The sequence below is a fragment of the Schistocerca americana genome, chromosome 11, assembly GCF_021461395.2.
Source record: "Schistocerca americana isolate TAMUIC-IGC-003095 chromosome 11, iqSchAmer2.1, whole genome shotgun sequence".
NCBI lineage: Eukaryota > Metazoa > Arthropoda > Insecta > Orthoptera > Acrididae > Schistocerca > Schistocerca americana.
In genome coordinates, this window is record NC_060129.1 from 39,862,533 (window position 1) to 39,934,621 (window position 72,089).

Below are 72,089 nucleotides of genomic sequence, written 5' to 3' on the forward strand. Positions count from 1 at the left end.
CATTCACGCAAGGTTGGCGCCGATGGCGACACCTACAACGTACTGACATGAGGAAAGTTTCCACCCGATTTATAATACACAAACAGCAGTTGACCGACGTTGCCTGGTGAAACGTTGTTGTGATGCCTCGTGTAAGGAGGAGAAATGCGTACCATCACGTTTCCGACTTTGATAAAGGTCGGATTGTAGCCTATCGCGATTGCGGTTCATCGTATCGCGACATTGCTGTCGCGTCGGTCGAGATCCGATGACTATTAGCAGAATATGGAATCGGTGGGTTCAGGAGGATAATACGGAACGCCGTGCTGGATCCCAACGGCCTCGTCCCAGTAACAGTCGAGATGACAGGCATCTTGTCCGCACGGCTGTAACGGATAGTGCAGCCACGTCTCGATCCCCGAGTCAACAGATGGGGACGTTTGCAAGACAACAACCATCTGCACGAACAGTTCGACGACGTTTGCAGCAGCATGGACTATCAGCTCGGAGACCGTGGTTGCGTTTACCCTTGACGCTGCATCACAGACAGGAGCACCTGCGATGGTGTACTCGACGACGAACCTAGGTGCACGAATGGCAAAACGTCATTTTTTCGGATGAATCCAGGTTCTGTTTACAGCATCGTGATGGTCGCATCCGTGTTTGGCGACATCGTGGTGAACGCACATTGGAAGCGTGTATTCGTCATCGCCATAATGGCATATCACCCGGCGTGATGGTATGGGGTGCCATTGTTTACACATCTCGGTCACCTCTTGTTCTCATTGACGGTACTTTGAACAGTGGAAATTACATTTCAGATGTGTTACGACCCGTGGCTCTACCCTTCATTCGATCCGTGGGAAACCCTACATTTCAGCAGGATAATGCACTACCGCATGTTGCAGGTCCTGTACGGGCCTTTCTGGATACAGAAAATGTTCGACTGCTGCCATGGCCAGCACATTCTCCAGATCTCTCACCAATTGAAAACCTCTGGTCAATGGTGGCCGAGCAACTGGCTCGTCACAATACGCCAGTCACTACTCTTGATGAACTGTGGTATCGTGCTGAAGCTGCATGGGCAGCTCTGCCTGTACACACCATCCAAGCTCTGTTTGACTCAATGCCCAGGCGTATCAAAGCCGTTATTATGGCCACAGGTGGTTGTTCTGGGTACTGATTTCTCAGGATCTATGCACCCAAATTGCGTGAAAATGTAATCACATGTCAGTTCTAGTATAATATATTTGTCCAATGAATACCCGTTTATCATCTTCGTTTCTTCTTGGTGTAGCAATTTTAATGGCCAGTAGTGTAGTTTATCCTGTCACGAAATTGAAGTAGATACTTCCTGTGAGTTAGTATGGGGAGAGGTCATTGTTGGCAACCAGAATAAAATAATAATTGGATCCTTATACCGACCTCCCAATTCAGGTGATACAGTTGCTGAAAGGTTCAAAGAAAACTTGAGTCTGATTTCAAACAAGTACCCGACTCATACAATAATAGTTGGAGGTGACTTTAATTTACCTCGATACGTTGGCGAAAATACATGTTTAATTCCGGAGGTACGCATAAAATATCATCCGAAATTGTGCTAAACGCATTCTCTTAAAATTATGTCCAGCAGTTAGTTCATGAGCCCACGCGAATAGTAAACTGTTGTGAAAACACACTTGACCTCTTAGCAACAAATAATCCTGAGTGAATAACGAGCGTCAAAACCGATTCAGGGATCAGTGAACACAGGGTTGTCGTAGCGAGATTGAATACTGAAATCCCCAAATCCTCGAAAAGTAAGCGAAAAATATACCTATTCAAAAAAGCAGATAAAAATTCACTTGACGCATTCCTGAGAGACAATTTCCACTCATTCCAAATTAATAATATAAGTGTAGACCAGATGTGGTTTAAATTCAGAGAAATAGTATCGGCAGCAATTGAGAGATTTATACCAAATAAATTAACAAACGACGGAGCTGATCCTCCTTGGTACACAAAACGGGTTAGAACACTGCCAAATTTAAACAGACGCAAAATCCCCAAGGCTGGCGATCTTTTACAGAAGCTCGAAATTTTGCGCGGACTTCAATGCGAGATGCCTATAACAGCTTCCACAACGAAACTTTGTCTCGCAACCTGGCAGAAAATCCTAAGAGATTCTGGTCGTATATGAAGTATGTTAGCGTCAAGAAACAATCAATGCCTTCTCTGCACGATAGCAATGGAGATACTATCGAAGACAGTGCTCCCAAAGCAGAGTTACTAAACACATCCTTTTGAAATATGTTCAAAAAAGAAGACTAAGTAAATATTCCAGAATTCGAATCGAGAACAGCTGCCAACATGAGTAACGTAGAAGAAAATAACCTCGGAGTAGTGAAGCAAGTCTTCTGGTCCAGACTGTACACCAATTAGGTTCCTTTCGGAGTATGCTGGAGCATTAGCTGCATACTTAACCATCATATACAACCGTTCGTTCGACGAGAGATCTGTACCCAAAGACTGGAAAGTTGCACAGGTCACACCAATATTTAAGAAAGCTACTAGGAGTAATCTACTACACTACAGGCCCACATCGTTAACGTCGATATGCAGCAGGGATTTGATACATATATTGTGTTCGAACATTATGAATTACCTCGAAGAAAACGGTCTATTGGCACACAGTCAACATGGGTTTAGAAGGCATCGTTCCTGTGAAACACAACTATCTCTATTCACATGAAGTGTTTAGTGCTATTGACAAGGGATTTCAGATCGATTCCGTATTTCTGGATTTCCAGAAGGCTTTTGACACTGTACCACACAAGCGGCTCGCAGTGAAATTGCGTGCTTATGGAATATCGTCTCAGTTATGTGCCTGGATTTGCGATTTCCTGACAGAGAGGTCACTGTTCGTAGTAACTGACGGAAAGTCATCGAATAAAACAGAAGTGATTTCAGGCGTTCCCCAAAGTAGTGTTATAGGCCCTTTGCTGTTCATTATCAATATTAACGATTCTGGAGACAATCTGAGCAGCCGTCTTCGGTTATTTGCAGATGACGCTGTCGTTTATCGACTAATAAAGCCATCAGAAGACCAAAATATACTGCAAAACGATTTAGAAAAAATATCTTAATGGTATGAAAAGTGGCAGTTGATCCAAAATAACGAAAAGTGTGAGGTCATCCACATGAGTGCTAATAGGAACTCGTTAAACTTCGGTTACACAATAAATCAGTCTAATCTAAAAACCGTAAATTCAAGTAAATACCTAGGTATTACAATTACGAACAAGTTAATTTGCAAGAAACACACAGAAAATGTTGTGGGCAAGGCTAATCAAAGACTGTGTTTCATTGGCAGAACACTTAGAAAATGTAACAGGTCTACTAAGGAGACTGCCTACACTACGCTTGACCGTGCTCTTTTAGAATACTGCTGCGCGGTGTCGGATCCTTACCAGATAGGACTGACGGAGTACATCGAAAAAGTTCAAAGAAAGGCAGCACGCTTTGTATTATCGCGAAATATGGGAGAGTGTGTCACAGAAATGATACAGGATTTGGGCTGGACATCATTAAAAGAAACGCGTTTTTCGTTGCGACGGAATATTTGCACGAAATTCCAGTCACCTACTTTCTCCTCTGAATGCGAAAATATTTTGTCGACACCGACCTACATAAGGAGGAACGATCACTAAGACAAAATAAGGAAAGATATAGGTGTTCATTCTTTCCACACGCTGTAAAAGATTGGAATAATAGAGACTTGTGACGGTGGTTCGATGAACCCTCTGCCAGACACTTAAATGTGATTTGCAGAGTATCCATGTAGATGTAGATGTATCTCAAACGTTCGTGGGGAGGAGGGGCCGGTGCCACTATCAAGTTTTTGCCCCAGTTCGGAAATATCGTAGATCCGGAGCTGATTCAGATTATACCTTTGTTAATATTTCTGGTAATGAAAGGTGGGTGGAGGTAGGAGCTATCACGCTTTTCATAAACGATGTCAGTACGATCATTCACAAACTTAGAATCTAAGCTTACTTCTAAAGAAGATGGTGAAAAGACGCTGTGGTATCTTCTCCACTTCCGTACGTTGCCAATAATATTTTTAGTCATCGCTATATCGAGTGACTGAAAATGTGGGTCCGATACCTGTGAACGTAACGACGCGGTTAGAATACGTGTGCTAAACATGAACTCTTCTGGCGCTTTGTGGCAATGTGTGTTGTGGTTCTCAACATCACACTATCAATATCTCACACTTGTTCCATTAATACAAAATTAAAGCCAAAGAAAGAAGTAAAATACACTTGCTAGCGACTAATCATCATGTGGTGTTGCAGTTCTTCATATGTCCGTGCTTGTTCCGGAAATACCACGATATCAAAACCATGAGAAGTTGTAGATTGTGTAGCAGAATAGCTACCAAAATACATGTCCAATAGCATCATGTAAGTTAGAAAATACAAAACAACCCACCGAAGAGAGCACGACAGTGCTGAACCATGTATGGGTGAAACAAAGAAAGAAAAGGTGTCTTGCATAAGGCGGAGTTCCCATTTGCTACCGACTGTTTTGTTGATAGGAAATTTTGTTTGTGAGCAAGAGTATCTCTCGTATATCGTGCCAGAGCTGAGAAGAATCGTTAGAAATATTAATAATACCATTTCACGGAACTTCTTGTCAATTGGGTTACTGAAATGCTAATATTAAATCCTGACAAGTAATCGCCTACACACGCGAGAACATATTTATTGATTGTATCTACAGAATTACAGTTGTTGTTGTTGTAGTTGTTGTCTTCTGTCGTGAGACTGGTTTGATGCAGCTCTCCATGCTACTCTATCCTGTGCAAGCTTCTTCATCTCCCAATACGTACTGCAACCCACATCCTTCTGAATCTGCTTAGTGAATTCATCTCTTGGTCTCCCTCTACAATTTTTACCCTCCACGCTGCCCTCCAATGCTAAATTTGTGATCGCTTGATGCCTCAGAACATGTCCTACCAACCGGTCCCTTCTTCTTGTCAAGTTGTGCCACAAACTCCTCCCCAATTCTATTCAATACCTCCTCATTAGTTATGTGATTTACTCATCTAATCTTCAGCATTCTTCTGTAGCACCACATTTCGAAAGCTATTCTCTTCTTGTCCAAGCTATTTATCATCCAGGTTGCACTTTCATACATGGCTACACTCCATACAAATACTTTCAGAAACGACTTTCTGACACTTAAATTTATACTCGATGTTAACAAATTTCTCTTCTTCAGAAACGCTTTCCTTGCCATTGCCAGTCTACATTTTATATCCTCTTTACTTCGACCATCATCAATTGTTTTGCTCCCCAAATAGCAAAAATCCTTTACTGTTTTAAGTGTCTCATTTCCTAATCTGATTCCCTCAGCATCACGCGACTTAATTCGACTACATTCCATTATCCTCGTTTTGCTTTTGTTGATGTTCATCTTATACCCTCCTTTCAAGACACTGTCCATTCCGTTCAACTCCTCTTCCAAGTCCTTTGCTGTCTCTGACAGAATTACAATGTCATCGGCGAGCTTCAAAGTTTTTATTTCTTCTCCATGGATTTTAATACCTACTCCGAATTTTTCTATTGAACAACAACGGGGCGAGGCTACAACCCTGTCTCACTCCCGTCCCAACCGCTGCTTCCCTTTCATGCCCCTAGACTCTTATAACTGCGATCCGGTCTCTGTGCAAATTGTAAATAGCCTTTCGCTCCCTGTGTTTTACCCCTGCTACCTTTAGAATTTGAAAGAGAGTATTCCAGTCAACATTACTTGCGACTAATGACAGGTGCAAGATCTACCAGTGCTAAATCGCGCAAAGCGCAGAAATCGCAGACGGCACAGAAATCGCGTACATAACAGAAGTAGCAAGAATTGCAGAAATAGCATTAGTGGCGTGCGGAGGGAATACGAATTGTGAATTCTCTAACTGCCATTCTTAATTGCAACAAATCACAGTTAAGAAGCGCAGTTACCGAAAAGTAGCATTTACAGATATCACTGATTCTGGAAATTCGCAGTTTAGCCCATGCATATGCAGAAGTGTCGGGTCGGTTAGCTGCCAAGCTGCACGGTACGAAGGTCACGCCTCGCGCAGGCCGCGAGTGGGATGGTACGGAAGGGGGGGGGGGGGGGAGGGGAATCACGTGACGTTCCAACTGCGGCGTTGGCTGGCGTAGAACAGTTGCTCGAGAGACGTGGCAGCGGTGGGAAGTGTTAACGGCAGACAGCGTTGCTTTTCATCTCTGCTCAGCAGGACGTGTGAACACACAGCAGGTAGGAGAGATGAGCTGGCTAGCCCTCTTCTGTGCACATTTTGCAACGTGCCGCATTACCAAGTGAAATTTAGAAGTACTTAGTACTGGTGCACAAGCAGCAGCATAGGGTGAAAAGCTCCGGTGTTCTGTGTGCGAGCGGCCATGTCGCGCTGCAAGATGGCTGCTTTAGCCGGCCAGCTGTTTGTATAAAAGAGCGCCCCATAAGCTGTAGAATACCGCACCTGGAGAGTAAGCCTACAAAATTGGGTTTACTTCAGAAAATATAGCGAAAAGGAATTGTGTGCGTGAAATTTACAACGGGAGGAATTTCCGTGGATAGTTTCATATATATATAAAGTACGAAGATAATCATATTCTTCGAATAACCGTGAATGAACAGAGGAGCATTCGATTATCTCATCAACAAATTAAAGACGAATGGTTTTTACATGATCAAGAAGTTTTAACAGGCTATAAATGCGGAAGAATCACTTAGTATCCTAAATACGCACACACAAAATGGCGACAGCAACTAACAGCTAGCTGCGGTATAGCGGTATCGTTGCAGCGGCGTACCACGTACTTTTTGTATTTTAACTGACTCAGTTACAGTTCCGTATACTAAGTTTTACATATACTGTTTACATTGCATCGCTAACTATATTTTTAGGTCTTGCCGAAGAACATCTGTAAGTGTTTACGCACCTATCCCAGTATATCTCATTAAATTCCTAATAAATTACAATGAACCATGAAATTTAACAGATTTTTGCTGTTGCGAACGTAATTCATCAGCAGTCAGTGTTAAGGCCAAGTGTTTCAATTAATCTAAATAGTCTAAAAGTAGAGCGTACAAAATTTTTGAAAAGGGAGTCAAACGTTGTGTGGAATGATTTGCCTAAAAGTATGAAATGAAAAATATTAGGGAAACGTTGGGTCCACGTGATTTTCTATTCACGATTTCGAGCATCATTCAAAGGCACGTAGAACGTTTTTCTACTGTACTTGTTTCTTTTACACAAATCATTTCACAAAATAATTGACAGATTTCTTTCCTTTTTTATTTTCAAGTGTTATTCAGAAAGCATGATATTACTCCTTGTTTGCCTTCCTAACGTTTTTCTGTTCTCGAAAATTCGAACTTTGGTACTTGATTCCAAGGAAGTCTTTTTGGCATTTAAATACCGCACCAGTCAGTGTATCTTACGTCCAAAATAGCTAGGCGTTGAATAGATGAAATTTTTGACACTTCATTTATTTGCTTGGCAGCAGCTTTTCGTGAAATATTTCAATTTTTCCTGAACTCATTAAGTTTTCGTTAATCACCCTGATTACTTTCAAGCAGTTAAATATTTTCATGCAAAACTAGACCTCACGCTGGTCACGTTGATACGCCGTTTACCCGTTTCTCTCTTTTTTTTTATATGAAAATTCGGACAAAACCTCGCGGTGTAATTTATAGTAAGTGTTTTCGCTCTGCTTACGCGTCTACAAACACGTATCGAGCGTTAATCACACGATAAAATAGTCCTTTCTGATTGCTGTCATTTACAAAAATCGTCATTTCGGTATCTTGAACCGTTTGAGATACGATTTTTACGACCACTTGATTCCCGAAGTGCAGGAAAGGTTCGGACGCGCCGCGAGCGACCCGTCCGCGGATACAACAATCAGTATCCCGAGAATGAAGAGAGATGTTCCGGTCTCAACTTTATATACAATTTAGATATAATGATTATTTCATACGCAGTAATGTACGGTTCTAAATGAACTATACGGAAAGTCTATGCAATGTGGTTTTACCTCTGCAAGTTCTTAAAAATGTCGTGCAGCCATGTACTCAATTTCGTGCATCACAGTAACTATGACGAATAACGAAAATAGACCTTCGTCGAGCAAAGATACAAGATTGTACACTATCGTAAATAATTTTAATTGTACGTAACATGTTTTTCTTTTAGTTCAGTAGACTCAGGAAATGTTATTACTCCCTGAAAATTTGAATACTCGACTCGAAGTGGTTTCTGAGATTTAAGGAAAAATGAAAGCGTAAATTTTTAGTAACGGCTTCTGAAGTATCAAGACTGTAACTCAATAAATGCTTAATTTTTTTTTATTCGCTCAGAAGCACCCTGTACCATACTGTGTATCATTCTCTTCATCTTTTTTCGAGTTTCTTCTTCTTTCTGGACTCCTTAGTGGCCAGCTGTGCTCAATACTCTGCTTTATCAATGCGAAAGTTGTCCGTCTGTTAAAGTTCTCAGATGCAGTTTGCTCCAGGATTAATTGCTATTGCTATGCTGTAGCACTTTCACCCTACCAGTGTTGCCATCATTAAAAGCAATAACAGCATCAAACCTCCCCCCCCCCCACTTTAGTGTCTTTATTCCAACAAAACATTTCTTGGTAATAGTCCACGTAAGATTACTGAACGCCTCATTGGGATTGAGTCTGACCATGCAGACACCTCTTCAGCAATTCAGGATTTGCCAGGACTCTGTAAATAGGTTTTATGATATCCATGACTGCTTCTGCACCATGAATTAGGTTTTACATCAGTTGACAGTCTAAGATGTAGCCCATACTGCCTGCTTCATTTTCAACAAATCCTCAGTATTATTTCTAATGGACATCCCATAATACTGCTGTAGTTCATCAATTATTTTGCATGTTACCCTGCCTCTTACGGTTTTACCGTCGGGAAGTTTCTTGTTTCTCAAACATTGTGTCAACTTCCTCAACCTCATGCACATCCTCTTATGGACATGACCAACACTGTTAACCTTTATAACTCGGCAATCCGCAGCCTTCTACATAAAAAATACCTATTTAATTAGATCTTGAAGTAATGCACGTAGAAATTTTAACATTTTCAACCGGTGTAGATTGTATTAAAAGAAAATAAAATACTTCCCATGTGAGTTTATAAGTGATATAATTTTATTCGGAAGATTGCAAATTTTATGAGATAAAAATCCGAGAATGAAAAAATTTCCGTTCTGACTCCCCTCAAAAGACAGGAATTCAGCAGTGACGGCTTCTTAAGTTTTTCTCGCGTAGCTTTCTCTAGGTAACTTAACAAGATGCCAGTTTAAGCCATGAAGGACGTGCAGTATTAATGCGATATTGCAGAGCCTATGTTCTTCGGGCATGTCTAACCGAAGAAACATTGCATCGCATTCCTGAACAACAAAGGCACTGCAGTGCCGTATTTATTATACACAGACACCTGGCAAACTACTTTAAATTAACATGTGCCGCTCCTCGGGAATATACACAATGAAAGAGTACAGATTGTTGACATATGGTGTGGCTGTGAGTCGAGTTCAAACAGCCTAATTGGAACGCGACTGCTCGCAGTAGGCAGGAAACCCGGCTTCGCCTCCTGGTCCGACACAAATTTTCATTGTCGTCACTCCATTATACAGTTCGTGGTTGTTCATATTCGTAATTGCGAGTACGTTTCGTGTGCAGCATTAATGTCTAGGCCTACCTATATTTTCAGGTAACTGTTCGTTAAAAAAATTAATAACCACGTCTCAGCTTCGCATTACTGCTTTTCGATTACTGAATTACCTTTCCAGTATTGGTTTATATATATATATATATATATATATATATATATATATATATATATATATATATATTATCGAACTTAATTCCCAGAGTGCTTTAAGAATGTAGTTGCTGGTTGCCTTCCATCTGATACACCTCAGCTGATACCATGATGTTTAAAGAGTGTTGCTGTCGTATTGAAATTACTTTCAAAGCCGGATTTTATTTATTTACACGCCCAGTTCAGTAGGGCCAAGCTGATCTAAATGTTCGTTGAAGATGTCAGTACTTCTAATTTCAATATAAAAGTAATAACATAAAATAAAATGTATAAGAACCCAAGAATTCAAGCCATAAGTTTAAGTAAACTGAATCAACAATACAGCATAAGAATGAGCTTAATTTTTCAAGTAACTCCTCAAGAGGATAGGAGTGACAAATGAGTAAACTCCTCAGTTTCGATTTGGAAGCGCGTGTATTACTGCGAAGTTTATGAATTTTTTCAGTAGCTTACCGAAAACGATGCAACAGTATGCTGCACACCTTGCTGCACAAGAGTTAAGTGCTATACAAATGCAGATTGGGTTTCTGCCTAGTATTAACTCAGTGAAAGCTGCTAATTCTTGGGAGTAAGTTGGTATTGTTAACAAGAAACGATAGTAAAGAATATGTATATTGAGAGGCCAATGTCAAAATACCCAGACAAGTTTCTGAGCCAAAAATATCCTTTTAGTCGAGAGTTACCCCAAAATATTACACCATACGACATAAGCGAATGAAAATAAGCAAAGTAGACAAATTTTCCCGTCGAACGATCACTTACTTAATATACCGTTGGAATAGTAAAAATGACCGCATAAGTCTTTGAACAAGATCATGAACGATGGCTTTCCACGACCGTTTCCTATGTATCCGAAGACCTAGAAATTTGAACTGTTCAGTTTCACTAATCATATGCCCATTCTGTGAAATTAAAACGTAGAGTTTTGCTGAATTGTGTTACAAATTATTAAAACTGAGTCGTACTGTGATTTAGCGTTACTTTTGTACAAGCCATTCTTGTCACAAACTGTACTATTCGAAACAGAGCCAATGTTGCACACAACGCCCTTTACTACCAAGCTAGTGCCATCAGCAAACGGAAATATTTTAGAGTTACTCGTAATACAAGAGGGCATATCATTTGCATAAATAAGATACGGGAGCGGCCCCTACACTGATTCCTTGCCCCCACCCCAATTTGACAGTACCCCACTCAGACCGCACATCACAGCCGTTCTCAACAATGGGAATAATGACCTTTCGCTGTCTGTTAAAGTAAGAGGTGAACCGATTGTGAGCTACTCCCTATATTCCGTAATGGTCCAACTTCAATGGTTCAATCTGAGTCATCTCTTCCCAGTATATAAACTCGATATGCTCCTAGCTGTATGACACAGAATACTGTAAATCCAGTGGCATAACATTTATTATTAACTTTACCTAACAACTGTTACTGGATGTAATTATGTGGATGACTTTTTAAAAGAGAGACCAGCTACAGATGAATGCCGTAATTTTTCTGTTTGAGAGGAACAGGATCTTTTCTGATTCTTTTTGTGATATCAAAAGACAGGAGAATTCCTGCGTTCTTCTATTGACGTCACTTACATCGAATTAATCAGTTTTCTACTAAGTGGAAGAGTAGAGACGAAAGAAAATTACAGTTTGCCTCGGAACTGTATCCTCGCGTAACAAACGTTTTTCAATGTGTAGCAAGCAAACTAGAATTTAAAGCACTGCTGATGAAGTAGTTACCATACTTTGAGTGAATAAAATTCCCCTATAAAGGAACCTCTATCTACGTAGATGTGACACAACCAATAATTCAGTAAACCTTTTGGCACCGTGACGTCAGCGAAAACATGACGGTTGCCGATCGATACTTGCAAGACACTGATTTTCAGGTTCTTTCGCGTTACATACTTACGTGCAATGTGAGGCAATAAGTTTGCCCGGCCCGAACTATTTGAAGTCCAGAGCATTGCGCATGCTCCGTTCAGAAGTTCCGGCGTTCAGAACTGTGGAGGCCTGTGAAGCTACAGCTTGGTATTTACATCGTCAAAGAGAAGCAATATTATAGTTTGCAGACAGTATACGTCGAGACTCATTGCAATTTAACTCGTCGTATTATTTCTTTTGAAAATAATTATTCGAGCACGTCGACGTAGTTGAAATATAGTAACCCCACGCCGGTAGGATTACAACAATGAGCGTTTCACATGTTTGAAATGGTAGGGTAGATTGACTGACGTAAAGGACGAGCTTTCGGGTCCAACTGAGTCAATTGCCCTTTTTATTTTGTTTAGACTTGGGTGAGTAATAGTTTAAACCTTAATTCGCTACAAATTGTGCAGTTCTAGGCTTTTCTAGGGTCCACATTTTTCAAAAGATTCCATTTTATAATCGTCTAATCTTTATACAAGGAGACAAATTATCATACTAGAAATATTGAAAATGGATGTATTTATTTGTAAATACTTGGATCGCCACCTAGTGTTTCTGTACTTTTCACGTAAGAGAAACGTATCGGTTGACTGGCATACTATAAGTAATATAAATAATGTTGTCCTGCATGTGAGGATGAGAATACGAATCAGATAATTAATAATATTTCAAAGTATTAAGATCAAGCAATGTTGTTTTCTATCGCATTGTCAGGCGTGCGAACAATGGCATTGGCGGCTGCGGTCGTTCGTTTGCTAAGTATTTCTGCATTATCGTGTGCCTTGCAAGTTCCCGAAACAAAATATCGCACTTCTTGCAATGAAATTGCTGTGAAGATTGACTTATGGTTCTTTTATGCTAGGACTTTGTAATTTTTCATCAGATTGCTCACAAACCTCTCCCATGTCGCAGCCGATTACATCGTTAAAATTACTAAAATGAAAAAATACAGAGAGATTAATGAAATACATATTCAAGAACTCACATATGCACATAAATTATTAAGACACTTGCATATAAATATTTGTTGCTTGGTAGTATATTAATGTAAATCAGTACATCGATGCGCCTCTTTACATCTGCCTATGTTCAGTATGTAATAAAATGTCTAGAGTTGTGGAGCAATGACAAAATGCGTCCGTACAGGAACAATTATCTCAACACTCTCAGTAGCACGCGAGGAGAAAACGCTAAAGTACAGTATTAAAACACTTTGTTTTTTCACCGCAATTACATATTCTTTATCGACAGTGCTTCATACCATGTCTTTGACAGCGTGAAAAAACACGGAATAGGTGTTCAAAATAGCTGATGTGGATGTTCGCGAGCTATCGAGCGAATAATTGCTCCCTTTGAAAACGGAGTTAGGGCATCTAAGGCAGGAGGACGTCTTTACGGTGTTGACGGTTCCACAAAGGAGATGGATTAAAGGGCTTCGAGATAATGGCGATGTAGCGAGAAGTCCGGTATCTGGAAGACGACACGTATCTACACGGAGACAGGATGAAGAATTGGTCAGGGCAGCCTAGAATGATCCTTTGTCAGTCATCTGGGAATGAGGCAGAGCTTCACATTTCCCGGACTCTACGAGAACTGCTCTGCTTTTATAGATATAATTGTACAGTAAGTTACTACACACCATTTGCAACTCATTTTCCGAAACGTAAATTCGAAAACAAGACATCACCGTGAGTTAGCATTGCGGCATTGGGAACAGCGAGCTAGTCAGTGACGTCATACGAATCACACGACTCCAGTGGAGCTTTCTAGCGGGCGTTCGAATTATTTGAATTTAATTTCCGTTTTTAAGAATAATACTGAAATTCTAGAGGGGAAAAAGCACGTTGGGAGCATAAAATCACGTAATCAATCATTTAAGACTGTTTCCAGAAAACAGTTTCATTGTATTATGTTGTTCTGTTGGAAATCGTAAGGTAATCGATTGTAATTCTTTGACTGTTTTCAATTCACTGTCGCTAGTGTTAAGGTCAATAGGTTAAAGCAGTACCTGGCTATTCTGGAGCAAATGCAAAAACTTTTCCCATCTAGATGAACCTACGGTGTGCACTAACGTCTTATATTTCTTTCGCCTGGCAACTTCTTTATCAGGGAAGTTTGAACACTGGTTAATAACTTTTAAGGTTGCAATTACTGTGTCTGAAGTGAGGCTTGAATGTCTTATTTCAGAAAGTTCGCATCACTATGTTGTAATCTAAAATGAGTCCTGAACTCTACAGTGTAGTTATTGACGTTGAGAAACTTGCAGATACTTCATATTTATCCAAAATACTTCAGACTCAATGCTGTAGGTCTGGATGTGTTCCGAGCAGCGTTGTGATGCGTGGTCGGATGGTCCCCCTCCCCCCCTCGCCTTCCACCGCTCCCTTCGCCCTCACCTAACCCGCCCCCCTCCCCCCAGAACTCAGACGACTGGTCTGACAACTAGTGGCGATGGACGCTGCAGTATACACGCTCGCTGCAAGCGTGGGACACAGACGTGCAAAGCCAGCGAAATGAGGGATGCTCAACTACCCGATCTACCGATAGATGGCTCTAGCGTCAAGCTACCGTGATCCTTTACGAGTCCAGGTGTCTCGGGTCACGCTCAACTACAGGATCAAACGATAGATGACGCTACGGTCGCGTTACCATGATCCTTTGCGACGCCTGTAATACGGAGCGACAAAGAAATTCCAACTCCTGCTTATTCTATACATCTATAGTCTGATCTGTGAATGATGGCTGTTCGCGCAGATCGAGATATGGTCGGGGATTGCACTGTTTGCCGGTTCCAAGCGACGATTGCCGTAAGCGCATACACGTGCTCTGCGCAAAAAAAGCGTGTTTGCTGCAAATTATGATTCTCACTTGCCTGTGCGGAATTTGTTGCTTATCTCTACCATAGGCCGTGCCAAATAGCAAGAAATGGAATAAAAGTCTACTGAATAACTCGCTATGGTCGCGTTTAATGCTCACGATGGCAACCACTTTCATAGCAGAGATCTGAGAACAGTACTGAGCGCATATTGGTTGTCGGAGAATGCGTGACGTAGATGCGCAGAACAGGCTTGACCCCAACTGCAGTGAAAAAATCCTGCAAGGAAAGGTTCCCTTCCCAGTTCCGCCACACAGTTTCGACCTAAATTCTGTAAAACTGGTCTGGAATCTTAGAAAGAATAAGATATGTAGTTCTAATGCATAGAGCATCTCGCTCACTGACCCGAAAAAATAAAGGCTGATGCTTCTGCTGTTAACAAATGTCACCTGTCCTGAAGCAATCCTTTCGACGTAAACCGTTACGTTAGCGATTTGCGCGTCAGTTTTGCTCCTTTTATATTAAAGTTGCTTTTATGTTGGTTTCCTAAGGCAGAAGGAACCTCCTTCCAGATCTTTCCACCAGATAAATAACCTCAGTGAGTACTGACTGGGTATTGAACCCAGAACCTTGACATTACTAGCCAAAAACTGTAGTCGTTCCGCTACGACGTCATTAAGAATATTTGGGCATTGTAATTATAAGTAAAGTATTACAGTACGGATCAAGACCGTCATATACACAAAAATGGCGTGAGATAACTATTGGGGAAGAAATACTTTGACGGGCAAGGAAACTAAAAATATAACAAAATCACTCGGAATAGATTCAAGCAAAGGATCGGCATTATCATTCGCGACGAATCAACATTCACAGCTATGAAAAATAACTACATCACCAGAGAAGATAGGTTAACTGTGGTTTTGACGGATACTGCCAGTGAAGATTCGTTAGCAGCTAAATTAAGGCATACTGTTACGTACTGTTCCTGTTGTCTTAAATGGGCACCTATTTCTGTGGCCGCATACACACAGGCGTCTAAAGCTAGCGGTAGCTTGACGTTAGAGCCATCTATCGGTAGGTCAGGTAGTTGAGCATCCCTAATTTCGCTAGCTTTACACGCATGTGCGTGGCAGCTGTGTGGAAATCCGTTAGCAGTGTGGAGCGGCGGTTTGCCAGCACCCGCCACGCTTCCGCAATTAGAGGTAACTGCTGACCGCCGTAATGCGGCCAGCCCGAGAGGAACCAGCTGTCACGGGCATGGAGGTATTAAAGGCTGGAATACACGTTATCTGCTCTTTGTACTTGAAAAAAAAAAAAAAAAATTAAATGGCGCTGAGCACTATGGGACTTAACAGCTGAGGTCATCAGTCCCCTAAGACTTAGAAGTACTTAATCCTAACTAACCTAAGGACATCACACACACCATGCTCGAGGCAGGATTCGAACCTGCGACCGTAGCAGTTGCGCGGTTGCGGACTGAAGAGCCTAGAACCGCTCGGTCACAGCGGCCGGCTCTTTGTACTAGGGGCGAATTCTCGTTGACAGTCGCTGTCCGACAGTTCCAAGCGAGAGCTTTCTAATAGTTCACTTCAGTTTACTAAGTTTTTCACGCGCGTTACTTGTTGTCCTGAGTGTTTTAGGCGTATGTCAAAGATTTGGCAGCGAAAAATCGAAAATATGTTTTAATTGCCGTTGTATATTTTACAATAATACACTAACGCGTTGTTCGAAATGGTATCAAAGATAAAGCCTCTGCCCAAAAGGAAATACTTTCGTGGCCCAAGTAAAATAGCTCTCAAGCAAATGGACAAAAGCAAACGTACGCACACCCCATGCCAGAAACAGTTATGGAAGAACTAAAGCCAATATATACAGATTCTAAACACTAAGAATAACTTTTACTTGACAAACCGCAGAATCAAAGTGAAAATTCAGATTGCACTTGGGACCACTCGCCACAAACTGTGTTTAATCGGCATGTCAGATTTTCACGCTGTGTCATCGATGCCATAATATGTTTTAAAGTTGGAATAACAAGCAGATTAAAAACCACGGGCAGACTAGGCATGAAAACTGGTGCGAACATAAAAAATACGAGTGGGCAAACATCTCCCTGAAACGGCTGCTGAAAGTATGACAATAGACACCAGAATAACAAAGAAAAAAAAACTAAAAAAGATCAAAACGATACTCGGAAGCAACAAGATTATGGAGACGCAATGTACTGACATATTATCATTGAGAAAGAAATTGCTGGCAAATTTTTAATTTCAATTTCCCGTAACTAACCTTTCTGCATACTTACGTAGTGTTATTTCCTACAATATTAATGCTTTAAACAAAAGTTTGCTTGAGTGACCATACAGTGCTTGCCTAAACATTGAACCAGCTTTATTCGACAATGTGTTAAACATTTTAAGCTGGAGCATGTTATACATTATTCAGTTATTAGGAGAAAAAACTGACTTCTACGAAACATTTTTTAAATGCGCAGGCAAAGATGTAAATTTTCTACTTTATTGTTTTAACAAGTTAATAAGAAAAGAATAACTTTTTGGACCTTTTATTTCGAATAGTGAGGAGCTACAGTGTACCTAAAATAAAAATTACATTTAAGTAAATATGTCAGATAAAAATTAATTTTCACTCAAGTTTGAATTCTACAGTATTTAATTTTTTGTCACATAGGGGTCACAATATACCAATTATTTCAAAATAATAGTAAAAAATAGACATTATGTCCAGGTCTCCTTAAATAGTCTCTGGTCAGACTAGAATATTCTTAAGGACTTTACCACTTTCTGGATTCGTTTAGTACCCCTGAAAAAATCGGCTCATTGCCTCATAAAGAAGTGGAACGAGTGCTGAGGTCCGTCTCGTGATCTTCCCACCATCCTAAGTTGGTAACTTCAGTAGGAATGTAACCCCACTTGTTTAGAATTTCACAAAACATGTCGCCTTGTGAATTGTGGATTTCCAGAACACTGGAAACGCCATTCGGCGGTTACGTGATCAGTATTTGACCTGTACTCGATCCGTAATCTCTAATAGACGCAAGCAAACAGTGTTCGTAACGCACAAACACTGCACCCTCCTTCTCTCTCCTTGTATGACGAACCGCGTAATCTCCCAGATAAGCCCAACAGCTCTTCGTTGGGTGGCTCTCAAGAATCTCCAGCATAGGTTGGGAATATAACTGAGCTAATGTGGAGCCATCTACAACACGCTTGATTTTCTTAATTATGTTTCCCAGTTTCAAGACTGTCTGCCTTTGTTATACATATGTCAATGAACATTCACATTTACATTGTTTCCAGCAGAATATAATGGCATTTCTACAATAAGAGACGGAAAATGAGATGATCTATTGCTGATGGAGGATAGTGGCAACTCGGAGAACTTAATATGCTAAAGTGAAACATGACTGACTTTTATTGTCAGAACGGAGTAGTCCTTTTATGAAAAATAAATAAATTGTAACGTTCCTTGGTAACTGTCAGTGTTTTACAAATTATACTAACTCTCATTGGTGAGATATTGAATTGTGCTTACTCATACTGAAGTAAACAGTAGCTCCTAAAACAGGTCACCCCTACAGTTCCATGACTTGAAGAATGTTCAGTTTACATAACATGAATAGCTGATGTTTATACGAGGAGAATGGCTTTTCCTCGTACTTTAATCATAACGGGCAATTTTACTGCAAGTTCAACATTCTCCCCATGATATCCTTATGAATCAGCATAATTATTTTGATCAACATCTGAAAATATTTTCTATGCAGCCAAACAAGATATATTACAAGGTCACAAAACTGTGAGTCATATTTTACTTCAACTGTGTTTTCTTTCAGAGGCAAGGCAAGGCACTGCAATACAAATACATAGTGCTGTACAGGTTTAGATGACAAATTGAAAAGGAACAGCAACATACATTAATTGAACACAAAATTTAGGAACAATATTTATGCTGCAAGTATATCCACAAGTGCTGTTCAAGTATGCAGCAACCAGTAAGATAGGTTTTCAGTAAGTTTCAATAACTTTTAAGGGTCATTGGTGGGATAATGGTGGATTTCTAATCCAGTTTGAAGTTTTTTATTTATTTTTACAGAAATTTCTCTGCAGGAAATGCTTCACATCCATTAACTGTGTTGACACAAATTGTATTAGTAGGAAAACGTTATTTCATCAAAAATATTTTCTTCATAGATCATTATTTACAAAGCTACCAAGAATCAAAGTTTCTTAGTTTAGGTTTTAGTAACACCATCTATCTTTAGCAGAGGGATTACTTTCACCAGCGATGGTGTTTCCAGATATCATTAACATTTCGTGGATCCGAATTTTTAAAAAAAGTGCTATCAGCAAAAGAAGAGTTGCGTTTGCCCACTGACTTGTTCATATCACTTTTCAGTGGTTACGTCAGCTCACTGCCTTCGAATCGTGCATCTTTTATTCCCCTGAAGAATTTTCTGCCATTGGCTGCTGAATTACTGAAGAACTGCATTCGTTAAAATGACGTCGGTTCTAAATGAGGTGGAGATAACATGTGACAAATTTATCCCGTTGTTAAACTCACTGATGAAATTTGCAGCGGATCGTGACAGTGTTATAAAGAACATCAGTTTTATCATAACCATTATTTTTACACGCATTGTTACATGAATGGCGTCTCAAAGTGCCCGTTTTCGTCTGGTTTCCTCAATTGTGTTCAGAATAGTAAAGGAAATTTTACTTTTTATTCCCCTAGTGCCTGGTTGTAGCCTCTCCCCGATGTTGTTCAATCTGTATATTGAGCAAGCAGTAAAGGAAACAAAAGAAAAATTCGGAGTAGGTATTAAAATTCATGGAGAAGAAATAAAAACTTTGAGGTTCACCGATGACATTGTAATTCTGTCAGAGACAGCAAAGGACTTGGAAGAGCAGTTGAATGGAATGGGCAGTGTCTTGAAAGGAGGATATAAGATGAACATCAACAAAAACAAAACGTAGATAATGGAATGTAGTCAAATTAAATCGGGGGATGCTGAGGGAATTAGATTAGGAAATGAGGCACTTAAAGTAGTAAAGGAGTTTTGCTAATTGGGGAGCAAAATAACTGATGATGGTCGAAGTAGAGAGGATATAAAATGTAGTCTGGCAATGGCAAGGAAAGCGTTTCTGAAGAAGAGAAATTTGTTAACATCCAGTATTGATTTAAGTGTCAGGAAGTCATTTCTGAAAGTATTTGTATGGAGTGTAGCCATGTATGGAAGTGAAACATGGACGATAACTAGTTTGGACAAGAAGAGAATAGAAGCTTTCGAAATGTGGTGCTACAGAAGAATGCTGAAGATTAGATGGGTAGATCACATAACTAATGAGGAAGTATTGAATAGGATTGGGGGGAAGAGAAGTTTGTGGCACAACTTGACCAGAAGAAGGGATCGGTTGGTAGGACATGTTCTGAGGCATCAAGGGATCACCAATTTAGTATTGGAGGGCAGCGTGGAGGGTAAAAATCGTAGAGGGAGATCAGGAGATGAATACACTAAGCAGATTCAGAAGGATGTAGGTTGCAGTAGGTACTGGGAGATGAAAAAGCTTGCACAGGATAGAGTAGCATGGAGAGCTGCATCAAACAAGTCTCAGGACTGAAGACCACAACAACAACAGTGCCTAGAAATTCCCAAACCTCTTTTTATTCGATAGACTAGTAATTTTTGTTCCGGCGCGCTCTTGCTGGATATAAGGTGGCAAGACAACGCCATAGTAACATACACTACAGCAGGTGGAACTCATCTGTGGATCAAACTTACAAACGTAAACATTTGGGCGTGATTTGCCAGCTTATTCCTATGAACCTGTAGAGTGTATTCCACGAAAGTTCACCCACGTAAATTCACCCACGTAAATTCAGCCACATGTCATTGAACTTGTAAGTAGCCTGTTCATACGTTTGTGTTGGCAGTGCTATAGACCTTATTTATATCGCTGACAGGTCTCTGCGCCCTCCGTAAGAGACTCTGTGGTTGGAGGGACTAGCAGTTAGTGACCAGAAAGTGACGGGCTTGGACATGGTCTCTTAGCAGACACTCAGTGTTGGTAGGACGTGCATTGTAAAATGAGGATGGATGTAGTTGGTAACGTGTGGGTAGTGGAGTTATTGACTACTACATAATTTTTGGAACTAGAAGTCACGTGAATAAGTCAAGATCTGCTAAATACATTGTTTGCTCTTCAACAAAATCTTTCGTGTCATAACCATATGCCTCCCAGTAGTTAGTCTATAGTAGTTAGAACCCTTTTATTAAGCTGGCTGTAGTTGCTGCTTGCTGTAATTGCAGTAGCCCATGTTATGAAGGTTTTCTATGAGCCAAGAGATTTATGAAAAAGTATTGGTTTTTGTTAGGATTTCTTGCAATTCAGGCCATTCTTTTGTGTTCATTATCTGAAGCCATGATGTCATTGTATAGCAGTTAGTTTGTGTTGGGCTTGTATATTGTGGGTAATAAATGAGTAGGTTAAGTCTACAAATGCTAGAAACGTAGGTTTGCCTTTTCTTAATCTTTCTTCTAAGATAAGTCGTAAGGTTAGTATTGCCTCACGTGTTCCAACATTTCTACGGAATCCAAACTGATCTTCCCCGAGGTCCACTTCTACCAGTTTTTCCATTCGTCTGTAAAGAATTCGCGTTAGTATTTTGCAGCTGTGACTTATTAAACTGATAGTTCGGTAATTTTCACATCTGTCAACGCCTGCTTTCTTTGGGATTGGAATTATTATATTCTTCTTGAAGTCTGTGGGTATTTCGCCTGTCTCATACATCTTGCTCACCAGATGGTAGAGTTTTGTCATGACTGGCTCTCCCAAGGCCATCAGTAGTTCTAATGGAATGTTGTGTACTCCCGGGGCCTTGTTTCGACTCAGGTCTTTCAGTGCTCTGTCAAACTCTTCACGCAGTATCGTATCTCCCATTTCATCTTCATCTACATCCTCTTCCATTTCCATAATATTGTCCTCAAGTACATCGCCCTTGTATAAACCCTCTATATACTCCTTCCACCGTTCTGCCTTCCCTTCTTTGCTTAGAACTGGGTTGCCATCTGAGCTCTTGATATTCATACAAGTGGTTCTCTTCTCTTCAAACGTCTCTTTAATTTTCCTGTAGGCAGTATCTATCTTACCCCTAGTGAGAAAAGCCTCTACATCCTTACATTTGTCCTCTAGCCATCAGAGGTGGTACAGAGTTTCAGGGAGAGCATAAGGGAACAATTGACAGGAATGGGGGAAACAAATACAGTAGAAGAAGAATGGGTAGCTCTGAGGGATGAAGTAGTGAAGGCAGCAGAGGATCAAGTAGGTAAAAAGACGATGGCTAATAGAAATCCTTGGGTAACAGAAGAAATATTGAATTTAATTGATGAAAGGAGAAAATATAAAAATGCATTAAATGAAGCAGGCAAAAAGGAATACAAACGTCTCAAAAATGAGATCGACAGGAAGTGCAATATGGCTTAGAAAAAGCTTTTGACAACGTTAACTGGAATACTCTCTTTCAAATTCTGAAGGTGGCAGGGGTAAAATACAGGGAGCGAAAGGCTATTTACAATTTGTACAGAAACCAGATGGCAGTTATAAGAGTCGAGGGGCATGAAAGGGAAGCAGTGGTTGGTAAAGGAGTGGGACAGGGTTGTAGCCTCTCCCCGATGTTATTCAATCTGTATATTGAGCAAGCAGTAAAGGAAACAAAAGAAAAATTCGGAGTAGGTATTAAAATCCATGGAGAAGAAATAAAAACTTCGAGGTTCGCCGATGACATTGTAATTCTGTCAGAGACAGCAAAGGACTTGGAAGAGCAGTTGAACGGAATGGACAGTGTCTTGAAAGGAGGATATAAGATGAACATCAACAAAAGCAAAACGAGGATAATGGAATGTAGTCAAATTAAATCGGGTGATCTGAGGGGATTAGATTAGGAAATGAGACACTTAAAGTAGTAAGGGAGTTTTGCTAATTGGGGAGCAAAATAACTGATGATGGTCGAAGTAGAGAGGATATAAAATGTAGACTGGCAATGGCAAGGAAATCGTTTATGAAGAAGAGAAATTTGTTAACATAGAGTATAGATTTGTGAGGAAGTCGTTTCTGAAAGTATTTGTATGGAGTGTAGCCATGTATGGAAGTGAAACATGGACGATAACCAGTTTGGACAAGAAGAGAATAGAAGCTTTCGAAATGTGGTGCTACAAAAGAATGCTGAAGATAAGGTGGGTAGATGACGTAACTAATGAGGAGGTATTGAATAGGATTGGGGAGAAGAGAAGTTTGTGGCACAACTTGACTAGAAGAAGGGATCGGTTGGTAGGACATGTTTTGAGGCATCAAGGGATCACAAATTTAGCATTGGAGGGCAGCGTGGAGGGTAAAAATCGTAGAGGGAGACCAAGAGATGAATACACTAAGCAGATTCAGAAGGATGTAGGTTGCAGTAGGTACTGGGAGATGAAGAAGCTTGCACAGGATAGAGTAGCATGGAGAGCTGCATCAAACCAGTCTCAGGACTGAAGACCACAACAACAACAAGTTTGAGTTGTCTTCGTCAGGGAAAATTTATAGGTCAGTGTTTGAAATGATAAAAATAAGGAAACACAAAGACGTTTCAAACTGTAATTGTTCTTGAAGCTTCATCTTTTGCAAAAAAGAAAAAACACCAAACGGGGGCGGTTTGTTTTGACCAACTTCTTCTGGAAAACAGTTGCAAATTGATTCCATAGCACAAGTGTTAACGCGTATGCACATTTGAGAATCTTTACTGAGTTTTAGCGAAATATTTCCAAGAGACATAGTTTTCATTGCAGGAGAAGCTCGATATCAAAGTATACTGCCGTATCATTTTTCGGTTTGAAGTTGTGTTAGTCACCTAGTAATTTCCGTTCTTTACTGTGTTTAGGATAATTTCAAGAAATGTGTACTTTATACTTTTCATCTTCAGTGTGCTGTCGAAGTAGATTGATTTTGGCATTGTCAGGCACACAAACGTGCATGCATTGTGTCGTACAGGTGCCATATGTCAGTTTGTCGGATAGAGTTCCATGCCTGTTGCTCTTCGTCGGTCGGTTAATGCTGTTTCTGGATGACACTGGAGTTATCGTCCGATGATGTCTCGTATGTGATCGATTGGAGACCGATATGGTGTGGGGGAAGAGAGCAAACAGCGAGGTCTGCGGTCTCATCGGATTAGGTAAGGACGGGGAAGGATGTTGGCCGTGCCCTTTCAAAGGAACCATCACGGCATTTGCGTGAAACGATTTAGGAAATCTCGGAAAACCTAAACCAGGATGGTCGGACGCGGGATTGAACCATCGATCTTCCGAATGAGAGTACAGTGTGCTTAGGGTGACCAGATGCAATTGTTTAAAAAGGATAAACAACTGCAAAAAGGAGCACAAAGGAAGAAAAAAGACGACACATCGAACGCTCAACTGCAAATGAGGATACCACCCGTCAGCTTCGGACAAGTCACGTGACTGCCGGGAAAACTACTAGTTTATTGTTACTGGTGGTCAGGTGGTGATTCCCAGAGCAAAATTTTTTTAAATTTTAAATTAAAAACATTGACTGTAGTGACAGTGTGGCATCAACTGTTTTTATATTTACGCGTAGGCTGCCTAAACGCCACCCCTGATTGGTTGATTTCATGTGACGGCTGGTAGTACTCAATTTTAATAAATGAGTTTATTATTTATAGACATAACATACATAAATTCCTTAACAATTATTGATACTTCTCAGAGGAACCAATCTTGTGCAGAAATTTAAGCTTACTTATCAGATTATTGTAAAATGACACACATGAAAATTGTTTTAAATTATAATGAACCATCAACAGGTTTAATCTATTCCTCCCATCAGTCCACTGTGTGGTAATTAGAGAAAATATTCTTTTAGCATTATGCCCTGAAATACTGAAAAAGTATTCAACTCTGAGTGACAGTCAGCTGACTTACTGTCACAAAAACACCATCCATTTTTTACTACAAGATAGTCCTAAATTCTGGATCATCATTATTCCTTTTTAGAAATTGCCTGAAATTGCAAAACTGATCAAAACATTTTGCATCTTCAATTTCAAAGGCTTTACATTTCTCCTGCAAATATACAAGGCTTTTCTCAACATCACTGTAGCAAAAATCATTTTTAAGTGACATCCATCTAGAGCAGGAGAAGCTCTCAAACATACACAGCCACCATTTCAAATATTCATGCCATGACTGATAAAGTAAAATAGCTTCCTCCATAAAATGTTTGACTTCTTTCTCAAAGCCTTCCCCTGTTGCCATTTTGAGGATCTGCTTGACCTTAAGGCAAATGAAGTTTTCACTTAATCGGTCTTCAAGCATCTTACATACTGACTCTAAAATTTCAGTGACATCAACCACAGAATTTTCCTCCTTTTCTAATTCCAGAATACTTGTACTGAACAAAGACATCAATGAATGCAAATACCCTAAGTAAGCTTCACTCAACCTGTTCTGAAAAAATTGAAACAAAACCTGTGGTGGTTTGCTGTACGAGAGAAAGTAAGTTTTAAGAGCAGCATACATTTCCAGTATCCTTTCAATGGCTGGAAAAAGAGACAGCCACTTAAGTCTTCACACGAGACAGGACTTGATTGTAATTAACTTCAACAAATTCATTAACTGTATTACGCTCAACTTTGTGGAAAAGCCGGAAACTGTAAAAATCCGCCCAGACCCCGGACAAAGAGCTGAAAAGGAGGACATGTCTGGATTAATCCGGACGTCTGGTCACCGTAAGTGTGCTAACCACTGCACCAACTCGCTCGGTAATCGACCAGGCCAAGGCAGCATGTCTTCACTCTCTATGGCACGTTGGGTTACAACAGCGGATTGTGGGCGAGGGTTATCGTGTTGGAAAACACCTGGGTGCAGTCCATTATTGGTAGCACAGCATGTCGAATCAGCAGGTTGATGTACAACTTTGCTGTCAAGATGTGTGGGATAACTACGGGACTGGACTTCCTGTCATACTAAATGGCATTCCCGAGTATAATTCCGCGTGCGGGTCCAGCTTGTCCAGGTGTTGGCTGCAGAGCTTCAGCTGGCCTTCTAGCCAAGACACGGCCATCACTGGCACAGACTGAAATAGCTATCATGAGAGAAAACAACTGACTTCCACCCTAGCCTCCCAATGAGCTCTCGCTTGACGCCACTGGAATCGCAAACGGCGGTGGTTTGGGGTGAGTGGATGCTCGTTACGGAGCTACTGGCACGAAGCTGTGCTTCACGTAACTGATTTCTAACAGTTCACTGTGGCACTGTGGTGCCAACTGCTGCTGAAATCGCTGCTGCAGATGCAGTACGATGCGCCAGAGCAACACCGACTCAAAGGAAGGCCTCAGCGCTTGTTGGTGACGTCACGTCAGTTAGGCACGGCGAACACCAGGTCTGTTGCAAGCAGAAACTCCTGGGCGTGCTTATCACTATAAATCTCTTATTTTTGGACAAAATGTTTGGTTTTGTTTTGGATTCTGCAGTTTTATTTAGATGAAAGATTTTCTTACTATGGTAAAGCTGCAAATGAAGATCATAGCTCTGTACTACTGAATCCTGTCAAATCAAACGTAGATCAGTATGAGAAGATGCTTTGCCCCATTGCAAGCGCCGGAAATCTTACGTTCAAGTAACTATATTTACTTGATCCATTTTGTTATTGAAAATTACCCCAACCCCCTTACAATGAACTTGTTTCTTTTATTTATTTTCGTTGACATCGTCACTGGAAATATGAAATACTTTACGTGTGTCAATTTCCAACTGTAGCCAGTCATTAGATTACAGTCGTTTTCAACGAAAATTCTAAACAGGAAACAAAATAGCTTCATACATCGAAAATACTGCTGAGCTTAAACTTTTTTAAACATGCACATTAGAAAAGATAAATATTCCCCTCTTGCAACTGAAAGGAGAAACTTAAGATAAAAAAAATTTATTCGATAAAACAAGTATCTCTTTTGCCTCATCTTCTGTCCCCCCCCCCCCCCCTCCCCCAACGTGTACAATCGCAACATATTTCATTAACATTCAGTACTCCTCACCCCATAGTCAACCAAGATACCTAAAGAAGAGCACCAATATGTTCAGTTTTTTGTAAAAGCAACCCAGTACACAAACGTAACTTCCTCAGATTTACAAATAAGGTAAAGAAACACGAATTCTGTTGCTGCTGGACCATGAAGTTGTTTTTGTATGTCAATCCTTAAAACGGGTGGAAATTTAAGTTCAGGATTACACTATTTGTTAAGTAGTGTAATGAATTGCACAATTAATTGCTTGCAGAAATCTCTCGCAACGATGTGTGTTGGTCAACTACCGCCAATAGTTTCACATTTTCCTGTGTCACAGAGGGAGACACCACCACTATGAGTATGCCTGCAACAGACTGGCGTTGGCCGTGCCTAGCTGACGTGGCGTCACCAACAAGTGCCGAGGCCTTCCTTTGAGTCGGTGTTGGCCAGAGCCATACGCTGAACACGGTGGTTTTCGCTCTCAGTAGTGCCACGTGTCCGTCTGGAGCCGCTGTCAGCAATCATGTACACTGGCTACCTTCCTGGCAAGTCCTTCAGCAATATCGCAGAAGAAACAGCCAGCTTCTCGTAGCCCTATTACACCAGCTCGTTCACACTCAGAGAGGTGTTTATAACGGCGTCTTTGTCGCCTTAACGGCTTTCCTGACTACCATCAGCTCGAAAGAAAGCCCCGGGAGTAGACAACATTCCGTTAGAACTACTGACAGCTATGGGAGAGCCAGTCCTGACAACTCTACCATCTGGTGAGCAAGATGTATGAGACAGGCGAAATACCCTCAGATTTCAAGAAGAATATAATAATTCCGATCCCAAAGAAAGCAGGTGTTGACAGATGTGAAAATTACCGAACTATCAGTTTAATAAGTCACTGCTGCAAAATACTAACGCGAATTCTTTACAGTAGAATGGAAAAACTAGTAGAAGCCGACCTCGGGGAAGATCAGTTTGAATTCCGTAGAAATATCGGAACACGTGAGGCAATACTGACCCTACGGCTTATCTTAGAAGCTAGATTAAGGAAAGGCAAACCTACGTTTCTAGCATTTGTAGACTTAGAGAAAGCTTTTGACAATGTTGACTGGAATACTCTTTCAAATTCTGAAGGTGGCGGGGGTAAAATACAGGGAGCAAAAAGCTATTTACAACTTGTACAGAAACCAGATGGCAATTGTAACAGTCGAGGGGCATGAAAGGGAAGCAGTGGTTGGGAAGGGAGTGAGACAGGGTTGTAGCCTCTCCCCGATGTTGTTCAATCCGTACATTGAGAAAGCAGGAAAGGAAACAAAAGAAAAATTCGGAGTAGGTAATAAAATCCATGGAGAAGAAATAAATACTTTGAGGTTAGCCGATGACATTGTAATTCTGTCAGAGACAGCAAAGGACTTGGAAGAGCAGTTGAACGGAATGGACAGTGTCTTGAAAGGAGGATGTAAGATGAACGTCAACAAAAGCAAAGCAAGGATAATGGAATGTAGTCGAATTAAGTAGGGTGATGCTGAGGGAATTAGATTAGGAAATGAGACACTTAAAGTAGTAAAGGAGTTTTGCTATTTGGGGAACAAAATTACTGATGATGGTCGAAGTAGAGGATATAAAATGTAGACTGGCAATGACAAGGAAATCGTTTCTGAAGAAGAGAAATTTGTTAACATCGAGTATAGATTTAAGTGTCAGGATGTCGTTTCTGAAAGTATTTGTATGGAAGTGAAACATGGACGATAACTAGTTTGGACGAGAAGAGAATAGAAGCTTTCAAAATGTGGTGCTACAGAAGAATGCTGAAGATTAGATGGGTAGATCACATAACTAATGAGGTATTGAACAGAATTGGGGAGAAGAGGAGTTTGTGGCACAACTTGACTAGAAGAAGGGATCAGTTGGTAGGACATGTTCTGATGCATCAAGGGATCACCAGTTTAGTATTGGAGGGCAGCGTGGAGGGTAAAAATCGTAGAGGGAGACCAAGGGATGAATACACTAAGCAGATTCAGAAGAATGTAGGTTGCAGTAGGTACTGGGAGATGAAGAAGCTTGCACAGGATAGAGGAGCTTGGAGAGCTGCATCAAACCAGCCTCAGGACTGAAGACCACAACAACAACATCAGCTCACCACGTCCAGTCTTAAAGATAACAAACGCTCACGATAGTTACAGCGTGTTTTTAAAGCGAACTTGATTTCAATCCTCATAATGACATTACTAGAGCCACTCTTATACGGCTGGCGCAAAATTTTAATACACATATTTCGGACGTACAAACAGGCTTACCAACATTCATTTGTTGCACAACTCCTTCTCGGTGTTCTCATTTATTTTCCGTCAATGTATTCCACATATTACAATTCGACACACAAGTTTTCATTATATATTCGATTCTGCTATAGTCTGATGTGCATGGTCACGCACTTGAGCCAAAATATTGTCCACAGAGATTTCACTGTTAACTGTTAATGTAGTTCGCTTAAAAATTTATGTATTGTCGCACAAAACGATTAAGCTCGCAGAACCCAGTACGTTGTCCTCGATGGTGAGTGTTCACCGTAGGTGAGGGTATCATCTGGAATTCCCCAGGGAAGTGTGGTAGGTCCGCTGTTTTCTATCTGCATAAATGATCTTTTGGATAGGGTGGATACCAATGTGCGGCTTTTTGCTGATGATGCTGTGGTGTACGGGAAGGTGTCGTCGTTGAGTGACTGTAGGAGGATACAAAATGACTTGGACAGGATTTGTGATTGGTGTAAAGAATGGCAGCTAACTCTAAATATAGATAAATGTAAATAATGTAGATGAATAGGAAAAAGAATCCTGTAATGTTTGAATACTCCATTAGTAGTGTAGCGCTTGACACAGTCACGTCGATTAAATATTTGGGCGTAACATTGCAGAGCGATATGTAGTGGGACAGGCATGTAATGGCAGTTGTGGGAAAGGCGGATGGTCGTCTTAGGTTTATTGGTAGAATTTTGGGAAGATGTGGTTCATCTGTAAAGGAGACCGCTTATAAAACACTAATACAACCTCTTCTTGAGTACTGCTCGAGTGTTTGGGATCCCTATCAGGTCGGATTGAGGGAGGACATAGAAGCAATTCAGAGGCGGGCTGCTAGATTTGTTACTGGTAGGTTTGATCATCACGCTTCAGAAACTCGGGTGGGAGTCTCCAGAGGAAAGGAGGCGTTCTTTTCGTGAATCGCTACTGAGGAAATTTAGAGAACCAGCATTTGAGGCTGACTGCAGTACAATTTTACTGCCGCCAACTTAAATTTCGCAGAAAGACCACAAGAGTGATTAGGGCTTGTACAGAGATACAGGCAGTCATTTTTCCCTCATTCTGTTTGGGAGTGGGACAGGGAGAGATGATGCTAGTCGTGGTACGAGGTATCCTCCGCCACGCACTGTATGGTGGATTGTGGAGTATGTATGTAGATGTAGTGAAAATCGGGCAACGAGAACGCTCCAAAAACGTCATAACAGGTTGTAATTACAGGGCGACAGTTATTGAACTATATGACATAATATCGTCGTAACTTCTGAACGGTTTGCGTTAAGATATTTAAACTGCACGGTTGGCCGCGGGGCAAGATGGGAATTAGTATGCACATGCATGGTCTGGCTTAACGACGAAGTTCGCTATCATTTGGATAGGTTTGTCAGTAAGCAAAACTGGCGCATTGGAGGCTGAGAACCCATATTTAGCGATCGAGAAGTCTCTTCAAACTCAACAGGTGACTGTGTGGTCAGCTATCTCCAATCACGGAATAATCGGTGCGATATTGCTCGATGGCACGGTGACTAATGTTATATGGAGGTTGTGGAACATGGTTTCATCCCCATTGTCCTAAGTGATCCTGATTTCGACAAGATGTGGTTCGTGCAAGACGGAGCTCGATCCCATCGCAGCAGGAGAGTGTTTGATGTCCAGGAGGAGCACTTTGGGGACCGTTCTGGCTTTGGGGACCGTTCTGGCTTTGGGGACCGTTCTGGCTTTGGGGACCGTTCTGGCTTTGGGGACCGTTCTGGCTTTGGGGACCGTTCTGGCTTTGGGGACCGTTCTGGCTTTGGGGTACCCAGAGGCCACTGACATGGGCTTCGATTGGCAGTCATACTCTCCGGATCCGAACACATACGACTTCTTTTCGTTCGGCTATATTAAAGATAAGGGGTACAGTAATACCCCTAAAACCATTGCTGAACTGAAAACATCCAATCAGGAGGTCGTCGACAGCATCGATGTTCTGACACTTCAGCGGGTCATGCAGAATTTAGCTATTCATTTGCGTCATATCATCGGCAATGATGCCAGGCATATCGAACATGTGACACTCTAAATCCGAATATCTGTTGTGACGTAGATGTTTAATAAAGTGTGTGCACGGCGTAGTTTGTAACTAATTGCCTTTTTTCATATAGTTCGGTAACTGTCACCCTGTGAATTGGGTGACAGCCTAGCTGACGTGCGGTGTTCGGTGTCCTGTCGTGCGTTCCTTCTTGTTTGAATGTACTGTTCTGGGAAAGGAACTGTCTGGCACGGTCTTCCTTTTAGTTCTCGCTTCCCGTAGCTACTGGAAGTTCGAATGCACATGCACAGCTCTCTCCTTCCTTCATACTTACACCTCACTCCCTGGCCTAAATCTCCATAGCTCTGAAGTTCTAAAGGCGAACTTTCCGAAGTGCGTCGGATCGGAAAACGGAAACTGTTCCGGGGTAGTTTACTTCGTTCTGTTCAGGCTCCAATTCCGATCCTCCTCCTCCTCTCACCCCCCACCCCTCCCTGACACAGTTATTTTGTAAAGTAGAGCTGTAGTAGTTTCCATCATTTGCAGAAGTGCACTAGGCTTCCATTTCGAATGGCTTCCCGATGATGTAACATCGGACAGAAGATGCCCCTTCCGGGTCTTGTCATTATGATTTGTTTACAAAATATCGATATATCGACATTCCCTTCAAAAGAATATCGATATAAACAGGTGATAATTTGTCACCGATGTATCTTCATCGAAAGGGCAATATAGAATGCCGATATTTTTGTTATGTTTTTCACAAATCTCGATAAATACGACTGTGGGAACTTTAATAGTGGCATCTATTTATTTACAGATCGTACAAAATAGATGTGTGTTTCAAAGTTTCTACAGACCTTCAAAGTAGTCACAAGCATTGTGTATAGCACGTTGCCAGCGACGTGGAAGTCGTAGGATACTCTTAGCAGTGTCAGTTGTGTTGGAAGTTCGAGCGGCACGGTTTATTGGCCGACGAATTTGTAGCAGTTTGAAGCGAATGCCGTGAAGTGTTCCCTTCAGGTTAGAAATAGAGTTGAACTCACGAGGGCTTAAGTCACAGAAGTGCAGTAGATGGTATAGCACTTAGCAGCCCCATCAGTCAGACAAATCAGTAACAGCTTGCACTGTACGTGCTGGAGCATTGTCCTGCAAAATGATGGTCGGGCCCTGCAGAAAGTGTCATCACTTCTGTCCCTTCATTTTTGGAACACAACCTACGGCCAGGATACAGATAGAAGTGATGACACTTTCTGCAGGACCTGACCATCATTTTCAGGACAATGCTCAAGCACGCTGCCTGGGGTGGCCGAGCGGTTCTAGGCGCTACAGTCTGGAACCGCGCGACCGCTACGGTCGCAGGTTCGAATCCTGCCTCGGGCATGGATGTGTGTGATGTCCTTAGGTTAGTTAGGTTTAAGTAGTTCAAAGTTATAGGGGACTGATGACCTCAGAAGTTAGTCGCATAGTTCTCAAGAGGTATTTGAACCATAAAACTCGTGATATTTTTAAAAATATGAAACTTACTTGTCATGAAATCAAAATGTGGTGATAGAAGGTAGTTCTTTAAAATACTGCGATTGACCTGTATCGTCAATCGGGAAAAGATATCGTGGTGTTGTATTTGTCTTGTGATCTACAACATTTGCCAAGTGTTGCTTGACGCACATCTGCCTGTGGCTTACACAGCTATTGAGGAAGGGTAAAGGGCTGCCCAACTGTCGCTGTTTTTCAGAATCGTCCGCAAAGGAACCAGTTGAGGTGTTCAGTGTGTGTACTGCCATGGAACTGGATGCCCGAGACGCTGGAAACAGACACGTGGGTGGTGGCGCACGGGTACATACTGTTTACCCGACAGCCCTACGCCGGCTGCGATGTTTCGGCACGACAGGCTGGAGGTCGGCAGCCTATCGTGCCGGAACATTGCGGCTGTCTCTGGGCACCTCTCCGCACCGCCCCCACACGGCTGAGATACTCTTCTGACGTACGGACTTGTGACGTCTGCGGTACAGCTTCAGACTGTTGCAGCTGCACATCTGACTGGTGACGTCTCTCTTAATTTAGATCATACACTCAAGTGCCAAAGAAACTGGTATAGGCATGCGTTTATTCAAACAGAACGAATACGATGACGTGGTTGGCAACGGCTGTATAAGACAACAAGTGTCCGGCGCACTTGTTAGATCAGTTATCAGGATTTGTTACCTTGAACGTGGTCTTACAGTCTGCCCACGAGCGATAGGGGACAGCATATCCGAGGTAGCGATGAGGTGGGCATTTTTCTGTACGACCATTTCACCAGTGCACTGTGAATATCAGGAATCCGGTAAAGCATCAAAACTGACATATCTGTGGCCGGAAGAAAGATCCTGCAAGAACGGAACCAGCGACGACTGAAGAGAATTGGTCAACGTGACAGGAGCGCAACGCTTCTGCAAATTGCTGCAGATTTGAATGCCAGGCCATGAACAAGTGTCAGCGTACAGACCATTCAGTGAAACATTGATACGGACTTTCAGAGCCGAAGGCAAACTCGTGTACCCTTCATGACTGCACGACGCAAAGCTTTACGCCTTGCCTGGGGCCATAAACACCGACATTGGGCTGTTGTTGACTGGAAACGTGGGGGCTCAGACGAGTGTCCCCTCAAATTGTATCGAGTGGATGGACGTGTACCGGTATGGAGTCAACCTCACAAATCCATGGACCCTGCGTGTCAGCAGGGGACTGTTCAAGCTAGTGGAGATTCAATAATGATGCAGGGCCTGAGCAGTTTGGATGATACGGGACCCCTGATGCATCTAAATATGATTCTGAAATGGTGACAAGTACTTAAGCGTCCCGTCTGACCACTTGCATCCTTTCATGTCCATTGCGCATTCTGATGGCCAGTTCCAGCAGGAAATTGCGACACCCCACACATCCTGCATTGCTAGTGTGGCTCCAGGAACACACTGCTGAGCTTAAACACTTTGGCTGGCCACCAAACTCCACAGATATGAACATTGTTGAGCATACCTGGGATGCGCTGCAACGCGCTGTTCAGAAGAGACCTCCACCCCTCGTACTCTTACAGACTTATGTGCAGGAGTCATGGAGTCATTTACCTCCTGAACTACTTCTGGCATTAGTAGAGTCCATGCCACGTGATGTTGCTGCACTTCAAAAGGCTTGTGAAGGTCCTACACGATATTAGGCAGGTGTACCAGTTTCTTTGACTCCTCAGTGCACAACAATTAAGGGGGGTAGGACGTCAGACCGGCCAACTTGGAGCGGGAGAGGCACCACAGGACATTTTATTTTCTACTGTCTATACTTGTAGAAATAAATTCATAAAACTTTGTCAGCATGACCAGGAAGGATTCAGGATTCACACTCATAGCAGTGGAAGGGCAAAAACATACCAAAATTTTTTTTAGATGTGAAATTTCATCATATTTTCACTTACTGTGGACTGCATTTGTTGCTATAGGTACATTTTTCTTCACAAGTGACAGAGATTCTTTGATGAATTTTGCACAGCATGCAAACCATACTTACAGGTGTATGAAACTCTAGAATTTTCCAAATATATTAAAAACTGTGGTAAAAATTGAGATAATTAACTACAAAATTTGAATTTTTTTTCTAAACATGAAGTTTAAAACGTAACAGCTCATTCATTTTTTCGTAAATTAAATAGATTCTAGAGTTTGACACCTGTAAGTATGGTTTGTATGCTGTGCAAAATTCATCTAACAGTCTCTCTTACTTAAGAAGAAAAGTGTACCTGCAGCAACAAATGCACCCAATAGTAAGTGAAAAAATATTTCACATGTAAAAAAATTTTGTTATGTTTTTGAACTTCCGCTGCTACGAGTGTGAATACTGAGTCCTTCCTGGTCATGCTGACAAAGTTTTATGAATTTACTTGTAAAAGTATAGACAGTGGAAATAAAAATGTCTTGTGGTGCCTCTCCTGCTCCAAGTCGGCCCATTTGACGTCCTACCCTCTTTAAGGGCAAAGTGCTGCCCACTTGTCATTGTGTTTCAGAATCATCCACAATGGAAGATGTTGAGAAGGTTAAAGGGTGTCTGCTGCTGCGGAATTGGGCACCCCTCTGGACGCCTGGGACGCTGGAAGCAGGAGTCACGTGACTGATGGCGCAACGAAGAGCCCTGTGGCGGCGGCGATGTTCCGACACGACAGCCTGGAAGTGAGCAGTGTGTCGTGTCTGAACATCGCCACCGACACGGGGCACCCCTCCGTGCTGAATTCCACGCACCGACCCCACACAGCTGAGGCAGACTCTTCTGGTATCTGGGCTTGTCCCGTCTGTGGTACAGTCTATTATGATGCTCCATCTTACTGATGATATTTTATATAGTGTTGTTTGAAGATGAATGCGGATGTTCTGCGTGGTTTAGTTGTGCGGGTACTGAGGCGTAGCGCCGTATACCGATCCTGTCTTGAAGGCGGTTAAGCGGGAGATGTGTCTCAGAGCTGGACAGATGGTGACTCGAGATTGGACGCGCGCGTAGACTATGTATCAGCCGATAGAGGAGAGTATTGGATAGGGGACTGATTTAGTTTCGATTGTGCCCAGTAGAGTGCACTGAAGTAATAGAATGTTTTTCATAAACTGTTCTAGTATTTTCATAAAGTGTTATGTCTTTTTTTTGTATGTAAAATTCGATGTTATTCAATCTGTATATTGAGCAAGCAGTAAAGGAAACAAAATTCGGAGTAGGTATTAAAATTCATGGAGAAGAAATAAAAACTTCGAGGTTTGCCAATGACATTGTAATTCTGTCAGACAGCAAAGTACTTGGAAAAGCAGTTGAACGGAATGGACAGTGTCTTGAAAGGAGGATATAAGATGAACATCAACAAAAACAAAACGTAGATAATGGAATGTAGTCAAATTAAATCGGGGGATGCTGAGGGAATTAGATTAGGAAATGAGACACTTAAAGCAGTAAAGGAGTTTCGCTATTTAGGGAGTAAAATAACTGATGATGGTTGAAGTACAGAGGATATAAAATGTAGACTGGCAATGGCAAGGAAAGCGTTTCTGAAGAAGAGAAATTTGTTAACATCGAGTATAGATTTGTCAGGAAGTCGTTTCTGAAAGTATTTGTATGGAGTGTAGCCATGTATGGAAGTGAAACATGGACGATAAATAGTTTGGACGAGAAGAGAATAGAAGCTTCCGAAATGTGGTGCTACAGAAGAATGCTGAATAGTAGATGGGTCGATCACATAACTAATGAGGTATTGAACAGAATTGGGGAGAAGAGGAGTTTGTGGGACAGCCTGATTAGAAGGGACCGGGTGGTAGGACAGGTTCTGAGGCATCAAGGGATCACAAATTTAGCGTTGAGGGTAGCGTGGAGGGTAAAAATCGTAGAGGGAGACCAAGAGATGAATACACTAAGCAGATTGAGAAGGATATAGGTTGCAGTAAGTACTGGGAGATGAAGAAGCTTGCACAGGATAGGGTAGCATGGAGAGCTGCATCAAACCAGTCTCAGGACTGAAGACAACAACAACAGATGTTAAACAGTAAACTATTGCAGCAGTAGTTGTTTGCTTGCGACCTATTAATGAGAGTTATCAAACGTTAAAAACAATAGTGCACTGGCCATATAACTGTGTATAGTGGGGGCTGTGAACAGCGAAAGTAAAGAACTGTTAAGCGCAAGTGTGCACCTGTCGGCTAAATCATTTAAAGTAGTCAGTGTTGAGCTTCCACACCCCATTATTCAGCCACTGTCGCAACGCAATACGAAGACACAGAGGACAATCAACGAGGAAATAAAGCAGACGAACGTCACATGTTGACGTTTCTGGCTTTTGTATGGTTTAGATTGGTTTGGTTCTTCGGTCGTTAGAAGACTCGAAGCTGACAACTTGGTATAACTTGGACAGAATGTGGTGTATCTCATGCCCCCCTCCCCCCCCCCCCCCCCCCCCCCCCCCGCCTCCCCCGCCTCCCCCGTTTTCCACACTTTGAGTTTTTCTCCTTTAAACCCCCTATACTGGGAACGAGTTGTAGAAGTACTGTATCGGGTTTTGTTTATCGGAAGAGTCGCAATTTCCTGCCTGCTGTATACTCACTACTTGATAAGGTCTTGAGCATAAAGCTCTGTTCCTGTACCTAGGTAAAAACTAATTTTTGCTTCCAGTATTAGGGTTATGAATCACTGTAGCATCTAACCACAAATGCCACTGAGAACATGCACAGGCATATTATATACTACTGTGACTGACTGTAAAGTGTACGGCACATAATATTTATAATTGATAAATATTTCACACACACACACACACACACACACACACACACACACACACACACACACAAAACCACTTTATTAGTCTACAATGAAAATTTTTTTGTCCGAAAATGCACTCGATATTATCAACTTTGTAAATAGAATCACTTCACTCCTTAGTTAATACTGATCGTTTTTTACCTTTTTTGTTTGAAGACTAGTGGCATGCTGAAAAACGTTTAATTTGGGTTTCTATAATCTCAGGGAAATTACTCTCCCCTCGCCTCATGAGAAAATTCAGAATACTTTCAATATCATGGGTATTGCTTTGGCAATATAAGAAAAAAATGTAGTAAAGCAAAATGTGGAACAGTTACAAATTGGGGATTGATGATCATTACTATGAAATGAAAGCAGAAATGCCAAATTAAACAATTACTATTTAACGAAAGAAGCTTTTTAAACAGACGTCTAACATCTCGTGTATTAACTTTATAATTTTGGACATAACAAGGAATTTTTGCGGTATTCGGCGAAATACGTAGAAATTACAATAATCTTAACCCGACTCTGTAGCGAAAGAAAAAAGTATTCACAGTAAAGTCATATCAGTAATTGCAATTGGTGATAATAATGGCACAATTAAACAAATTCCTGACAGGAATACAATTTCAGTTCATTTGAACAAAATGGAAGAAAATAGGAGTCTGATAGCGTAAGGTGCTGTCGGAAAGGCGCGCGACTAGAGGAGGAGAGAGAGAAGACGAGCGTGCATTCTTATATGGAACAAAATACAGATGATGTTACGCCGCTCTCATTATCCTGGGAGTACATATTCGCCGACTTGCAGCGCAGTTCATTGACTCAGTGGTTAAATTATATCTTTAACTCTTGATATTTCGATAGGAAAGGTAAATGGTATGTTTATTAAGTCGCAGGCAGGGCACAATATTACAAGTAGCTGTTCAGGATCTGATTTTCCAGTTTTCGTTCGCGTTTCTGTGTTATATTGGGCTCTACGTTGGTAATTACAATGAATCAGTTCTAACAGTGTTTCACAACTAGAGACATTATCTCTTGATGTTCCTTGTTCAATGAACAACAGACAGGAAACGTGAAGAGGAACGTCTTCCCACTTGTCAATACTGCAACTGTGGCCTAGTTAAGCAATTGATTTCAAAATTATCAATTAATGTAACAGCTGATATTCACGTATAATAAGAGTTGTTTGTGTGGAACATGTACATAGAAGATTCACCTGGAAATCTGTGCTGCACTGGGTTTAAATGTTAAATCGCACACATACAGAGAACCAGTCAAAGAACTGGTCCATGCATTACAGAAATACTATTACCAATCGGGCCTCACAGATGAGTGGAAGTTCTAATGACGTAGAGAACTCACACCACTTGCAAGGACGACCCGCTCGTGTTCCAGTATGAGTGATAAAACACAGAAACGCAGAAGTATTTGTTTCTTAAGCATTTTTTATTGCAGTATAAACTGCCTATCTACAAAGTGATAGCGTGAAAAAACGAATGGTTGAAGAAATGCTTATTTAATTTCTTGCTGATGATATCAGCACCTCACAGCACAACAACAGCGTGTAGGAGATTACACTTTTTGCTGAACAGATATTGTAATTATGAGTAGATCTTTGGTCGTTTCTTTTTAGATTCGTGACATATTTTTGGGCATGGTGGATGGCAGGGATCTGTGACCATAGTGTGCTGCAGTTGTGCACATTACCAATTGTTTTATAACTTCTCCATCGTATGTAAGAAAAATGTATCCAACGGAGAACTCTGGCTATGATACAAGGCAATAATGCAGCCATTAACTGGACTCATCTGGGCATTCTCAAAGAAAACAAAACTGAAAATACGTTCAGTATTAGTGTGTAAAAGTTAAGTAATGCAAACACGAGGATTAAAAAAAGGAAGCTATTTGATGGACCTCAGCAACTGCACTCGCATTGCGTGGGTTAATGCTGCAAGATGATTCTGGGAGTACCACATGTTTTTGGCACTGAAAATGATACATTTTTGTTTTTGAGGTCCTTGCATGTAATCGTTACAGCCTGGTGTGCGCATGTATGTACCAGTTCACAGCAGTCATTAGTGATTCAAGAACAGGTAATATGTTGGAAGTTCATTTGCTTAATAGCCAAGTACAGTGTGTGGTGCTCTTATGACTGAATCAAACATTTGGGGAGGGCAGTGACTTTTGATTGAAACAAAATAATTACAATAAGTGAAGATATTCCCTTTTCGCTATAGGCACTGTAATTCGGAATTTCTTGATCCAGAATTAGAGCTTGCAATGAACAAATTATATCGTGAAAGCTATCCTGTAATCATAATCTCAGATGCTGTAATTGTAAGAGATCAGATGGAAAACAGTAGCGTGTATATTGGTTGAATCGCTGGCACTTTCTCTGTTAGTGGCTCAACATTCCATCTTAAACATTGGTGGATGTTGCCCTGTTGGAATGTCAGGAGTGCTCAGGAGAACTTGCGGTCTGACTGTAGCATGTTCCCCCAGGTAACGTTTCACAGTGAGGCAGCTCGGACTACTAACAGATTGTCAGCTGACTGTGTGAGTCAACTCCTGTAAGTCAACCTAGAGGACTAGTTGTTAACTTGTTGTTTTCAAAATCAGAACAGAAAACTGTTTACCAAAGTGGAACAATAGTTGCTTCTCGCCCACTAGTTTTTGTTTTATTGTGCTAGGTCTCAATTTTAAATGACGTACTGATCAAGGAACATTGCACTGACGAATGACATTGAGGAACTGATGTTTTCACCCATTTTAGGGCTTGTTGTGTAGATGGAACATAAAGGAAATTCTTCAAAATTTTATTGTTGTGAATTTGCTGCTCTTTGCTGGTGACATCAATCTGATACAGGGAATATACCAAGGTGGTGCAGTGAACAGCATTAGTGAAGTGCCCATAGTGTTCGCAGATTCTGAGAAAGGACAGCGGGCTACTCAGTGATCCCATGTTTCAGAATCATCTGCAGTGGAACCAGTTCAGGAGAGCGCAGCCGTGGACGTGGGCACCCACCAAGTGATGGCCTTACAGGACTGGTCTGACGCAGTGTGTGTTGAAGAGCTGAAAGCTTACTGAGCCATCAGCAGAAACCAGGTAAGCACGGGACAAGCTGTTCATTTCCCAGCTCTAAGTACGAATATGCTCTATAGTGTACAACACTCAGTACATTCAGTCGTGCTTCCCTCTGGGTCTCCTTAATGAAGCTTGTGCTGTCAAATTTATATTAATTAATAGCTGCAGAAGCCTTATGCAGGTACGAGGGTTGATCCAAAAGTAAAGTTCCAAAAGAGCTCCAGCCACATGAGGGTGCTAGGCGAAGTCTGTCAACACAACACCACACTGCACGTGACTGTTTCCCCCACTCTAAATTCCACCCAAACGCGCTTTGCTGCGCTGCGCTGCCCAGTATTGGCTCGGCAGTAGTCTACGATGGAGGTGCCATTGTTTATCCCACCGAGTATGAGATTCGTTGTGTAATTTGGTTTTTGCAGGCAAAAGATGCTCCACGCATGGATATTCGTCAGTTGACTCTAGTGTATCGCAACAAGTGTGTGTTCATTGACATGTCCGAAAATGGTGAAGAGTGTTCAGTGCCACTCGGTCCACCATCAAGAACAGAGTAGAACCCCTTCAGTTTTGGAGGTGGTTATAGAGATGGTCCAACCTGAGGTGCTTCAAAATAGTAGCAGCGCCATCTGTGAACATGTTTCTCAGATTCCTGGGAGCTCTTATGGTACACTTGAAAGAGCTTTAAAGGAAAAATTGGGGTATCACAGGTATTTCACTTGATGGGTACTGTGTATACTGAAAGCAGAACACAAGAGAAAACGCCTTCACTGTTCTCGCCAGTGTTTTCAAATGTTTCATGAAGATAGGGAAGAATTGTTGGACTCCAATGCTTCAGGAGACGAAATGTGAGTCTTCAATTTCACTCCCGAAACGAAAGAAAAATGGCGTCACTCAGGATCACCAGTCGCAAAGAAGTTTAAACTAACTACTCCTGCTTGCAAAGTCATGACCACTGCGTTTTGGGATCATAAGGGGATACTGGTGTAGGGCGCACTCAGCCATTGTGAGGCAAGCTGAGGAGTTATTTGGTTGAGAAGCTGCAGCTCTGATCCAGTGACACCTTAATGACAGGGCGGCAGTTCAGTTATTGTGAAACACTGGAAAATCAGGCGAGCTATCCAGAACCACCAAAGGACAACTCACAGAAGTGTAACGCCACTTCACGGTAACGCCCGACCTCACGTCTCCCACCAAACCCAGGAACTTCTGAAAAACTTCAGTTGGACTTCGTGCCCCACCCGTTGTGCCAAGTGATTGTCATTCATTCCCCAAGTCAGAGGAACACTTGGGGGCCAGCTCTCTTGGAGCAACGATGAAGTCAAAGAAGAGGTGACACGCTTTTTCAGTGGGTTGGCGGCAGAGTTCTGTGACATGGGCACACAGGAATTAGAGCACCACCTACAAAAATGCATATGAAATGATGGCGATTATATTCTTCTTTCCAACATTGTAAATTTCTGTGAGAATAAACAATGTTGTCTACTTACAAAAATAAAGGGAATCTCGCTTCTGGATCAATCCTTGTAACTTACAATTGCTTTGAGTACCTTCCTATTAGACCTTAATCATATATATAAACAGAACTGCTTTCAACTGTTGTTTTTAGTCAATGCATCCTTATTTGCAGTGACAATTTGTTTTAAACTGAATGTGTACAAGAAGTTCTTAGATAGATTTTTGTATCAAATGTCTGCACAGAGGACACACAAGTCATCGCTGCCCACATCATTGGACAGAGTGATGTCTGTAGTTCGCAGCCAAGGGTGGCTAGTGATCAGGTCCTGTTGTATGCACACTGCAGGTTGCTGTAAGCCTATAGTGTTTAAATTTGCTTAGTGTCTCTGTACCATGTATAAAGGGCTTCATACAGCATAAAGGGAAGATGAGATGAAGATAGTGTGTCACTCACAACTGACATATGGAACAATGTGCCATGTTGCAGCATGGTGCATGGAGGGCAACAAAATATTTACAATTTCCCAATTCTGATGTTGCCATGCAGTAAATATTGATCTGTGGAAACTTCAGATGTATCAAAGCAGACAGAGTAACCACAGTTGCTATATCAGTACTATAGCTTTTGTGTTGCCTAGTTGTCTTTTACTTTCTCAGTACAGTTACGCAATATACTAGAAAATTTAACACACACATTCTTTGCTTGTCTCCAAGAAGTACAGGGAAGGTTCTCTGTCAGAATTTACATGGAAGATGTCGAGAAAACAAGGTGACATAGACATCTGTGCTCCAGTGTGTGGTTGCCTGCTCCTCATACACCCTGCAACCATAGGATGACAACCAGTCCTCATGGCAGCTCAGAATGGTCCTCCACAATGCTAAGTCATCTTGTCTATTTTTCTTCTGTACCATTTTCGACCATAATACATGCAGTGCTTGGCTACACTGCCTTCTGTGATGCACAGAGAAGGGATGTAGTAGTCAACATACTTTACTTTCATCCTTGATGAAAAAGCATCAAATATGTCTGCCTGTCTTATGTAGGGTTCTCTATGGCTTTACTAAAAACTGTCCAGTGAATGCCACACAATATTTCCTTCTATGGTACAGTCACTACCCTTCCCTATTTTCTCCCTTGCTATTGATATTCCATCTATGATAACTTCAATAACAGAGATGTTCACATCCAGCTTTCCTTTGTTACACACCAACTTACAGTTGCACGATATCTCACGCCAGTCTAGTAGCAAATAACACTTACAAATTATCATTCATTTTTAAGTAGACTTAAATATTTACGTAACACCTTATATGCTTCTAACATACTGAAAACCTTTCTTTACTGTAATATTGTCTACACCTCTTAGTCCATTTGTAATTTACTTACGACCTGTACTGTAAACCATTCAGTCAGATTTCCTCTTATTCAGTGTAGATTCCATGGCTGAAAAAAGGATACTGCTAGAGCTCTACATTTCCTTGTAAAGAAATTGTCTTGACACATTACACATTAAGGTATTTTTCTGCATTATGCCTGCCACATACTCGTTTTATATACTCTATCAAACGACACAGGTACTCGTGTTTTAAGCTTTTGATGTTAACCGTAGCAGTTAGATGTATTTGCATGTCCTGAAAATGCTCTTAATCAGACACATCAGATCTTTTTCATATTACTGACTATCCTCTTCTTCATTACCTCATGGTTCACAAAGTGTTGGGTATTACTTGTCAATCAGCTTATTGTTACACTCATTTATCACAAATCTTCCCACTCACATCTTCATGTTCACATAAAGATTCATGTTGTATAAAGTTAAGTCAGTGGCAACAATAAATGAAATATGAAAGTCAATATCACGTCCAAAAAATTAAGAGACTGGGAGAGTGAGCATATGTATGTAAAACGAGTAGAATGCTGTAGTGGGGGGGAACGGATAAGGACAGAGTTGCGTGATAGTGTGAGAGTAATTAGAGAGGAGAAATAATCCAGGAGTTTAGCATTAAAGTTCTGCTACTAACAAAAAATACTCTGTTGGTGTAGAAAACCTGTTCTCCCACACATTCGCAGGATGTGGAGCACCTCATCTCCACGACCATAAGGTGGAGCTGCTGATATCACTGGTAACCACACGTAAGCAAAGCTAAGTCCTTACCCTCAATAGATGACGTATGTGGTAGTTTCAACAACACATTCAGTTGCTGAGTTCCCCGACTGACTTTGCTTTTAGTTCTTGTAGGCTGGTGGGAGGGCAGGGTGCAGATGTGACTGGATTGATAAGGCACTCAACAACTTCCTCCTCTATGCCCACCTCCTTTTGATCCTTGTCTAGCTGTTACCATCTATAGTTCCCTCTAATACCACAGAAGTCAGTTCCTTATGTTTTAACATGAGCCCTGTTATCCACTACCTTCTTCTCAGTTATTTCAATATGTTCTTTTCCTTAGCGATCACCTGGACAACATCCTTATTTCTTGGTTTATCATCCAATTTAATTTTCACCATCCTTCTATTGCACTACTTCTCAAATGCTTTGATTCTCTTCATTTCCACCTTTGACAATCCATAATTCATTTTATGAAACCCTGTACTCCAAACATACGTTCAGAGTTATTTCATCCTCAAATTAAAGCCAGTGTTTGATATCAGTAACCTTCCTTGCCTGTGCTAGTTTATTTCTTACTATCACCTTATTACTTGGTAATTTTGATTTTAAGGTAGCAGAATTCTTTTGCTTAGTCTACTTTTTAGTCCCTAATTCTAATATTTAGCATATCGCTGATATTATTTTCGCTACTCGTCATTATCTCCATCAATCTTTTGTCTATAAATCAAAATTCGGTGCTCATTTGGCTGTTAATGCCATTCAGTAGCCCTGGAAATTCTATGTCATTTTAGTTGGATAGCAATGTAATCAGTAAATCCTATCAATCTTCAGCCTCAACTTTAATCCTATTCCTGAAACTTTCATTTACTTTCACCATCAACTCTTCCATATGCAGTTAAAAATTGGAGAGAATGACAGCACTCCCATATTTGTCCCCTATTGATTCTTGTACATATTGTACATTACATGTCTTTGCCTGTATCTTGTTTCTCTTGATCTGATATTTTCAAATATCTTTCACTGTTTTATCTTGTGGAAAACTTTTCCAAGTAGACAACTTCCATTACCAAGTCTTGAGTCTTCTGAAGTCTTGATTACCAGTAGCAACATCAGAATCAGCTTTCCTGAATCCACACGTATCATCCTCCAACAGGCCCACAATTTCTTTTTTCCGTTCTTGGGTGTATTACTGTTGTCACCAGCTTGGATACACGAGCTGTTGCTCTCTTCTGAAGTTTCTGGTACATTTCTTACATTTCTGGCCCTGTAGAATCAACACACCAACTTGAATAGTCATTGGGTTGTCAAGTATCCCAAAAATTTTAAAAACTGCAAAGGAATGCTATCTAGCCATTCTGCCTTGTTTGTACACAGGGTTTCCAAAGTTTTCTAATACTTTAAGTCTAGTAGTGAATCCCTTATGTTTTCCAAATCTATTTCATTTCTTCCTCCATCAAACAGTTTCTCTCCCATATAGAGGCCTTCAATACACTCTTCCCACTCACATGTGTATCACGGTAAATTCCTCCTCCATTTGTAATGTAGAAATCCTTAATTTAATTTCACCAAAGATTGTTTTGAATTGTCTATGTACTGAATTAGTCAGATGACCATTTCTTTTTAGATTTCTTATAATGTACCCTTCAACCATTTTACTTGATTTTTGTATTCTTTCTATTCATTTCATTCCTTTGTGATTTTTTTACTGCCATGTTCCTTTCTATTCTTGCATATTTTTCCTTCCTTCTTTCTTTCGTCAATAAGTTCAACTATTTATTGATTAGCAATGATTTTTGCTGTTACTTTCCTTGCACCTATATTTTTCTAATTTTTCTGATTGCCATTTTAAAAAAGTTTACTCCTGTTCAACTGAACTTTCTAGTATGGTATTCATTATCACATTACCCACAGTCTCAGTGAACTTCAACACACATTGTCATTCCTCAGCACTTCAGTATATTTAACTGAGCAATGTGGCACAGTGGTTAGAATGCTAAATTCACATTTTGTAGAATGACTATTCAAATTCGCAACTGAACATACACATTTCGGTTTTCTGTGATTTATGTAAATAGCTCCAGGCAAATGCTGGACAGTGCTTTTAAAACGTCATGGCAGATTCATTTTTCTCGCCCTCAAAACATTCTAAGCTTATGCTCCTTCTCTAATCACATTGATGTGAATGAGATGTAAAACCCAAATCATTCTTCCTTCCTTCCTTTCCTTCAGTATTCCTCTTATTTACACACTGATTCTTCATGGCAGTTCTCTTAAGCTTTATTGTACCCATCATCACTAAATTGCGATCCGAGTCAACATCTGTTTCTGGATATGACTTAAAATTTGATATCTGATTTTCAGTCACATGGCTGACCATGATGATATGATATCCAGCTGAAATCTTCCCATCTCTCCAGGCCTTTACAAAGCGTGTAACTCGACTTACTAGATTGCCTTATACTAGCGAAAACCACTGCGTTACAGAAGCACAATTATGAATGCACACAAAATGTAGATTTTCATATACGTCACCATGCTGAAAATAAGTTGGGAAGGAGAAGCGGGTTCCTCCAAAGGGACTGGTGTGGAGCCAAACAACTGTTACTTAACCCTGTAAGTGACATTGTTAAATATGTATAGCACTACAAACAACTGCAGTTACCATATACTAGTATAACTATTTTTCCTATTCATTGGTATGAATATTACCACTAAATAACTCTCTGTAGAACGGAGGTGGAAAGTGCAGTGACTATCACAGTGGACTCAAATTTGGGTTGGTGGTTCAAACCACCATCCTGATTTAGGTTTTTTGTGATTTCCCTAAGTCACTTAAGCAAATGCCAGGATTGTTCCTTCAAAAGTGGGAGACTGCTTTCGTTCCCCATTCTTCCCTAATCCAGGCTCTTGCTCTATCTCTAACGACCTCATTGTCAGTGAGATGTTAAACACTAGCCTATATAGATACACACACACTCAAATGTGTGCACATGAAGTGGCATTGTTGCTCCATAGCTAAGTATCAGGTTCCACACACGAGTGTTCGATACACACACAACCCTATCATGATGTAACTTGAGTTTCTGCTCAGTCAGTGCTGTCTGTGTTTTAAAATGAAGTACCATCATTGTTACTATTCCGTGTCAGACGACAGGTCTGTGTGAACCAATGGACACCACAGACATGTAGAGGTGCACCAGCTCCACCATGACCTCACCTGGGGAAACACTATGGGGTTCAAAAACATCTTCCAGGCTGTTCAACACTGTAGAATCATTCAAAATTCACATATGCTATATCACCATTGGATGGGAAAGATTAGGAAATGATTCATACAAATTATTAGAATGATAAGCTTTTTGATTGTATAAAACGTTTGTGTATGTAAATTTTTTCATTTCCTGCATGCAATTACTATTTGTTGGAACAGTATTAGCATTCCATGTGCATCAAACTTGTATAGAAACTGGAGTTTCTGGATGATGAAGTTAATTTATCTGTTGTAATAGCTCTGTCAGAATAGGAAAAGTGCTTTGTATTTATTTGTATTTAGCTTATAGAGAAATGGCACATGCAATGTAATATGAGAAAATAGGTAGGGTGATGGTTGTGAGGTTGAAAACACAAGTGGTACTATTCATTTTTCGGTACATAAATCAGCACTGTGAAGTAGTGTGTGTTCAGAAAGTCAATGTTTGCTTTGTGGAAGATTTCTGATCACAATATAGTGCATGAAACATGAATTTTTGTCTCAGATTTTAGGATTTTTCGGTACATTATACATGTGGCAGCCACAAGAAGGTTAGGTGTGTGTGTGTGTGTGTGTGTGTGTGTGTGTGTGTGTGTGTGGGGGGGGGGGGGGGGGGGGGAGAGAGAGAGAGAGAGAGAGAGAGAGAGAGAGAGAGAGAGAGAGAGAGAGATAGTTAGTTTTTAAGTGAGGATTTGAAGAGAGGTGCACACTGTTATAGGGTTCAGTTTGACTATGTGCATGTGTGCCTGCATTCTCTTATACACACACACACACACACACACACACACACACACACACACACACACACACACTGAAATAGTACGTATGGGGAGAGGAAGGAAAAAGAAAGAATGAAGATTAGCATTTAATATCCCGTCGGCATCAATGTAATTAGAGGTGAAGCACCAGCTATGAATTTTTCAAGGATGGGGAAGAAAGTCGACTGCCCCTTCAAGGGAACCATTCCTGCACTAGCCTGGAGGTATTCACGAAAATAACAGCAAGCCTTAAATTGGATGGCTGGATGCATATTTGAAGCATTGTCTTCCCAAATGTGAGCCTGGTGACACATTGTTACAAAATCTGCCAGTAATTGAATGGAACATTTTTGCATTTTGTCAGGATAATGTACTCGTATTTAAATACTGAGAAATGGGATTTGTTTTATGTTGCCTTTCGTAGGTTTGGGAGGGTTTCCTGGATACAGAGAACTAGCAATAGATGAACCATATAATTCAGTGGCAATAAACAATTGGTTAGCAGTAACATCCTGAGGTCAAAGGATTTTCACTTTGAAAACAAGTGCGAGAAAACTTGACAACTGAGTTTCTTCAGAAACTGCAAAAAAGGAATTTTTATTGGAAAGTCGATGAAGACTTTGATAAGGCGCTACCATAGTATGTCTGTGACCCACTTTATTGTGGAAAAGGGGATATAGTGGGCTTCTTCCTGAATAGGTGTGCAGTCAGTATTGTTTCACGTGTTGTAGTTTTCTCGGTAAGATAGGTATGTGTGTCGTAAAGCCTGAGAAATGTTCTGTTTTGCGCAGGAGACTTTCTGGTGAGGAGAGAGGCAGGAGGCTTGTCTAGGCAGCTGAAGACGGGGCAGTGCAGGAGCTGTGGACACTGCTGACAGCTGGAGCAGGTCTGTGGGCGAGGGGTGCGGACGAGATGACCGACCTGCACCGTGCAGCAGCCGACGGAGGCGGCGAAGCTGAAAGGTGTCCGGTGGGGGGTGGACGCCAGGGACTTCTGCACTGGGCCGAAGCGAATGGATACACAGCTGTGGAGCAGCAGCTGGTGCCGCCCTTTGCCGACACCGGCGCCAGTCGTGTGGTCGGGTGGACGCCGTTGCATTATGCGGTGTGGTATGGACATACAGGGGTGGCAACAGCGCTTCTCGTGGCAGGGGCTGTCGGGGAGACGAGGGATGACTAGAGGAGGAACACCGCACTGGACCTACCTGGGCAGTGCTGCAAACAGCAGCCTATAGACATACTCTCACTGAGCTAATTGATCGACAAAGCTATGTGCAATAAAAATGAAATAATTTAACTGTGTCTACTTGTTAATTTAAATAAGGAATGCATTAAATACACCTACAGTCACTCATTTGTACTTACCTTTAAACAGGAATTATAAGCACTCTATTACCACTCCAGCAAAACTGAATCAAACTGTCCATTCGCATGAATGGACACAGGCAGACAGTGTTTGTTGGTAATGAGGATCACCCTGTGGCTAAACATGCCTCGGTGCACGGCCAGCACATCGTTAACACCGTCTGGGTTATCTGGATACTTCCCACTAACACCGACCTATCAGAACTCCGGAGATGGGAACTTGCACTTCAATGTATCCTCTCTTCCCGTTACCCACCAGGCCTCGACCTCCGCTAATTTCATTGCCGCCACTCATACCTCACCTGTCATTCGACATCATCTCTGCCTCTGTACTTTCGCCTCGACTGACATCTGTGCACAAACTCTTGGCCTTTACATATGTCTGCTTGTGTCTGTATATATATATATATGTGTGTGTGTGTGTGTGTGTGTGTGTGTGTGTGTGTGTGTGTGTGTGTGTGGTCGCACGCACGCACACACACACACACACACACACACACACACACACACACACACACACACACACACACACAGTGTATACCTGTCCTTTTCTCCCCCTAAGGTAAGTCTTTCCGCTTCCGGGATTGGAATGACTCCTTACCCTCTCCCGTAAAACCCACATCCTTTCGTCCTTCCCTCTTTCCTGATGAAGCAAGCGTGGGTTGCAAAAGCTTGAATTTTGTGTGTGTGTGTATCAACATACCAACGCTTTCGTTTGGTAAGTTACATCATCTTTGTTTTTAGATATATAAAACTGAATCATAGGTAGATATGAGTAAACTAATTTGAGTGTTAACAGACAACCTCTCCCTGAAGAAAAATGTCTCAAACATATATCTGCAGTAAACTTTGCAGAACTGAAAAAAGTCACTTCATTGCTGGTAAGGCCAACCACACTATTATGTCAACAGTGGAAAGTACAGTGTGAGTCAAAATGGACAATACAACTTTGAAATGATACAGGAAAGTGTTGAGACAACATACAGATACGGTAGATGTGTCTTTCTACTTGGTTTCATGAAACGAACTCTGCATCAAGACTGATTAATGTGACCACGATGGGACGGTTTGCTACCAGCAAGACTGTGCAGCACTTCATTTCCTCACGGAGGTTCGAGATTTCCTCGATAATCTCTTCCTGGGTCGGTGGATTGGCTGTGAAGGGTCAATCACATGGCCACCTCACTCTCAAGACTTGACACCACTGAATTTCCTTCTCTGGTGTGGAACAGCATGTGTAACTTCTTCCTCTACCAAACAGTTTAGATGACCTGAAAAATTGAATCTATGCTGCCACTGCACAAATTATGCCCAGTGTACTTCAATGAATGTGGGAAGGAATCGATTAGCTTAGGGATGCTAGCCGCATCACAAATCGTAGTCACATCAAATCAGAATGACATTTTACACCTTCATGTAAAATGTCAGTATGGTTGCTGGAAAATGACATCTACCAATTCTGTAAGTTAACACATTAAATTTCTACTTCATTCCAAAGTTATCAAGTCCTTTTTGACTCGCCCTGTATTTAAGACTCGTCTACATGATACTAGGTAGAACCAGCATCAGTTGCACCATACACAGATTACTACTGAATTGACTCTTATTTGAATTTTCAACTCTGAGCTCTGTCTGACTTGACTTCTGTGTCTGTAGTCCACATGGGGCAATAATTTCCTTGTTTAATTACAATGTAACTTTAGTACTAGTATTCAAACCACCTTATCTGGTTATCATGTAGGACTGTATTATTAGTTCATGTTTAACTAAAGAGAACTAATGCACATTGTCAGATCTTATGTTTGCCACACAGCTGTAATGCAGCAGTTAAACATCCATTACCATATATCAGGTAATGTACATTCACTGTCACTTTACAAGATGTTCTTGGAACGGTTCTAATGAATACCTGCTTGCTTAATCTAAAAGGCGGTGGAAGGGCTGACCCAATAAAGTGAACATCACAATTCCAGTGGGTTTATTAAGTGAACATCACAATTCCAGTGGGTTTATTAACAATCACCAACACTATGTCAAGGGTTAACAGGCACCACTCAGGCAAGATTAGTTAAAAAGAATTCATTACATAGAATCATAAATACATTAATAAATGACTAGCCCAAACACTGGAAACCGCCACTCAGGAAACATGTATAAACTCATTATATAAATTTATAAGCAGGTTAACAAATTTTCGGGCAAACACTAAGTATTGCCACTCAGGCAAAATATGACCATAACTTTAACGAGTGTTATTTGAAAACCTTTCAATTTCAAATTTTAAGCTTACATAAAAAAAGAGACATGCAGGCTCAATTTTAACGCAAATACTTGAACATGTAAGATGGATCCTATTTTGGACATAAAACGTTACACCAATAATAAATGTGTAATTACAGAAACAAGGCCAGAGTTTGCGAGGTTGAAGTTTAACCACAAATTGTGGAACCGACTGAGAGAAGTAATATTTAATTTCAAAGCGTGGCCCCTTTTGCCACGCCATCCCGATTAGCGAACCAAAATCTGAATCAAGCAAACGCTACCAAAGCGGAAGACAAGAGCTCGGGCGAAGTCCACTGCCCGTTAGCCAAACTTGTAATCTAAAGGGAAACCCTGCACTTCGGTTGCCCCTCCCTCAGCTCACTGAAATACAAACAGCAACCAACAGGGGCCGAAGAACTTTTTTTAACCTTAGCCTTTAAGATTAAGCAGTAAATAACATTATAAAATCAACAACAAATTTTACTGACGAGTGCTTCCTTTGATAGACAAAATGTTAAGGTTAACATTTAAGATTAACCAGTAAATAACACTGTAAGATCAAGGTTAAATAACAACTGGTTTTACTAACAAGTGATTCCATTGAGTGAACCAGTACACAAAACAAACCCAGAGTGGGAAATAAACTGGCTCATGAGAACCGACACACTAAAGCTTGGACACACAAAAGTAAATACATCAAAATTGTGCGGAAGCAGAGCACACGCTTAGTAAGAGGCCTCCAGTGAAACTGAACAAACATCACACACCTTGCAACGCCTTACTACATCAAGAGCAAATACAATGAAAATTAAGCACTCTTAGTAATTAGCAAACTTAAATGGGTGTCTTGATGCTGGGGCGATTTTGTGAAGATGAAGATGCCAGGCCCTTGCTTCACAAGACCATTACGGCGTGTCCCGAGGAAGCGGGCACATCCACAGCTCACGAGGTTGCTGGAGAATGTGGCGCGCCGGCTAACTCCTGCTGACTCCAGCACACCACGTGTCAACCGCCACCCGACCTCTGGTGCGCCGTCTTCGATTCTGTCGTCCAACCAACTGACGACTCGTGCACCACTGCGCATCATCCTCTAGGCGTTGTGACCCTTTAACTCGCGGTCGGCCCTCCGTTATCTCGAGCCGGCCCAAGCCCAAAGACAAACCTGTGTACTGGGAAGTCGAATGCACTTAAGCCAGAGAAACTACTGGCACTCGAGCCACCAAGGCTGTTCTCCTGCCATTCCACGCTGAAAGAAGAAAATCCAATATTGCTCATAATATTTTAAAAATAAGTTTGCAGATAGAACTTCCCAATTTGTGAAAATAAGTAAAAACTAGGTCATCAGTCTCAATGGTCAAAAAAAGGGACATCATCTGACTACTTTGCAGTAGCTATAGTCTATCATACAAGCTGTGATGTAGTGGCAATGTAACATATGCCTATTCGGAACTTTCGTTATTTTACTGTTGAATAGAGAGATGGTTCATTGTAGACTACTTGGTTTTTGAATGCAACAAAGGTACTTTTTGATAAGAATAAAAGTAATGAGAAGACACAGTAATCCAGGTCAAAATTATTGGTAATGCATGAAAAAAGAAAGGTCATTCTATCCTTCTATCAACATATTCACTTCACACAATCAAATTACAACCAGAAAGGTATTTGGAGTAGTGTTTGAGGTAGGAGGTAGATTACCTACTTGAAACAAAAGACAAACACAAATTTTACAATGTCACACGTGGAAATTTACAGAGGTATAGGTGAAGTGTAACCCAGGTTAGAAAAGTACTGATAATAAGAATGTAAATTAAAGTAATAGGTGTAATGAATAGTGTGTGTAACTGAATTACTGTTACTTTCTGGGCAGCCTTCGTATTAGTATTATGTGCATTAAGAGATGCAGAACGTATGTTCAATAACTAATCATTGGGTTTGCTATTCTTTTCCACAGAATATGTGCCTAATTTGGAGGATCAGTAAATTTTAATGGATATACGTGGTGAAAATTACCACCAATAAAACTTCGCTACATGATACACACTCTGAACAGTGTCTAGCCACTACTCCGAAGAATCCTATCATTGTTCCACTGGCTGGTGTCTTAATTCTCATCACACTTAACACCAAATTTATTTCTGCTCGTTGTAGTAGTATATTTTTTTCTGAAAGGGGAAGAAATATGGAGTAGTATACGGAATTATTTCAGCTAAGGATATCGATATTTGGGTGTCCGCGATCAGGCTTTTCTGCACATTCTGTCGCTACGCTTTTATAGTTATTGGGTGATGATCATTTGAACTAACGTCAATCAATGCAAAAATAATTCTCTTAACATTTTGTTTCTCCTGTACATACGAGTCTTCGCACCCTTTCCGAAATCCATTGCCCTACAACTTATGTAAAACAGCTCATCTCAAAACTAACATGTTTACTACAGTCTCCGTGAGCAGATGGATTTTTACGTCTCAAAACACATTTTCTGTCAAATATAATAATATGAACAGAAGATTTCGACCTATTATATAAAATTTTTCCTTACAATACCGCAAATCACGTCAGTCTGATATGCAACTATGTCAGTCATCTCCATCTCCAGATGAAACCTCCATTTTATCCATGGTATAAAGTTGAAGCGTCATTTACACAATTTCATGCATACATTCTTAGAGTTGGTCAGATGTGGCAACAAATGTAAATAGGCACCTATCGCAACTCATTTCGAGTGTTCATGCAAAAGATACAACACACCATATGCCTAGTATGCATACCGCCTCATGAAAGTAGTATATGGGAATTCTAATATAGGAGCCATACAAGGGCTGAAATTTGTAATAGCAGGAAGAGGTATAAGTTTATGAAGTTGTGTTATCTAAATGCAACAATAAGGAATATATTTTACCAGTGGATCAGTTATACCACTTTGCCATGGTGGCGATGAACGAAAAACAGGAAAGAACAGCTCACAGCCTTTCAATAAAAATTTCGGCTTCACAAAAGAAATAAGAAGTGGATTCTGGCCCAGTGATTTACGACTAGACCGCGGATTTTAGGTAAAAACCTATTTGTTCCTGAGTTCCTATTTGCATAAAAATGTCTACTTATGAGTTTCATGACTACACTTACTAGCGTTAATTCTATAGGACCTAAAAAAGCCTATTTCAGCGTTAGTGCCTATTTCGGGTTTAATAGTCTAAAAAGTGCCTATTTCATCATATAAGACAGTGGCTCCAAGTTTTTCCGCACCATACGACAGATGGAAAAAAAATATTTTCTGCCCAGCGTGCAGCAAGGTGGCTAGTTGATATGCGCTCATGCTTCGTATTTGCCTAACACTTCGGTCTTTTTTTATATCGCTATCCCTCTTATTACTAAATACTCTTTATAGGTGTTCTATTATTCATATGTACAAGATAGATCACGGAGCTTTAGGTTAAAACCAATTTTTTTCCTAAGCCCCAATTTGCATATAAGTTGGTACTTATGTGTTTCATGACTAACCAAACTGAATACCGTTAGTTCTGTAGGACCTAAAATTGCGTGTTTCGACGTTGACGCCTAATTTTGCCTATTTCGGCATCAAAATCCTAAAAAGTACCTATTTCGTTAATCTGACATAGAGTTCTTGTGTTTTCAAAGATTAGAAAAAGGAAGTAAACTTAGGACTTTACGTCTCGTCGAAGGCGAAGGTCGTTAGAGACTGTTTACAATTCCTTTGCTTGCCTTACTAGCAACAGCACTCGGCACGGTTGAATGGTCATCCATCCAAGTACGCGCCGAGCGCGGCTTTGTTTAACTTCGGTGAGCGAATGGGAACCGGTCAAAGATTTGAGTTACACATTAGAATCGAACGTGGGAGTACTAAATGTTCTATTTGAAAATAATTCGTTCGTAGGATTCTGGCCAGCTGTGTATTTTCGCAAAGAAACAGTTTCATAGGCCTTAAGTGGAGCACGGATTAAAAAATAACAATGTTAATCGTAGACGCCCTCTATAGCTAAATTACTGCCCTTCGCGCATTTTCTCGCTGCTGTCTACAGGCTGTCCTATCAAACTACTCTGTTTCGTGAAAAGTATTATACGTGAATTTTCCGGCTCGAAAAATGTGCTAGTAGTGAGATGTTTTCATCTGAAGCACCGGTAGATTCCATTCGCTTGTTCAGAAGTCGCGGCCATGTATCAGGTGCCATATGTCCAGCAACTTCCCCTACCGCTCCCATGCACCGTAGTAAAAGGAAAAAAAAAAAACACAGGTCATCGTTCACTTTTTCCCAGCGGAAACAAATCAGTACTGACAAGCGCCACAGTTTTTCACTAGAAAACCTAGGAAAGATTTTGGTTATTTATTGTGAAGCCAACTATGGTCAGAATATGTGAAACTACGAATGTATTAATTAAACCATTGCCACATCTTTTTTACGGAGATCTTTATCTTGCAGGAACTCAAAAATATTTGGAGTTACGTTCAAAATTAATGTTGTAGATTGCTGTGCTCTGTAACTGTGTAAACATTAATTCTCCTTGTTTTAATGACTAATAAGATGTTCATACTGTCAACACTGTATTTTAATTTATTTTTATTTTCTCTGCATCATTTTTATTAGAGCCTATTTTAGGTTTTGTATAGCCTAAATGAACTACTGAAGGAGCCTATTTTAGGTGCCTGAAACACACCTTTTTACGACCTAAAAATCCGTGGTCTATTTATCATATGACGCCCTCTGCATTTTGCAAAAAATCCACTTCCAGGGAACCCGAAACCAGACGATCGTTTACGTAAGATACTACCTATATTGGATTATTTTAACACGAGAATGTCTCAAGCGTATTACACGGGAAGAGATTTATCAATAGATGAATCAATGATTCTTTGGAGGGGAAAATTGTCATTTAGACAATACATAAAAAGCAGACGTAAGAAATATGACATTAAGATGTACATGCTCAACAATCCAGGCGGTTTCATAAATAAGTGCGGCGTGTACACGGGACGTAGTGGAGATTTGGGGGGAAAAGGTCAAGCTGAAAAAGGTCGTTTTGCATTTGATGGCGGAAAAGCTGCAGGTCGGTCATCACATTTACTTGGACAATTATTATAACAGTTTTCATTTAGATACAACTCTGCTGAACTTAAAAACCCTTCCACAGGTACTCTGAAATTAAGTAGGAAATATACTCCCGAAGACGTTGCATCGACAAAACGTGGGACAGGAGACACAATGGCGCGGTATTCTAATGATTGGATAATTGAAAGATCGACGAGAGGTACCTGCCTTCCAAAAAATTAATTCCAAATAAAATCATTAATACTCTATACGCACGCGCGCACAGGCGCACACACACACACACACACACACACACACACACACACACACACACACATATATATATATATATATATATATATATATATATTCTGTTTTTAGTTTGTGTATCGATATGTGTTAAGTGTATTTGACGAAATAAATTACTGCATTACCTAAAACATATTCTTCAAAGACGAGACGTGTACTTGAAAAACTCTTTGTTTGTCTGCTAATGTAAAATAATCTATAAAAATGCTAATGTTCATTTGTTTCCACTCTTAAATCTTCGAAATTAGTTCACCAATTGCTTTCATTTGACAGAATGTTGCCATCGAATTCGCGCATGTGTTTATACGCAGCAATGACGATATGACTGCGAAAAGTTATAATAGGGTATTTGACTGCGTTCAGGAAATCGTCTTATATTAATTACGTCATTTTATGCTCATAATAAGCTGTTTTTTTCTTATGAATGTAAATACTAACAATAAGAAATTTCTTTCTTTCTTCGTGTAAAAAAATAAATAAAATAAAAATGCGAAAGTATAAATAAAATGAAATTTAATATTAAATATGTATATTCACAATACTGCTCTTAAATATTAAATTCTAATCTCGTTTTACGCCCACTTTTTGAAAATCTTGTAAATACTTTTTCTACGTCTACAGGAATCTGGTAATGAATATGCATAAGTGCAAGACCAAGGAGGCGGTTTTCATTCATCGATGTTCTTAAATAAGCAGATTCTTCTTTCTACTTCGGCAGTTTCCTTGGCTATTTGCAAACACCAGTTTGTTTCTTCAAGATTTGACTTCCGAAATAAGCAAACAGTTTAGAGCAAAGCCACAACTCTAACACTGTTATGAAAATCATGCTTTTTTTTCAGATTGCGATAGAAGCATACGCTTAGTACCTCAGAATAAATTATACTGATGAGGAAAACGCATCTTCCTCGGTCTTTGGCAGAGTTGCCCTCTGCACTTTGGAGAAGGAGAAATGAATCTGAGTTTTCTAGATTTCAGTATCTGTTTGAATCTGCTGCCTGTAACATTTATATTCTTACCGTATGAGAGAATGGATTGTGAATGAATCCACAGGCGTTATTTTCGTGTACATTATTACATTTGGCTAATTATTGTTTGTTCACATTCCGCATCAAAAGTGAGAAGAAAGCAAAAATGGGGGAGAAGCGTTCATCCAAATCGAAAACGTGCAATTGCAGAATGAAAGGGACTGTCGTAAGGCTCTCACTATTTGCAACTAATGGGAATATTTTCAAGTATTCCTTCGGTGTTCATCGCTTAATTATCAACACTATCTGTTTGCAAATTGCCACTAGAAACAAAATCTTACATACGCACTGCGGGGAAAGTGGTAAATATGCCTTAGCGAATATTATCATTTTGAAACTTCCTGGCAGATTAAAACTGTGTGCCCGACCGAGACTCGAACTCGGGACCTTCGCCTTTCGCGGGCAAGTGCTCTACCAACTGAGCTACCTAAGCACGACTCACGCCCGGTACTCACAGCTTTACTTCTGCCAGTACCTCGTCTCCTACCTTCCAAACTTTACAGAAGCTCTCCTGCGAACCTTGCAGACCTAGCACTCCTGAAAGAAAGGATATTGTGGAGACATGGCTTAGCCACAGCCTGGGGGATGTTTCCAGAATGAGATTTTCACTCTGCTGCTGCTCCGCAATATCCTTTCTTTCAGGAGTGGTAGTTCTGCAAGGTTCGCAGGAGAGCTTCTGTAAAGTTTGGAAGGTAGGAGACGAGATACTGGCAAAAGTAAAGCTGTGAGTACCGGGCGTGAGTCGTGCTTCGGTAGCTCAGTTGCTTTCCCTCGATCATAAAGTGAGTGAAATTAATAAAGAACGAGGAAGTGGTGGCCAAACTGAAATCACGGTCAACACCTCAGGGCAGGCGCCGGCAACCGAAATTGCTGAAGCGTCTGCTGCTGTTCCAGATAAGCCGCGAAGTAAAATACCGACGCAACCAAATGATAATGTAGCTTGTAACCAAGGGAAGGGAAAATCCGGTAGGGGCGACCCAAGCCCAAAGAATGTTCAGTCCGAAACGGTAGTACACGAATCACTGGAGGAAAAATCAGAAAGTTTACCAGGAAATCAGTCTGCTTGCGGTACAAGAGAAAACATCAGAAGTAGAAAAAAACGGGACAGTAACTAATAAACTGATCGAAGTGTTATTCCATGTTCAGCCTTCCGAGAAAACTGTTACAGCTTAACTAAACCCTGAACCACAGTAAACTAAATTAGTTCATCAAAACAACTACATAGTGACAGCACAATGACGCAATCGTATTCTGTCACCACTATAAACATAAATAAAATCACGACCGGTTTGAAATTATCGGCCCTTAAGGAATTTTTGTACGAATCCGCGACTGATATTGCCCTGTTACAGGAAGTTCTAATTTCGGATTTGGTAATTCCAGGTTTTGTCAGTTACATAAATGTGTCTCCAGAAACAAGTGTTGGAACAGCTATTTTGGTGAGGGAAGGGATTACAGTAAGCGAGGTGGAACGACTGGAATCCGGAAGGGGAATAGGACTAAATATCTATGATGTGACTATCATCAACTTGTACGCCCCTTCAGGAAGTTCTCATCGAGCTGACAGGTCACGCTTCTTCAAAGATGACTTGATATACTTGTTAAGGAAATCGCCAAGACAGTTATTGCTTGGAGGTGATTTTAATTGTGTTTTAAATCGAAAAGATCAGTTACCTAATTTTAATTTCTCAAGTGAACTAAAACAATTAGTTACTGGTTTAGAATTAAAGGATATATGGGAAATCAAATACCCCTCCACTGTTGAGTTCACTTATGTCACGGCAATATCACGTAGCAGGATTGATAGACTATATATTTCTAAAAATCTTGTAACTTCCGTGACAAAAGTAGAAACCATTCCTACGTACTTTTCAGACCATTCAAGTGTCTTACCTTGGATAAATCTAACAAGACAGCCGGTTCGTCGACTCAAGAATCAGTGGAATTTGAACACTTCCTTGTTAGTGAATCATGATTTAGAAGATCTGATTAAAGAAACATGGGCAATATGCCTGCGAGCCCGTAGTAGATATGCCACTGCTATTGACTGGTGGGTTAAAATGGCAAAGCCAAAGTTGAGGAAAGTTCTTATTCAATACAGTGCCCAGAGAGCAAGGGAAATGAAATGCACTATAGAATACTACTGTTCCGTTTTGAGAGATCTATATGATCAAGTCTCAGCAGGTTCCTCACTTCGGATAGCAGACATCAAAAAAGTCAAAGCCAAGTTACTTAATATCAAGAGAAGTCAAATGGAAGGGTTGAAAATAAAATCGATGGCAAATTCGGTGTCAGCAGATGAAACTACTTCCCTATATCATTTAGTGAAGCATACGAAAAACGGGAGAAGGACCTTTATTGAAGAAATTCGAACAAAACACGGTACGATTCTCAGAACCCAGCAGGATATCATGGACGAGATTTATCGCTATTATTGCGAGCTATATTCTGTACATCAAAGTAGTGATGCTTCCTTGGAAGAATTCCTTGACATCCTAGCCCCACAGCTGACAGAAGATCACAACGAAAATTTTCTCGAGGCTGTCAGTGAAGAAGACGTGTGTGAGACTCTGTGCGCCTCACCGCCAAAAAAATACCCAGGACAGGATGGTCTGCCAGCAGAGTTTTACATCCGTTACTGGCCAATAGTAGGTGCGAAAATCACGGACATTGTAAATGAGGTTATTCGGGGTAAAATGATCCCGGCTGAGTTTAAGGAGAGTAAAATTGTTCTGGTGCCAAAAAATAATGGAAACAAAGATTTAAATGATTTTCGTCCAATTTCACTGCTGAATTCTGATTATAAATTAATAGCTAGAATAATAAACAAGAGAATTTGATGCCTTACAGGTAAAATTATTAGTCAACATCAGAACTGTGCGCAAGGCAGAACCATTTTTCAAAATCTATCGGAATTCAGGGATATCATTGCAATAACTTCTGTAACAAACATAAAGTGTGCTTTATTGTTTTTAGATTTTTATAAAGCGTTCGATGTAGTAAACCATGAATATCTTCTACAGACATTGAAGAAAATAGGTTTCAACGTTAGGGTCATAAAGTTGATTAAGAACATAGCAACTGGAATAAATGCTAAAATAGCGGTGAATTGTCAACAATCCAGGCCGATGCAAATACAACGAGGTGTTCCTCAAGGAAGTCCTCTGTCCATGTCGCTCTTCACCATTTTGTTGGAACCTTTCCTCCGACATGTCCATGCTAGATTAAAAGGATTAACATTATCAGGAAATAAAACAGTTATAAGAGCCTATGCTGACGATATATGGGTCATTATAAGGAATAATGACGAGGTAACCACGCTAGCAACGGTGACTGATTCGTACTGTAGAGCATCTGGAGCCAATGCAAACGGAAAAAAAGTAAGATGTTAAATCTCAGAGGTTTTGATAATATCAACGTCGAGTGGGCAAAATTAGTCCGACAACATAAAACACTTGGGATCACCCTGACAGCATGCCCTATGAAAATGACTGCTTTAAATTGGAAAGTTGCAGCAGATAAAGTGCAAGGAGCCATTGTAGAGAATTTAACTCGATATATGAACCAAGTTCAAAGAACACAGTATATCAACTCATGCATCCTTGCTAAGGCTTATTATACTGCCCAGCTGTTTCCAATACCGAGAATGATAGCGAGGAGAATAATGTCCAAAATCACAAACTTCTTGTGGAGAGGTGAAGTGTTCAGAGTACCTGCTAAAGTAGCGACTTTAGATGCTAAAAATGGTGGACTAGGATTAACTGATATAACGGATAAAGCCTCTGCTCTTTTTATCAAAAGGCAAGTTAATTTACTAAGAGACTCGTGAGAAAGCATAACCAGCCAACTTTTCGAGATCATTAAACCTCCAAGCCTGCTTCCCCCGATTGACGTGCAGAATATCAACAGTCGCTTACAGCACGTGAGGATTTTCTATGTTGAGTTTAGTTATGTCAGTGTCGAACTCAGGCAGTCCCGACACTTAACATCGAGAGCCATAATGCGGGAACGAAAGAAAAGCGAAGGAAGAAACAAAATAGAACGACAGTTTCCAAACATTGAGTGGACTGAGTTTTGGAAAAACATTAGTTCTAATGTGCTCATGTCTAATATAAAAACGTCATGGTACAAGACAGTTACAACATAGTTAGCACCAATGAAAGACTGCACGCAATCGGACTCTGTGAAACAAATTTATGTCAAAAATGCCATCTAGTTGACACAGTAATTCATAGATATACTTGCAGTGGTCACATGAATAGTTGGATGTGGATTCAGGAGCAAATAGCTCAGATTACAAGAACATCCCCTGAGTATATATCGCTGTCATTGATACACAGGCCTGAAGCACGCTATTTCCCAGAAGCAAAAAATAACGCTGTGTACTGGTTGCTGGGAAATTTTGTTAACTACGTCCTTAGCAAATTAGGATCCGATAGCATCATAGAGTTCAAGGTACACATGCTGTGTGAGTTCCACAAAATTAGAAGCTATTCGAATCACAAGAAAAAGTTCGGTAATATGCTAAAAATTGTATTTGAAAGAATGGGCATTGGTTAATATAAAAAAGAAGACTGTGTTGACAGTGATGTATTGTAGTTACCTTAAGGACACTATTTAAGATTTTACAGTATATTTATGATGTGTGCTTTTTCTACTTCAGAGAGTAGTTTTTTGAAATTTATAAGCTAATGTACAGAACTTATGTGACATTGAGATTGTGTGTCTGATAGTGGCAAACACAAAACATTAAAGGTGCATTATTGGCTTATACTAGAAATTTGGAAAAAGACGGTTTTTATAGAAATGTCCTTATTGATTGGTTAAAATCATAAGATTCTATCTGATAAATGTAATATTCAATGGCTGGCACATTGCCCTGTCCATTTTTGCAGTGAAAGACTGATTATACAGATCTGATCACTTCAGATACTTAGATTCAATTAATGTCCAGAAAGTGTAGTTGGAAGGCTAGTCAACTTTATTATATATCTCATTTCCGCCATTCTCAAGTATTTCAGAAACTGTCTAATATGATTATTAAACTGCTTTATATTTAAAATTATCGCACCAACTTGCTGATATCCATCATAAACAACTAATTATGCTTCTGTAAAGATTGCAGCTCATAATTCGAAGTGCTGATTTTACTTCTTCAGGTTGAAGTTTGAATGTCTTTAAAATTTTTTTTCCTTGATGTTTAATTTAATTCTTTCTGGTAATTTAGTCAGTAACACAATCTTCTGTTGTCTTTCCTTAACGTCAGCGTAATTGAAATGATCAAACCGTTTTGTTTAAATAACTTCATGTATGTATAACTTAGTATGTATTTGGAATGTGTAACATTCTTTTTTTTTAATTAAGGTTTTTATTTAAAAAAAAAGCTGGTAGAGCACTTGCCCGCGAAAGGCAAAGGTCCCGAGTTCGAGTCTTGGTCGGGCACACAGTTTTAATCTGCCAGGAAGTTTCATATCAGCGCACACTCCGCTGCAGAGTGAAAATCTCATTCTGGGTATTATCATTTTATTCGTAAGTGTAGTTGTTTCTTCTGTAGCTAATTCGCTAAATGGAAGAGGTTTCAAGGTCTCTTTTTGAATTGTTACATCAAACTGCGTGCCATTGTTTACATCTTCGACTTCAAGTAAAACATACTAGATAGGCCGACGTAATCAGCCCCTAAAGCAGTCGGGAAAAAAAAAGATCGGTCACGCAGCGGCGGGGGGGGGGGGGGGGGGGAGCAGTTGCCTCCATTGCCCCCCCCCTCGGATCCGCCCCTGATCTGTCATCATTACGTTAGTATAGCACATGATCCTACATGTCTTACAAGGTCTTGACGTCAGGTGTGCTTTGGAGCGTCGGCTCCGAGCGGTACCTGCCGTTTCAGAGCGTTACCGGCCCGCATTCTAAGTTGCCGGGCCGCACTGGAGAGTTATGCGCCTGCACCGATGCCGCTGCGAAAGTGTTAACCAGTGTAATTAGTGTTCCCACTAATTAGAGGCGGCCCAAGGAGGAGATGTACAGAGAGAGAGGGACCATGGAGTTTATGATTTACGGGTGTATCCAACTCCCAAACACATTAACAACTGCGAGGCATTGTCAGGTTCACTAAGATATTTATATTCGCCAAGATAGAAGTATTGTGTCCTCATATGTTTTTCCACTACTTGTAATTTGGGCGCCAGAATTTCTTACTGAAAATTGTTAAAAATGAATAGGCAACGGCCATGTATGTGGACCAAACAGTGGGTTTTCCGATAAATTTCTCTCTTTTTTCATTTTTTCAACAGCCGGAAAGTAAAAGATTTAGTAAACGACTGCCACCATGTTGTCGGACCGCGAACTGCCAGAGGACACTTAGCGCGCTAGGAAGTTCGTCTTGACCAGGCTTTGCCGGCCGCTGTGGTCGAGCGGTTCTAGGCGCTTCAGTCCGGAACGGCGCGCGGCTGCTACGGTCGCAGGTTCGAATCCTACCTCGCGCATGGATGTGTGTGATGTCCTTAGTTTAGTTAGGTTTAAGTAGTTCTAAGTCTTGGGGACTGATGACCTCAGATGTTAAGTCCCATAGTGCTCAGAGCCATTTTTGACTAGGCTTTCATCTCGGGCAGGTGGAAGGAATACACTGAAGGCAACCACGAAGAGATAGACTTACCAGAAGACCTGATGTAGAGGAGATGGAAGTCGACGTGGAAGACATAGGGGATGCAGTATTAGACTCATCTACATCTGCATCTACGTGGATAATCCGCAAATCACACTTACGTGCTTGCCACAGGGTTCATCGCACCACCTTCACGATAATTCTCTATTATTCCAATCTTGAACAGCGCGCGTAAAAACAAACACCTATATACTTCCGTGCGAGCTCTAATTTCCGTTATTTTATTATGACGATCGTTTCTCTCTATGTAGGTCAGCGCCAACAAAATATTTTCGCATTCGAAGGACAAAGTTGGTGATTTAAATTTCTTGAGGAGATTCCGCCGCAGCGAAAAACCCCTTTGTTTTCATCTTTCCACCCCAAGTCTTGTATCGTGTCAGTGACACTCTCTTCCCCATTTCGTCATAATACAAAACGTGCTGCTCTTCTGTGAACTTTTACGATGTACTCCATTAATCTTATCTGGTAGGGATCCCAGAACACGCAGCAGTGCTCCAAACGACAACGGATAAGCGTGGTTTAGGCAATCTCCTTAGTGGGCCTGTTACTTTTTTAAGTGCTCTGATAATAAAACGAAGTCTTTGGTTTGCCATCCCGACAACATTTTCTATGTGTTCTTCCCAATTTAAGTTGTTCGTGATTCTAATTGTTAGGTATTTACTTAAATTTACAGCCTTTAGATTTCCCTGGTTGACTCATTTTATGTGATTCCTTTTAGTACTCATGTGGCTGACCTCATGCTTTTCTTTATTTAGGGTCAACTGCCATTTTTTGCAACAGATAGATTTTTTGTCTAAATGGTTTTGGAATTTGTTTGGAACTTCTGATGACTTCACTAGACAATAAACAACAGCATCATCTGCAAACCACCTAAGATGGTTGCTCAGATTGTCTCCTAAACCGTTTATATAGATAAGGAACAGCAGGGCGCCTATAACAATCTACCTAGGGGAACACCAGACATCACTTGTGTTTTACTCGATGATTTTCTGGCACTTACTACGAAGAGATGTAAGATGAACATCAACAGAGGCAAAACGAGGATAATGGAATGTAGTCGAATTAAGTCTGGTGATGCCGAGGGAATTAGATTAGGAAATGAGACACTTAAAGTAGTAAAGGAGTTTTGATATTTGGGGAGCAAAAAATGGTTCAAATGGCTCTGAGCAATATGGGACTTAACTTCTGAGGTCATCAGTCCCCTAGAACTTAGAACTACTTAAACCTAACTAACCTAAGGACATCACACACATCCATGCCCGAGGCAGGATTCGAACCTGCGACCGTAGCGGTCGCGTGATTCCAGACTGTAGCACCTAGAACCGTTAGGCCACCCCAGCCGGCCGGGGAGCAAAATAACTGATGATGGTCGAAGTGGAGAGGATATAAAATGTAGAGTGGCAATGGCAAGGAAGCGAATTTTGATAACATCGAGTATAGATTTAAGTGTCAGGAAGTCGTTTCTGAAAGTATTTGTATGGAGTGTAGCCATGTATGGAAGTGAAAAACGGACGATAAAGAGTTTGGACAAGAAGCTTTCAAAATGTGGTGCTACAGAAGAATGCTGAAGATTAGATGGGTAGATCACATAACTAATGAGGAGGTATTGAATAGAATTGGGGAGAAGAGGAGCTTGTGGCACAACTTGACAAGAAGAAGGGATCGGTTGGTAAGGCATTTTCTGAGGCATCAAGGGATCACCAATTTAGTATTGGAGGGCAGCGTGCAGGGTAAAAATCGTAGAGGGAGACCAAGGGATGGATACACTAAGCAGATTCAGAAGGATGTAGGCTGCAGTAGGTACTGGGAGATGAAGAAGCTTGCACAGGATACAGTAGCACGGAGAGCTGCATCAAACCAGTCTCAGGACTGAAGACCACAACAACAACAACTACTACGAAGAGTGACTTATCTGACAGGAAATCACGAATCCAGTCACATAACTGAGACGATATTCCATTAGCAAGCAATTTCACTACAAACCGCTTGTGTGGTACAGTGTCAAAAGCCTTTTGAAAATCTAGAAATAAGGAATCAATCTGAAATCCCTTGTCAACAGGACTCACACTTCTTGCGAGTAGCCGGCCGGAGTGGCCGCGCGGTTCTGGGCGCTACAGTCTGGAACCGAGAGACCGCTACGGTCGCAGGTTCGAATCCTACCTCGGGCATGGATGTGTGTGATGTCCTTAGGTTAGTTAGGTTTAAGTAGTTCTAAGTTGTAGGCGACTGATGACCTCAGAAGATAAGTTGCATAGTGCTCAGAGCCATTTGAACCAAGCCATTTTCTTGCGAGTAAAGAGCTAGTTGTGTTTCATAAGAACGATGTTTTTTAAGTCCGACACTGAAAGTTTAGCAGAGCTTTGGGAGACTTGCTAACAAATACTGCAGAACTGATGGTTAACTTGCCATTGGAATTTCTAAAATTGTTAGGGCAAGTGGGAGCCAATTGGCTATTGAAGTTTGTGTGCAGAATCTATGAGACTGGAGACAAACCATTAACTTTTCCCAAAAGTATGGTCCACCCAACTCTGAAGATAGGAAAGAGAGATAAGTGTGAGAACTATCGTACAATCAACTTAATTGCTCATGCATCCCAATTTCCGCAGAGAATAATATTCAGGGTAACAGAAATCGGAACTGAGGATTTTTTAGGCGCGTTTATAGGATTTGACGACCCAGAAAAAGCGTTTGACAGGGTTAAATGGTGCCAGATTTTCGATGTTCTGAGGAAAGTATGTATAAGAACCAGGAAGGAAAAAAAAGGAAGATGAAAACGGAAGTGCTCGGATAAAAATGACGTGAGACAGGGATGTAAGATTTCCCTCTTTCTATTCAATCTGTAACAACGAAATAATGATGGATATGATAGATAGGTTTGCGAGTGCTTATAAAATTCAGGGTGAAAGAGTGTCAGCGATAACATTTTCAGATGTCATTACTATGTTCTGATAGGAAGAACTGCGGAACATACTGAACAGAACGAATAATCTCCTGAGCACAGCGTATGAAATGAGTGTAAAGCAAAGATAGGAGAAAGCAATGAGGAGCAGCAGAAATGAGATGAGTGATAAACTTAATACTGCAGTTGGGGACCACCAAGCGGACGAAGCGAAATGAGGGTTGAATGCGCTCCCTCTGAGAAGCTGCAATTAGGCACTGCGTTCACCTGTGTCCATTACCATTTATGCGCGAAAGATGTATGAGCACGCAGATGTTTGCAGGAAGAGCTGCCTGAGCCATGTCTATGAACACGGCTGAGCATAAACTCCCTGTACACTTGCTACTCTGAACACAATGCTAGCAGCATCGCCTGGGGACTAGATTTCTTTATCGACCGAGGGGGTCCGCAGACCCAACAAATGTCACCAGATTATTCTGCGTCAACAACACGTCCCGTATCCCGCTGATAAGCTTATCAGCTGGAGATGATATCGAAGAGATACAGAGTAAGTAATGCTTGGCACGGAGCTGTTATCCTCAAAGCGTTCTTCACAATGAGAAAAATAATAAATATGTCGTCTATGAAGAAAAGTACGTGAAGAGAACGGGAACAGCACAGTACAACCAAAGAGAATTTTCCTCGTTTTCTGGATCACGAAAACCACCAGTCAATAAGAGTCACGGTGGACCAAATAACTGGCACGGAAATGAGTGACAAAATTTCCTATTATCCCCTTCGTTACCTCGGTCCACACGGGTGGACCTCCCTTCATTATTTTATTTTCTTCGGTAAATAGGCGCATTTTTCTGCGTATACACCGATGATCCGCGCGTGGGGATCTTGTAGTTCATAGTTTTAAAACAAGTTCGCAGCACCTTGCAAGATACGATTCATGTGAAAAGTTTATATGCAATTTTGTCATATGATGACATGATGGAGACCATGGCTGTTGTTTGAAGACAAATGTTGATGTTGTTAGGACAGCAACCAGCCACAAATTTACTTTCAGTTCCTTTATTCAAAGGGTACAATTACCGCTTTCGAATCGTTGTGATTCACCCTCAGACTGCTTACACGCTTTCTTTATGACATGTGGTGTGTTTTTTACAGATTAATTGTCCTAAAATATAAAAAATACATAATTATGAACACGCCACACACAGATGGTTGCGTTACAGATTTTCGTTGCATGTGACTTACGTGAAACGTCGGTTTGGAGTGTTTGTTTTCATGACATTCGTCCAACAGATGTAAATGCATTCCCACTGCATTCTTATTGTTGCACACGTAAATTGTTCTCAACGAACACTAGATTTGTCACTGAGAAGATTTCTACCACGCACCACATGTTTTGATACATACAAAGAGCTTACAAACATATGAGTATCACAGATTCTATAATATATCGTAACATTTGACGATGTTGTCCTATGTTTGGAAAGGATCATATATTCATTTACGCAACTGTAATGCCTTTTACACTAGCACAGAGATATTGAATTTTTGTTGATATTGATAAATTAATTATAATTTTTTTAAATATATGTATAACTGTATAGGTAAAATAGTATATTATTTAATTACATTTAGCATCATGAGAATTATAGTAACATATAAATTTGCAACTTGATCTGCAGATAGGTGTACTAATATAATTTGCTTTGGAGGCTGGAAAGTAATTTTTGGAAATTTTTCAGGAAAGGGGTGTTAGCTAACTCTGTTTGTTCGTTAAGGATATAGTCTGGGGTGCTGTTTTGTGTGTGTGTATTTCTAATTCTTCTAATATATTCATAGTGGCTCCTTTTTCTGCTAGATGCAAATTTTTTAAGTTGTTCTTAATGTTTCCCACTGAATATGGGATGTAAATGCTGATTTGTTCAAGTTACCAAGTCTTAATGCATCAGTATGTTCTTTGTATCTAATTTCAAAACTTCTGCCTGTCTGTCTGATGTAGGATTTTGGGCATGTATCACATTTGAGTGTGTATATTCCTGATTTACGGTAAGGACTCTTGGAGGTATTTACATCCTGGATTAATTTTTGTTGTAATTTATTTACAGCTGGTCGTATGCAGAAAATTGTTACTTTCACAAACCGAAAAGGCATTTAAATAATTATTGTTGCAAGATATTGCACTGAGAGTCTGTGTTCTGCCCCTAACGTTGCTAACTATTCGAGATGTTGAGAATTATTTCAGATTTTTTATAAATTTTGTTCGTTGCTATGAAGTAACCCATTTTCTACAAGTCATCGTACAACGGACCTAATTTCAATTTGGACTACAATAACGGAACACTGAAATAACTTATTTCTAGACTCTGGAGCAACGCATGAAATATTTAATGATGAGCAATTAGAAACTCTTCCTAATGGCAGTAATGCCGAATTATCTGATTGGGAAGGTAACGAATTCTCGTTTTTGGCTTAAAATTGTCCTACTGATGAAACAGAGCGTAAACAATAACACCATTGCGATATCGTGTCAGTAGTTAGGGGAAGAACACGTCTTTGTACAGTGAATTCCTCTGATAGCGAAGATGTGGTCGATGCAGAGAATGTGAATAAAAAGCCAGGAAGAGCTGTGTTGCAACTAATTTCAGAAGTTAGGTTTTACAACGTTGGCCAAGTAACAGAATCTGCTGAGGCAAGCAGTGGCTGAAAATGCAGGAAATCTGGCTGCAACTGCAAGATATGAAACACGCGCGTAAAATGCGGAACATGGAATGTATTTCCGTATTTTGAAAATAAAAAATAACGGTTTTGAAATTTGCCACAAAATGTACCACCGAGCAATGTGACGCAATGGTTAGCACACTGGACTCGCAATCGGGGGGACGGTCGTTCAAACCCGCGTCCGGCCATTCCGATTTAGGCTTCTCGTGATTTCCCTTAAACGCTTCAGGCGAATGCTGGGATGGTTCCTTTGAAAGGGCACGGCCGACTTCCTTCCCTAATCCGATGGGACCAACGATCTCGCAGTTTGGTCCCTTCCCTACATCAACCATAAAACGTACCGTAAAAATTTATTTACTGTAAATAGTAAATTATTACTTGCCAGAAATTATTGTATCATTATCATTTTCTTCCTTTTTTGAAGTTGTGTTAGTTCATCATCAAAACCCTGTATTGGAAATCATATATTACAAAAGTTTTAACGTTGAGAATACTACGTTCATTGTGCATTTAGCGTATACAGTTTACCATTTCAAATAAAAATATGTATTCCTGAATAATTTTTTAAACAAAGGGGAAAGAAAATAAAAAGCAAAGACTAGTAAGTTTTCACGACAATTCAGACCGGAAGTCCAGTCATCAAAAACTATTTCGTTTGCAATTGTGCCGTGCTTCTTTATTAGTTTTCTGGAATACATGAAAACAAAAGAATTCTGCAAATTCTTTTTTATATCAAGAGTGAAGACGTTATACTCCAAGGGTAAGGAAGAAGAGGCTAAGCAGATGACTAAATTTAGCTCTGGGGTTACATTTTTAAAAAATACCTACTTTCCATTAATATTAAATTTTCTGAAATCATTCTTAAATTTTTTAACTGCACATTTGTAACCGTACCGAAGGTAAATATGCAGCAGCAAGCATAGCACTGTTTCCAGGCAATGCAAAGGAATTCCGGACACTGATCCCAGAAGCTGTTGATTGTACTGGGAAATTCAGTACAATATTAAAAACTATTGTACCATATACCCTGTTCTACATACTTTTAGTTAGTACCACCTGTATATCGTCATGTACAATAATATCATATGTTGTACCACACGCCGTAAAATAAATAAACATAGGTAACAACTGAGAAACGCTATGACTATGCGACTGTTAAACATCAATGCTGCGAAACACCTTTGCTAGCTGTGTGGGAAGAGAAGAGTCACGGTGGTCTTCTTTGTCAGCTGTAACGTCCGTCATTTCTGCGTCTCTCTCATATTGCGAGAGAGAATTAGAGATTGCAATCGACGACGTCCATGTACTGGAGTATCCCGCTGTAAGTTCTGATTTGAAACATGAGGGAGGTTCTTCTTGGAAATGAGGCTTCTCACGAAGAATCTACATCTATTTCTACGTGGATACTCTGCAAATAACATTTAAGAGCCTGCCACAGGGTTCATCGAACCACCTTCACAATTCTCTATTATTCCAATCTCGTATAGCGCGCGGAAAACAATGAACACCTATATCTTTCCGTACGAGCTCTGATTTCCCTCATTTTATCGTGGTGATCGTTCCGCCCTATGTAGGTCGGTGTCAACAAAATATTTTCCTCTTCGGAGGAGAAAGTTGGAGATTTTAATTTCGTGAGAAGATTCGTCCACAAGGAAAAACGCCTTTCTTTAAATGATGTCCGTCCCAAATCCTGTATCATTTCAGTGACACTCTCTCCACTATTTGGCGGTAATACAAAACGTGCTGCCTTTCTTTGAACTTTTTCGATGTACTCCGTCAGTTCTATCTGGTAAGGGTCCCACACCGCGCAGCAGTATTGTAAAAGAGGACGGACAAGCGTAGTCTCCTTAGTAGCTCTGTTACATTTCCTAAGTC

At 40.7% G+C, this 72,089-nt stretch overlaps 1 long non-coding RNA gene across 1 annotated transcript; it reads left to right on the forward strand.

Annotated features, from left to right (window-relative positions):
- Positions 1–6,193: 6,193 nt before the first annotated feature.
- LOC124554187 lies at positions 6,194–49,289 on the forward strand. Its single transcript, XR_006968280.1, has 3 exons — positions 6,194–6,279; positions 40,257–40,393; positions 48,732–49,289. It is a non-coding gene; the product is annotated as an uncharacterized LOC124554187 (long non-coding RNA).
- Positions 49,290–72,089: the final 22,800 nt, after the last annotated feature.